Source organism: Brachypodium distachyon, chromosome 5 (assembly GCF_000005505.3).
Source record: "Brachypodium distachyon strain Bd21 chromosome 5, Brachypodium_distachyon_v3.0, whole genome shotgun sequence".
In the NCBI taxonomy this organism is placed as follows: domain Eukaryota; kingdom Viridiplantae; phylum Streptophyta; class Magnoliopsida; order Poales; family Poaceae; genus Brachypodium; species Brachypodium distachyon.
Window position 1 is genome coordinate 3,107,742 of NC_016135.3, and position 70,077 is coordinate 3,177,818.

The window sequence follows — 70,077 nt, forward strand, 5'->3', positions numbered from 1 at the left end:
TATATATTACATGCTGGAAGCAAATTGCATACTAATAGATGTAGAAAGGGCGCAGTAAAAAAATTAGATCAATGTAATGGGGTATCAATGATTACATTGCAGAAGCATCATACCAGCAAACTGATATTATAGTGGGAAAGCTTAATTGGTAAAGTAAACAGACTATGTCTGCCCCCCGAAATTCAGGCTAAGTGATAAAGGTACACTGATTAAACTTCTTGTTTGTCTTTTCGACGAACAATTGGTAGGCATCATGCCATTAGGCATCAGCTTCATAGATTAAGAAAGAACTCCTGTACCTTCATTCATTCCTCCTCCTTTTGATCATAAAGATAATAAATTAGGTACTTCATCAATAATCTTCCATTCCCTGATGTGTGATGGAGGATTTGGGATGCCAGCCGGCGGCGCAGTTATGGTTTTCAAGCAAAGTACGGGATACTTGGGCAGGGGGCTCCATTTCTTCGCCCTCTGCTGGCACCGCACACCGGCCACTCCCAGCATGGCGGCGCGCAGGCTGCACTCCGCTCATCCGCGGCGAAGACCTCCATGCGCTCCTTCTCTTCCTGGTCGACGACCGCGGTGCCGATTGGTTCGTAGCCTGGTCGCGAATCGTACGGCGAATTCTGGACGGAAACCATAAAATCTGAATGCCGATCTACATCGGTAACCATGCCCTAAAGCTCGAATAGTTGGGCAACGACCAAGAAAGAAGAAGATGAGCCGAGATGGGCACTTGGGCTAGCGGCAACTACTGAAATTGCTGGAGATATAGGAGGAGGAAGAAGAGGAAGCAGAGGAGGCTGACGATTTGTATTGAATGGTAGCGGGCAGTGGAAGTGGAAGATGAAGGGGAACGGACAGAAAGTTTGTTCTTCCATATCAGGGCCAAGCTCGAGGCAGATCAAGGCAAAGGGAAGCACGGGGCACATGGAGTCATCGATCGAATTTTTTCCTCCGGCTGCACAGGTCCCTGGAGACTGCTGATGGGCTGGGAACATGGCCTAGGTGCCTGCTGTGGCCTGTGGGTAGAACGCGACACGACCGGCGCACGGTTCGCTGGCGGCGCAACACGGGAACGTAATGTTGGATTTGCCCAAAGATCAATCACATGAAGACGCACACGCACAAACGATCACACAATTATTTGGCCAAGGGAGCGTATCGTGTCCTCTATTTTTCTCTTTATTTCTTTCTCAAATATCTCACGCTCAAATCCCACGTTACAAACTCTATGACCAGGTGTGTGTATATATACACAACCCCGCTGCCTAAAGGCTAGACCTACTCGGACTGGAATTCTAATCAACAACTCAAACTAGGAAACCAACACCGTAACACACTACGGATCCTACCTTGACTCAACTACACAAGATTAGTCCTAACAATCTCCCCCTAATCTTGAAGTTGTTGTCTTCCGCGCTCCTCCTGCTTTTGGCTCTCTCTTCAGCTTCACGACTCGTCGACTCAACTCAACGCATGATCCGGACTACCAGCCCACGCGGACACATCTCGCGTGCTACGTGCAGATTAGACACGCCATTAATCTCACGCAGGAACTCAACTAAACTGGTCATGGTCCCACTACACGCCAAGCTTGATCTTCTCGTCGAGACACGCAGATGACCACATGCCACCTTGTCTGCACGCACGTCGATCTTTGCTCCGATGACACACCATATCGGACAACCTTCGACCGTGACGCACCTCCACTGCAACAGAGCCCCACACAGACGAGCACTTGGACACAACCATGACTCACGGACGCTGACGCTCAAACACATAACTCCTCAACGAGCTTGCCAACGACAGTTTGTCCTGATGCGGAGTACTTTCCGCCAATCAGTACTATGATCTCCCGTCACTAGAAGATCGGCCCACCACAACGACAACTCGATCCAATCCGCCGCACGTTGCTCCGTCAAGGAGCCGCCGATTGCCTTCTCCGATTGGACACCACTCCCTCGCCAATCACCCACTCTAATCCACGGACGCCGCTCCGTCGCCGTTGCCTGCCCTGAGGCGCTAGCACATCGTCTCCCTGGGGCAAGCGCGTCTTCAAATCTTGACCTCGCTCTGATACCAAATGTTGGATTTTCCCAAAGATCAATCACATGAAGACGCACGCACAAACGATCACACAATTATTTGGCCAAGGGCGCATATCGTGTCCTCTATTTTTCTCTTTATTTCTTTCTCAAATATCTCACGCTCAAATCCCACGTTACAAACTCTATGACCAGGTGTGTGTATATACACAACCCCGCTGCCTAAAGGCTAGACCTACTCGGACTGGAGCTCTAATCAACAACTCAAACTAGGAAACCAACACCGTAACACACTACGGATCCTACCTTGACTCAACTACACAAGATTAGTCCTAACACGTAACGCGGGAACAGAGCGGTGAATAGAAGATGGGGAAAATGCTGACGTGGACGATGATGTGGATAGGCTGCATGTGCAGCTTGCTAAATTTATTGCATTTAGTGGGTTTCAACTTTATAGAGTTATAAGATAGCAGAGGAAGTTCTTCATGCATCGCCTGAGTTAGCCGTTGAGGTAACAGTTATCTTATGCACTTCAAAAACTGTTTCTATTAATAATCCCCCATGTCATTTCGAAGATGTTTTTATTGCTTTCTTGCTAAGTTGGTTGAACCACAGTATTCCTACTCAGCTACGGCATCACTCATAATATGTTTATTGTGCTTTTGAGTCTGAAAATGTCAAAATATAAGATCTTTCAGAGGTTGTTAAAGAAATTAGCTGTTATGGCTTGTTAGGTTGTAATGTATTTTGCTTATGAATGTGTCCTCTGTATTGGCAAAAGTGCAACAACACATATCCTCAAAATGTTTGTAGTGCCTGAATGATGCAATTTTTGTATGTTACCTTTTGTAATTCACGCATGGAACAGATGACTTGCATAGGAAACATATAATTAGTGCTTTATTTTTGATATAGATACAACAGAAAGCACAAGTACGTACTGCTTCAGAATGAAGACAGACCAGTAGAAGAAAGGAGAAGGAGACTGGAAGTGGATCGTCGCTGCTGGTGGGTTACATATAAATGAAGAGATGGGGCCAAGATATACTCTAATTAAGTAGACCAGACAGATGGTAGTAGTACGTAGTCTCTTTATTTAACAGTTTCAATCTCTCTGTCCATGTTGATCTGATTATTATGAATAAATGAAGCAAGTGCGCAGTACTACAAAATGGTCTATATGCAACGGCACATCAGTTACGGGTCCGGCGTGACCGTTACTGATGAACAGAACGGGCTCTGCCCGTCCCTGCCCAGCCATACATCAGTGGCGGTCGCGCGAGGCGACCGCTACTGATGAACAATCATAGCTCGCGAGTTACATCAGTGGCGGTCGGTTAAGAAGCGACCGCCACTGATAAACCATTCATCAGTAACGGTCGTCCTAGCGCGACCGTTACTGATGTGCCCACGATTATCAGTAACGGTCGTCCAAACCCCGACCGACACTGATAATCGTTGCGGTTTAATTACACTTGGCAGAGCCGCAGCTGGTCGCACCGCGCGTTGTAACGGACCAGCTGTGGCCCCTTCACTTCCGGCGACGGCGAGGTGCTGCCCGGCGGCGCCATGGCCGCCGGCGAGCCCCCTAGGTAGCCCCTCCTCTCTCCCCCTTCCTCCTCTCTCCCCCCCGCGCCGGCGGCGCCGCCTCCATGGCCGGCGGGCGGCCATGGCCGCCGAGCTCCATTTTTGGAGCTCCGGCAGCCGGCGAGCTCCGATTCTCGACCTCAAAGCTTCCCTCTCCCTCCCGATCTCTCTCGCCGGCCTCCAATTTCTCTCCAAAGTTTCCCAATTTCAAATATTTGAGCTCCGCGGCCGCCGGCCAAAATGCGGTCTCCTCGTCGTCGCCCGGAACTTCCCTCTCGCTTGCGAGCTCTCTCTCCCTCCCGATCTTTCTCGTCGGCCTCCAATTTCTCTCTGAATGTCTCTAATTTCAAATTTTTAGTTAGCTCCGGTTAATTAACACCTTAATCCCCTTGTCAATGATTAGGCTAACTATTTTGTTTTGTTTGTTTTTTTGTGTATTGTGTTGTAGATCGAAGGACCGTTCTTGGATGTACGCCAAGGAAAGAATCAATGCTCGATGGATAACCGAATGGACGGTCTTTTTTGGAGTCACGAAAGGTGATATGGAACGAAAAGGACTTTTGATGATGCGTTGTCCATGTCGCAAATGTGGAAACACATGCATGATGAAGCCTGAAGATGTTCAGATGCAAGTGCTGGCATTGGGTTTTGTGGAAGGTTATTCTCGCTGGACTTGTCACGGGGAGGATGCGGTTGATGTTGGTAGCGGTAGCGAAGATGATGATGTCCTGTGGTATGATCTGGCGAATGATTCCGAGGAAGAAACAAGGGTCGATGAGGAGGCTAATGTGGAACGTGAAGGAGCTCCACGTGGCAAGATTGCCGAAATGCTAGATGACCCGTACCTACGGGACCAGCTGGAGGACCCCGAAGATGAGGCAGAGTCTGCTCAGTTCAAAAAATTGTTGGAGGACGCAAACACACCCTTGTATGATGGAGCTGGCGAAGAAAACAACATGCTCGAATTGACGCTTGAACTTTTGAGGCTGAAGGCAGCATCATGCTGGTCAGACAAGGGCTTCACGAACTTGTTGAGTTACCTTGCTTCGGTTTTTCCACAGCCAAACAAGTTGCCCAAGAGCACATACGAAGCGAAGAATATTACATGCCCGCTCGGATTAGATTGCGTGAAACATCATTCATGTCCAAACGACTGCATGGTATACATTGGAGAGTACGAGAACCATGAGAGCTGCCACGTATGCGGTGCATCGAGATACAAGAAGAAAAACGCCAGAGCTAGCGAAGACGATGGGGAAGAAGTGATGAAGGGCAGGCCGACAAAGACTGTCTGGTATCTTACGGCAGGTGGCTGAGTTGAGCGTTGGATGCAGAACGTTAAGGATGCGAGGTATCTCGTCTATCACGATCCGGCGCAGGCTGCATTCGATCCTGACGGGCACTACCGTGTGGAGGAAGCTGGGGTCCTAAGACACCCTGCCGATGGGACTCAGTAGAGGAACTTCGACACGGCATTTCCAGATTTCGGGGCAGAGCCCAGAAACCTGAGGCTCGGTCTTAGCACTGACGGGATAAATCCTTTTGGAAACATGAACAAAAAGCACAGCACATGGCCTGTGATCTTGTTTGTCTACAACCTTCCTCCATAGTTAATCATGAAGAGAAAGTACATCCACATGTGCATGTTCATACATGGTCCAAAGCAGCCGGGAGCTGACCTAAATCTGCAGCTAGTGAAGGATGAGCTGAAGCAGCTTTGGAACCCTGGCAGAGTGGTTTGGGACGCAAATAGGAGGGAGTACTTCACGAGGAGAGCATCGCTTCTGACCTGCGTGCATGACTACCCCGCGAATGGAAATACTTCATGCCAGGTGACACATGGGTACAGGGCCTGTACAAAGTGCGGGGAAAACACGACATCGGAGAAGTTGCCCGCTTCATCCAAAATTGTTTACATGGGCCACCGAAAGTGGTTGGATGCTAAAGACCCTTGGAGAGATGACAAGGAAAGGTTCGATGGGAAGACGGAGCACGGGACAGCGCCGAAGGAGAAGTCTGGTATGCAAATCCTCGAAATTGTGAATGATCTTGAGGTTGTCCTTGGAAAGATTGCTGCGAAGAAATATAAGGAACCTAAAGGCGTCGTGTGGAAAAGGAGGTCCGTATTCTGGGACCTGGAGTACTTGGCACATTTAGAATGCCACCACAGCATAGATGTCATGCACGTGGAGAAAAATGTATGCGACAGCGTGCTGGGGTTGCTGATGAACATTCCAGAGAAGACGAAAGATGGACCCAATGCACGGAAGTACCTGGAACTCATGTCTATCAGGAAAGAGTTGTGGGGCAAAGATCAAGTGTCGGCAGCCGACAAGAATGGTTTCGTGACGGTGACCACACGATGTTGTCTTGCATGTTACAACCTGTACAAAGACGAGTTGCATAGGATGTGCCAGTGCCTGTAGGTCATTAAAGTTCCATCAAACTACTCATCGAGCATCAAGCATCTAGTTGACATGAAGAGTCACAAGCTATCCGGCACGAAGTCTCACGACAACCATGTCATACTCACTCAGTTACTTCAAGTCGCAATCAGAGGTATCATGGAGCCGCATGTAAGGGAGACAATCATGAAGCTTTCTGACTTCTTTGGCAGCATCTCGCAGAAGTCAATCACCATTAAACGATGCCAGATACTGAAGGATAGTATGATACAGATTCTGTGCGAGCTCGAGATGTTCTTCCCTCCATCATTCTTCGATATCATGGTCCATCTAATGATCCACATATGTGATGAGATCTTGTCCCTAGGGCCCTCGTTCCTGCATAACATGTATGGCCCTGAACGATACAACGGGGTTCTGAAGCAGTACGTTCGTAACAGATCGCGTCCAGAAGGTAGCATCGTGGAAGGCTTTAGGGCAGAAAAGTGCATCGAGTTCTGCACAGATTAGTTGGCCGATCAGAAATCAATAGGTGTTCCCGAATCACGGCACAAGGGCAAGCTCGATGGCAAAGGTGGCCTTGGACATACATACCTTAATGTCTATGGAAGAGGAAGAGAAGCTGACTTTGAAAGAGCACATTTGGTTGTGTTGCAAACTGTCGATTGCTGCCGGCCTTATTAGGAAATGCACATGGAGCAACTGCGAAATGAAAACCCTAAAAGAGGAGATGTCTGGATCCACTGGGAGCACAATAAAACATTCGCAGCGTGGCTGAAGAATTATTGGTATGGCAAGGAGACGACCAATGTATTAGAAGAGACGGTTGCATGTTTGTCCCGGGAACCTGCTTACCACGTCTTTACTTGGCAATCATATGCGATCAACGGCTATAACTTTTACACTGTGTCTCAGGACCGTAAAAGCACGTATCAAAATAGTGGTATAGTCATGACTTCTGAGACTGCGACCGACGACAACAGCAAAACCAAAGCGTTTTTCCGCGTTATTGATGAGATCTGGGAATTGGAGTACTCGATCACAAAGATCCCAATGTTCCGTGTAAGATGGACCAAAGGTGACAAAGAAGAAAGTCACAGGTTCACGACGATGGTGCTACCTCCTGAGATCCCTCGTGAACAAGTTGACGTGAGAAAAATCCCGGCAAGAGAGGAACCATGGATCTTTGCTAAACAATGCAAGCAGGTTTTCTACATAGACAACCTGGCAAATAAAGGCCGCGTCGTAGTAAGAAGAGGGAAAAGAAGCATTGTTGGAGTAGACGGAGTTACTTCATAAGAAGACTATGAAGGTTTCCATGATCCGATGACCACCGCAGATGACGAAGAAGTGGAACGCACGATATTAACGAGGAAAAGGAGAGGGAAAAGAAGAAGTGATGGGAGCGAGAGCGAGAAAATACCACAAAAACCCTACCTCAGAAGCAGTTCTGCGAGGAGTCAAGTTATGACTTACCGAAGGAAGGAGAAACACTAGTAGTCACATTGTAAAAATGTATTCGTACTGAATCTTAATGCAAACTTTGTACTAAGTGAAATTATGTGTGATACATGTTGTGTATGCATGTGATGAATTTTTTTAATTTAATTTAGCACAAATACTAGAGAAATGCATGAATTTATTCATCAATACATGAATTTCATGATGTTCAAATACTAGAGAAATGTGTGATCGATGTACTTTTGTGTATGCATGTTAGTACATGGCTTTGTCACTCCCAAAAATTCAAATTTAGCAAAAAAAAACACTTATCAAGGATGGTCACTTATCAGTAACGGTCGCATGGTTACTCGCCCGTTACTGATGTGTGCATATACTCATCAGTTACTGATGTTCTGTTGGGCATTACTCACTTGAGCACATCAGTAGCAGTCGCGTTGTAACCCGACCGTTACTAATGAGTGACGGAACATCAGTAACGGTCGACACCCTTATCCGCCCGTTACTGATGATACTTGGGTATATAAAGGAACACTTAGAAATTTTTTAGGGTTATTCCGCCCGCGCGTCCTCAGAACACCGAGCGACCAGCAGTGGGCTAACCCTAGCTTGGGGGAAGCCCTGGCCGATTTTTTCGCCGCCGCCGCTGTCGACCCTGAACCTGCCGCCCCGTGTCAAGCGCCGCCCCCCCGTCGTCCTCGCCTCGTCCTCGCCGTCGACCCCTAGCCTGCCGCCCCGCGTCGAGCGCCCGAGCCCGACGCGCCCGAGGCCGACGCCCTCCGGCCGCCTCTTCCCCGCCACCCCGCCGCCGTCGACCCTAAGCCCTAGCCCGCGTCCTCGTCCCTGAGCCAGCGCGCCGCCGCCTCCTCTGCCTCCGACGCCCGAGCCCGACTCGCCCGCCGCCGAGCCCCGACGAGCGCCCCGGCCCCGAGCCCGACGCCCTCCGGCCGCCTGCTCTTCCCCGCTGTCCTCCCAGCTCGACGAGTGCCTCTGAGCCCGCCGCCGCCTCCTCTGCCTCCGATGACCGGTTCAATTTCTTGCCGCCTCCTCTGCCAAATTAGGGTTAGGGTTAACTGAATTAGTGTTAACTGAATTAGGGTTAGGGTTAACCCTAAATTGCTGTTGTTAGGATTAGCAAATTAGTTGCTGTTAATTTAGCAAATTATTTGCTGTTAATAGCAAATTAGGGTTAGCAAATTAGTTGTTGTTTATATGTTGTCATATATTAGATGATTATTAGATGATGTTGTATATACATGCTAGCAAATTAGATGATTGTTAGGGTTAGGATTAGCAAATTAGGTGTTTTATATGATATATACATGCTGTTGGTTAGGTGTTAGGGCTTAACTGAATATTTCTTGCTTATCAAATTAGGTGTTTTATATGATATATACATGCTGTTGATATATACATGCTGTTGGTTAGCAAATTAGTTGCTGTTAATTGGTTCGGTTGCTATATAAGTTGCGATATACATGCTGGGATATACATGCTGTTTACTTATGTGAATTATGAGCCCGACCATCATGTCGGGTCATTGGAGAAGGGGTCGGCCATCGTGCCGAGGGGATACATATGCGGGTGGGATTTTTATGCAGGTTTCGAGCTCCTAGTAGAGAAAATTTGCTAATTTTTTAGCATAGGTCATGCCGAAATTTTCGGCCGATATATATTTGATGGTTTTGATGGCATAGGTACGAAATGGGCAAGAGTGGCCAGAAACCAGTTCTTGATCGGGAGGAGGTAGATCGTGTCGATGAAGAGTCTTCATCGTGGCTAACGGGTGGGTAACTGATGAGGCCGAATGGGAAAAGTTCAAGAAGGAATCGTCTGACCCTGCCTTCATTGAGAAGAGTGAACGCATGAGGGCGTTGCGCGCGAGGAATCCCTTGAACCACAGGCTAGGGAGTGCAGGGAAAGAGGCGAAGAAGAAGGTCTGGTGCAAACAAGACCGAATTCTCGAGGTGGCAGGCAGGGTGCCTCCAGTGCATGACATGCTGGAGGACCAACGTGCTAGAGAATATGCACGTCAGCACATGACACCCGAGGAGTGGGTGGGCATTGAGCCAATGCAGCCACCTGTTAAAAATTTTACGGTAAGGGTTCGCGTGCATTTAGTTGTTTTCGGCGTTAATTATGACACTCCTGATCCATATAGACTCACGTCCTGTCTTATATGATAACAGGAAAATGCCCACAAATGGGAGGAGAGCAAGAGGTCAGAAACCTCCGACAACTTCGTGCAGAGCAAGAGATGGGAGTCGGCTGTGACCGCCGGCTTGCAAAAGGCGGAGCACACGGGCCGTTACTGATGATATATACATCAGTAACGTTCGGATAGGAGCGACCGCCACTGATATATACATCAGTGGCGATCGCGGCGACCATTACTGACGATGGTACATCAGTAACTGTCGCAGCGACCGTTATTGATGATGGGTATCATCAGTAACACGAAGTTAGTAACGGCGGCCCCGACTGCTACTGATGTTGTTTTTCGACCGTTACTGATAAGCCTTTCTGTAATAGTGGCGCGACGTCTCATAGCTTGAACCTGTGTAATTATGAATACAAAACGAGTACTCCAGTAGTCTCAAGATTCATATACCTCTTTGTCTTTTTTTCTGAGCTACCTGAAGTACTCACAAGCCCACCACATTTACAAGCATGGTGGTATACTCTTACGTCAGGCAATGATTAGCCGGTCAGCTCCATATGTGCAGCAACTGCATGTAACATAAACTTTTGCATGCAACGAAAACTGCACAGGGGGCGGACGCTGGAAGCAAATTATGCCGCCGGTACGCAACGGAATTTCCTTACGTCACATGCAAAGGCCTTGATAGATGTCTCCAGTGTACCGATTAACGATCGGAGCACTTCCACGGAGACTTGTACCATCGGCGGCGGTGGCGGAGTCGGCGAGCGTGGCGTTGGCGTTGGCGACAGCGGTGGCGGTGACGCACGGCGCAATGGCGAGGCCGTAGGAGCTGCTGGAGGCGCCGGCGGTGGAGGAGGCGGTGGCGGTGGTGCAGGTTGCGGGGCCGGTTAACGTACCACCGGCGGAGGAGACATGGCCTTCCTTTTATGGCCGCCTCGCTTGATGCCAGACGTTGGCGGAGGCGGAGTCAGCGTCGGAGTTCGACGCCGTGGTGGAGACCGGCGGCGTCCACGACCACGGCGGCTAGTGCAGCGCCGCCTACTACGGACTTTATCTTTGTCAGATGAAGTCAAGAATGCCGTCCGACGGTACGGACTCTCTCCGTCGAGCTCCCTATTCTCCGCTTCAATGGAGGAGCACTGGAAGGAGTCCCCAGACCACCGCGCATGATGGATCTTTGGTATCAGGGAAGATGGCTAGATGGAAAGCCAGAATGATGGCATGGAATATATAGGCTCAAAGCTCTTTCGAGAGACATCCGCTCGCCTCCTCAAGTCAAGCTCCCTATTAATTAAGGAAAATCGAAAGCCAGAGGGCGCGCGGGAACACATCAGTTTCCCATGCAAGTCCCTGCAATGCAACTGCCCACGCACGCCGGTTTCCCATGCAAGGCCGCCGCGCACACATCCGCAAGTCAAACCGCTCCGGCGTAGAGTCCCCGAGCATTCATGCAAACCGCTTTCAAAGCCCACCACCCAACACTCATCACCGGAAACTACTCCCCTTCCCCTTACCATCACTATTTAACCCGGCGCCATGGAACTACTTCTTTCTGTTCTTCTCCTACTTCTACACATCTTCACCTCTCTCCACTTCTTCTGTGCGGTTAACTGACGGGCAATGGCGTTCCAAGGCCGCACCTTCAACCCGCCGCCCCTCACGGAGGAGCGGTTGTTCCCACCGGGTGTGCTTGTGGAGTGTACGCTTCAGGTGTGGGCAATGTCGCACAGCAAGAGCCCGATGGCGTTGGTAGGGACTTCCTCCACACCAGTTTCTTACACCGAGAGGCCGTAGGCCCTCCAATGTACCGCGTGGAGCAGCTCCGAGAGGATGGCGTCGACACGGCCATCCTAGTGCACCTCACCGACAGCCACGACGCCGAGTACCTCCTTGGCCGCACGTACTGGTGTGGATGCGAGTTTATCGCGATCACGCTGTACAACGTGTACACCAACACGATGAACACGTTCCCCCATGCGGCCAGATGCACGGCCTCCCGTACGTCGTGCCGGAGGTGGCGCCTGTGGAGGAAGCCAGCGGCCCGGAGTGATCGGCCGCGTCGTTTTATATGAATGCCGTTAATTGTAAAGTTTTATATGAATGCCGTTAATTGTTAGAATTTGCACTGCATGTTCTATGATGATGAACCGCTTTATTGAACTGCCTGTGATGTGATCGCTTCCATAATTGTGGTTGTAAATTTTATTTCTCTGCAAAACGAACAAGTGTAGCCTCGGGTAGAATTTGCTTTCTTCGATTAGGCTATGTAGACGCCGCTTCCCTTCGCAAGTATCGCCGGCGAGCCCATGGAGGCATATCTGGCGGCCCCGTTGCCAGGGCGAGCATGGAGGCGTATTTGGCGAGGGCGGCGGCGTATTTGGGAAAGGGATGAGAGAGATAGGCTTCCCTTCACAAGTCTTGTCGGCGAGCCCACGGAGGGGTATCTGGCGGCGCCGTTGCCAGGGCGAGCACGGAGGCGTATTTGGCGGTGGCAGCGGCGTATTTGGGAAAGGGATGAGAGAGATAAGTGACGGACCCACCTGTCACTTTTTTCGTCGCCCCACATGTAAGTTAAGTCGACCGACCCCACCTGTCAGGACGTGGCCTGCATGTAAGGTAACCAGACCCGTTAAGACCTGCCCGCTTGCACTGTCTCCTCGCAGCCCCACACGCCAGAAACGCAGCTCCGGGCCCACCTGTCAGGACTCCCCGCAGCCCACCCGTCAGAACCAAACGGTCAAAGGGGCTTGACCGTTAGCAGGTGCTCCGTGAGGGCATTTGCGAGGAATCGCGAAACGAACAAGTGTAGCAGCGAGCACTATTTCTGGCCTGGGGTATAACTGAGTACAGCTAAATAAAGAGGGGCACAGAAATAAAAAAACCCAAAAAAAAATCCCTAGCCCACAGCGATCGACATCCGGCAACCGGTGGGTGGCGGCTCAGCACGCGACGGTACACATGCAGGCAGACGCCGATCACCGATTCCCTGTTTCGGTTTGTGTTTCTCAAAACAAAACAAAAAGATCTTGCCTTTGAACATTGAATGATTTATGATCACCAAGTTGTTGTGTGAGGCCTAACTAGATTATATTTTGGTTGTAATTTGCTAGGTTTAATTTAGATGGAGAGATTCTATCCAAAATTAAAAATTAGATGACTAGTGAAAGCAGGGCAGAGCAGAAAAGAGCATTGAACTTAATATGAACGATATGAATTGAGGTAGCTACAATTTAGTGTAGTGGATTAGGCAATTAAATGCTTCCCAAAATGGTATTCATCGATCTAAGAATAATACGTTTTTAGTGTTCTTATAGACTAAGTTTTATTTATTTAGATACGATTTGCTTGGGACCGTTGATTACGTGTTTTTACCATCGTACAAATTTATTGTCGTCTAGCAAAAATTTTAGTTTTTTTGGACAAAGCAAAAAAAAAATAGTGTGTTATACATTAGCCCCTCCTTTATTTTGTCGTGGGTCCGCCAGGCGAAACGCCTGGAACAAATGTATTGGGCTGCTGGTGCTGCCTTGTCGTTATTGAGCCAGGCCGAGTCTAACTCTATTACCTCCGTTCCGAATTGTACGACGTTCCGGCAGAGAACTAGGGTTTTCGGTTTCGTCAAAGAACTGAGTCAACTGACCAAAGAAAGCCCTATCTACTCGTAATGCAAGAATTTTTTACAACAATACCTTATCTACTTTTGCAAATTAAGCAGCTAATTGCCGAAACTTTGCGTCTGTGGAGGAATGTCAGAACTAACAAAGATGCAGTCAGGCTGCATTTGCTTCAGTGGGCGACTAATCTTTCCTGGAGCGTCTAGTATTTGGTTTGTTTTCTTTGTCGCTTGTTGTTTTTGCTCCTGACTAGATACGGAGCTTGTTGGACATCTGCCTCTCGTCAGCAATGGAATATATAAGGTAACAATTCTTATCCAAAAAAATGAAACAGAGGATAATAGTTGTAGAGTAAGTGAAGTAGGCTTGGTTCAGAAACTGTGTAGGAGCCATATGCTTTCAGAACACGGGTACTGCAAACGGGATCTGTGGAAAACGAATTTGAATGCATGGCCGATGCATATAATAGTCCCTCAAATAAGTGACGTGGATTTGTATAGACACATATAAATTTTATTATGTGTTCCCCATTTTAAAAACATGGAAGTATTTACGAGCAGAGACACCCTGTATATATAACAATTTTTTCTCATCATTTTTATAGAGTGGACACTTAAAGAAGGGTAAAACCGAAACAAGACATGTTTTAACATTTGAATATCAGTGAAAACGACTGTTAAAAGAAGAATATTGGCTTGATAAAAAAATCATAAGTAGTTATGAAGCCAGAGTAGCAAGGCACATGTCATGAGAAAATTCATGCGGAAAAAAACAAATCACGCACACCATCTCTATTCTCATTGTTAAATTCAAAATCTAACATTTTGTAAATTGGATTAATGATATGGATATACTTGTGTCCGTCCAGAGCGTGCAACTAGAAACGGTGATAGATTCTCCAGAAATTGCTTCTTGCCATCACAATGCAAAAGGCACAGTGCCCCTAACTGCAAATTGCTATGCCTAGGTCGTGAAACGTAGACACAATGGCAATCCACCAGTCCATCACCTGTCATTTCTGCAATCGATTCAGCCAGAGAATTCTTGCGACCACTTCATATTGTCGATCGATCAACTGTATGTCACTCCCCTATAAATATCACAACCTCTTCGAAAACAAGTACTCGTTCAGGCGTTCAGCTATCTTAAAAAACTACCCTTCTAATTTGAAGATTTTTCATATAGACTCCTTTCCTCAATTGATTTTCTGTTTCTTTTCCACACAACTTTTGAAAAACCACATAGCTCGTGAAGCATGAAGGCAGTTGCAGTTCTAGTCTGCATCCTATTGGTGACTACATCCTCAGCTGCTGCTGCTTCTCCGGCCAGGAAGTTGGCCGGAGATGATGGACAGCAGACAGGCGAAACGCTGGCGATGAAGGTGGTGGTCGTTGTTGACGGGAGGCCATCTGATGGCTATGGTAACCGTGTCTGCAATAGAAGCAACTTCCCCTGCCCGCAGGGGTTGGAAATGGAAAAGCCTTGATTTTAATCGGAAATATGAAATATTTGCATCGTCGAAATATTTATATTTTTATAAATAAGAGACTGATGCATGGAGTACTCCAGAAAAGATAATCTATTTTCGTTATTATAGGCTACACTGCTGCCGGTATAATCAGTATAATCCTAAAGCAGAAGTATAATTAGCAGTTTGTATATGCCAAAAAACTATGAATAATATATATGTACGCTTTGTATGTTATTTGTGTGTCCGGTAAATTAATGTATCGAAGAAGATATATAATTAAAATTAAGCAAACTAGTTGTAAATCTTTCACTGTTTGCACGTGACCCATTCAGACAATTGCCTTTTGATGCGCACGCCTTCATTTTTCGTTTCATAAACTTGCCTACGTATCGGAAGCCTCTTTTAAAATTTAAGCATAACTTGATTCAAAGAAAAAGTAAGCATAACCTTATTCATTTGTGATAATAATAATAATAAGATGTAATTTAAGATTGCTCTATAACTGCACTACGTACGGCAGAACACGCCATCGGTGGCGGTTCAAAACCAGCATTAGTGGTGGTCAAACTCCAGTGATTACTCATCACTGTTTGGGGTATCCGTCTAATGGAATAATCAGTATAATCGCAAAGCAGAAGTATAAACGCCTTCATTTTTCGTTTCATAAACTTGCCTACGTATCGGAAGCCTCTTTTAAAATTTAAGCATGACTTGATTTAAAGAAAAATTAAGCATAACCTTGTATTCAGTTTTGATAGTAATAATAAGAGGTAATTGTATGATTGCTCCATAAATTAACTTGGCTGCTCTTCGTACAGCACCATTGGTGGCGGTTCAAAACCAGCATTAGTGACGGTCAAACGGGCATTGTAGGGTTGTTTTCAGTGGCGGTTTCTTCCAAGACGCCACTGAAGGGCATGCACAGAAGGCCATTCCGTAGTAGTGCTGGTACAAGCTGTTTTGCGTAGCTACATGAAAAATAGAATCAAACACAAATTTAGAAAAAAAATCTTGCGAAAAATAGAAATGTAATTGACACTATTATAAATTCTATTAAATGCATTAAACACAAGTAGAAATCAAATTGATCGGGCTCAACAATATAAAGATAATAACCCATAAAAAAGGAAAAACCAAGATATAAATAAACGTGATCCAATGAACACTTGCATGGACCACATATCAGTTTCATGCACGGACCACATATATCGGTTTCATGCACGGACCACATATCGCTTAACTGGTGAGGCGTGATGGACCAGAAATTCAGTAGAGCTATATGTCAAAGAACTATTGCGATTTGCGAAGAACGACCTGATCCATGATCAGTTTGGTCGCCATCCAGGAGTAATACATAGAGGATCTAGCATTCCTTAGTGCACATGCACTTCCGCTTCCAAGTAGAGCACTTGCCACCAGTGAATCCCTCCGTGACGCACACATCAGGGCAGTGTGAGTGCATTATGCATAGCCCCTCGAACTTGGTGCTCTCCGTCTCGCACTCCCTCGCCGCAGTTGGCGCCACCTCTGAAACGTACTCAACAAATCGCACAAATGTTCTTCAGCAAATATTCAGTAATGAATGTAAATCAAAAGAGCATGCATTTAACAATTAGACAAACAGTCCTGATCTGAACAATTGATATGTGTACACTTTGTTTCTGAATAACGAAACAGTGTACATAAGAGCATATGCATATCTATCCGCTACTACTATCATTGCTACTCTACTAGTGAATCTCTTCTTCCGCCCGCACGCACACACACACAGCTAGCAGCAGCAACTACAGCACGAGCACACCAAGGACCTGGACAGTGGACAACCAACGGAGCATACACACAGCAGCAACTACAGCACGAGCACACCAAGGACCTGGATACAACCAACGGAGCATACTTCTTCAACTACAGGACGTCTCACCAGCATCGTGTGATGCGTAGAAAACGCTCAGGAGAAAATACGCGTCCTAGCTGTCTTGCCACGTCGGGCTCAACAGTGGGTCTCACCTTTTAGGACGGAGAGAATTAGGACAGAAATCTTAAATGGGGTCGTAAGTGGTACAAGTTTTGCTAAATAGGGTCATTGGTGGCACAAGTTTTATTAAATGGGGTAAAAAAAGAAAAATCCAATAAATGGGGTCAGAGCTGTCAAAATAATGGAACTTAGGGGTTAAAAATGGAATTCGCTCTTAAAATGTACAATACATGGAAACTAAATTCTAAAAGTTCGAGGAACTGGACATAAATAAGTTTTTAACCTGCAGATTCTACATATGTAGTAAATTAGTAATACTCGAAATATACAAGTGAAACTAGCTATTTGTCCATGCACATGCATGCAAGATTTGATGCCTACCTCAGGAACTCTTCAATTAATCCATAGGAATTTTGCAGGCAGTTTAAACTTTTAGGCTTTTTACAGAAAACATTTAAATTTCAACCGGAGATCGAAAAAATACCACAAACTAGAGAGACCCTGATTAGCTCCGTCTCTCTTGTCGTGGTGTCATAAACAAACAAACAAACAAACAAACAAAGCATAATTTAATATGTGTACATGCTTACATGTTGCTCTGGAACACGAACTAAGTGTACTTACCGGTGGCCACAACGAGCAGGAGGAAGAGGACAACGGTAGGGAAGAACTTGCGTGATGACTCCATTTTTAATATTTCGGGAGATTTGGAATTGTAAACTTCTATATGGATGTCAAAATATGGATGACAAATTCGAATGCTTGTAACAATAAGCTTAAGATTATATACCCACAAAGGCGACGGCATGCATAATTCAGTACCACAAGCACATCACGGGTCTATATATGGAAAAACTAATTTTAGGCTTGTTATATGCACGTATGTGCATGCTCAATGGCACAAAGTATGCCAACCACAAGAAAATGCGTAATTTAGTTCTAGAAGAGTGACTCAAATCTACACATGAAACTAACTAATATTAGCAGTGGTAAACCTGGAGCTACAACGTGTCGTACTATTGCTAAGTGTTTTCTAACATAAATATGTATTTTTCTGTAGAAATTTTAGTCGGCCGGTCTAACTAAGAGGTTGCTTGTTCTATCCAATGCAGTATGTGTCTAGGATAGAAAGAATGTACTATAAAAATACCAAAGTGTTCTTTTAAGTGGCTTTGAGATCCATAAATTATTTTTTAGGGAGGGGGCATATCGAAGGAAACCTCATACATATCATGTAGATTAGTGCATCTACAAAAGTAGCATTATTTGTTAATCCATTTAAATTCAACAAATACCCATGAAAAATGATATTCCAGAGGCAAAGATAGATAACTGATTTAAGTTATGTACATCACTTGCCTATTAAGTAAATTAAAAACCATCCCTATAAGCTTATATTTATCGGCAGTCATTTTGTGACAATAGTAACTGCTAATAAAGGTGAATAATGCAATTGAGCTAATTTTCTGATGGTACAAAAGTCACAAATAAGCTATATGTATATAAGCTTGTTTTGGCCTAAAGGGATTCTATATGAAATAACATACAAAAATTTTAAAAAAAATGCATGGGGCTACCAATGAGTACAATAATAAAGTTCCATACTTTCAAAAAAAAAAAGTTCCATCGTCACCCCAAGTTGCACAGTACTATAACCAAATTTGCATCCCAATACATAGGCAATTATAGCAAATAGGAACTCTTTTGTTTCCATATGTTTAGCGGAAGCAAAAATGAATATGGAACCCAAAAAATAAATATGGAAGAAGACATTGTCGGAAACAAATACATAGAGGATACGGTATGGACACGGATACGCAAGTGAAGTTTGTCGGAAACAAAAAAGTCAAAGGGGTGTCGGGGGAGTGGGTGGACACACCATGGAAGAACACAAGCATTTTTCGCTCTGGTGAATAGGCGTGCACTTGTCAGCCGTTAGTGCAGCGGCACTGTGGATGATGAGGGTAGTGAAATTATGGGGGCATGAAGGATGTGGGGGTATTGTAAGGGGTCACAAAGAGGATTCAGCGGAGGTATACATATATGGCAAGTTCTACTGTAATAGGGAAGGGCAATATAGACATTTCACATCCGTAATTGCCTCGGTGGCGAACGCGTGATGATGGAAGCGTGCGGTTCAGTGCCGCTGTCTGGCATCGTGGCGACGTACGTGATGGCAAACCCGGCAAGGTCAATGCTTTGATCTCTGTCCTAAAGATGTGTCGGCGAAATATGGCGGTGGCTGATTTTGGAGCGCCCGCATGTCGTGCGTGTGTCGAGGATTTGCTGGACCGGTCGTGTCCTGGTGCGGCCTCTGAATTTAGGTGTTGTGAATTGGTGTCCAATCAGGACACGCCGATCATTTTTTTATTTCGTAAAGGGGATGAAGGTCGATTGTGCTTTCATCATCTTTATCGGAAAAAAAAATCTATACCGATCAGCGTCTGCACTCTCCCACTACACAATTTGTCACAAAGAGAGCGTCCTCGGCTCACTCGCGTCGCTGGAGAAAATGCTGGGAGGAAGCGATGTTGCGGCTTTTGTGTGATCTGAAGTACTCTTCACCGGATCCTCGCGAAGAATAGAAGGACAACTGCCGCAAAACCAACACTTGCCCGGCCACCGGGCCGGCCGTCATGGTTTGCTCATTGCGCCAACACTTGTTCACTTGGTTTTCTCCAATATAGATTTAATTGATTTTATATAAGGAGTTGGGAGAAAAATGTGTATAGTCCGATGTTCGTCCAAAGAGTAATTAAACCTGACTTCGGTTTAGGCAATGGGCACGAGCCACATAAGAATTTACACTGCTCCGGCCTGATTAATGTTCCATGCATTATATTACTACAACAGCAAATCAAATCAAATATATCGATCATCATCAGCAATAAAAAGATATACAAAACCACAGCAAAATTGATCCAGTGAACACTTGCGGATCATACATGTTTCTGTTTATTTGAATAAAGAAAAGTTTTCCTTCATTTTAACTGAAGAATAAAGTGATGAAACTTCATACGTCTGACAGAGATAAATAATCCAGAGACCAAGCAAAAATAACAACTCTAGCTAAGGGTATAGCTAGTCGGCACGCATCATCCACACATGATATCATAATATAAAATCTAGCATGGCTTGGTGCACATGCACTTCCTGACGAAGCTGGAGCACCTGCCACCCGTGAATCCCTCCGTGAGGCACACATTGGCGCAGTTCGTTTGCACCATGCATAGCCCTTTGAACCGGACGCTGGCCGCCTCGCACTCCCGCTTCGCCTCCGTTGGCGCCACCTCTGAACACAAAACCAGCAATTGCCAACATACATTGTATTTTTATTATGGGAAAACATACATTGTATTGTTCTTGAATGAATGAACAATCAACTATATATACATCAACAAGACCCTAAGGATCGATCTATACTGACCTGTGGCGACAACGAGCAGTAAGAGAACGAAGACGGCCGGGAAGAACTTCCGTGATGGGTCCATTATTACTATTTGTGTGTGCTTAATTAGTTGTTAACTGTACGAGCACACTTTTCTGAATGACAAACTAGGACTCCTTTGGGACGTGCTTAACATTATGTATATATATACGTGTCGCGGCACCGGCATGCATGGTGGTTGTGTAATTCAGCACCACAAGAACATCTCAAGACTAAAAATGGATGGAACAAGCTACTGATTAATAGGACAACGCTAGCTACCGCCATGCGAAGAATTACATAATTCATCAGTGCATGCACCACATGAGCCAGCGTACGTCGCGGCGCTATATATGTAACTACCTAATATTAGCGGCGCATCAGGAGGAGATGCAATGTGTCGTGCTATTACTAATTTGTTCTGTAGAATCACAATTAATCATAAAAATACTTTTACTCGGCAATACTGTTGGGATCCGAGCTGGGCTGACGGGCTTCTTGAGTTTGTTATTGTGTTTCTTTCCTTGTCATTTCAAGGTGAAATTTACTACCGTTGATTTCTCTAGAGTAGTGTACTGAAACAATGCTCGTAATTCAACAATCCCTTTTTTAATCTTGTGGAGCTATCGATTAGTATTAGAAATCAAGTTCAATCCTGTAATAAGATATGATAGCCCTCGCAAAAATAAAATCCTCTAAATCAGAAAATGTGTTTCAAAACAAGCTTTTGACTAGATATATTTGTTTTGTAATTAACTAGGGCTTTCCCTGTGTGCATCAATCGATGCAGGCAGGGGGCTATCTTCCTTTTCAAAATAAAACTAGGGCTTGCCCGACTTAATTGGGAATATTACTGGTATTAGAACAGATTAAAAATCACATTGAATATACAAATATTGTCTATTTCCATTGCATGGAATGCGGGTCATAGTGCGGTACAATACATATATATACATGCAATAGAGCAGCAACATCATAGTCCAAGATACCACACACTGTTCAAGTCTTACAAGTTACAATACCAGTTACATCACACACATTTGACAATATGTATTTATAGATCATGCATGAAATTGCCAACTTAACAGCAGTTCATTCATGGAGATCTATCCATTATTCGGTTGTTGCCCATGCATATGGCCCTTGCTCATTAATTTTTTATCGTTATGGATATGGCTTGTTGATGCGGTTGTTGTTGATCCTACGGAACGTTTCCGGGGATATATCATGGTTGGACGTGATAGTGGTGTGCACGGTTCCAGTTTCAACATTTGCGATTTCAGCATTGCTGCCTAAACCTCCCACGTTGGTGGCGCCAGATACCACCTGTCCAGTACTAAAGGATAGTTTGCGTTCTTCCTTCAGCCCTTTGCGAGAGAGTGCCTCTTCATTCTTGTACGCACCACCCTCCACCACGGTGTAGGAAAACATTATTACAAAGACAATTAGCATGAGAATGGTCTGTCTCTTCGCCATTGTTTCTGCTGAAAAAAAATGAGACAGTACGTTTTGGAAGAATTATATGATATGCACAGACCTATAGCTAAAAATCAACACATACTATATATATAAGCTGCAAGAACATCGAGAGCAGAAATCAAAGTAGTCATGGTAGAAGATCATGAGAACTGATAGAACTCCAAGAGATGAGTGTATACGTGTGTGCACAAATGTAAATGATTATTTTGGTATAATAAAGAAAGGTGAGTATAAGAGTATAGTTGTTTCTAAATCAGCCATAATTTGGAGATAGTTTTATGTGCTTTCTAAAATTATATCTTGAATTATTTTCTTGTTCTGGCCTGACGGTGAAATTCTAGACCACATATTAAAGGGAAGTGATGGTCCTATAGATCTATGGAAATAAATTTTGAGAATGTTGGTTCACAGTAATTTTTCACAAGTTGGATTCTGTTGTCTATTTTATATGCTCCCAACAAAATAGAACAACAATTTCCATAGAGTGACAACTATTTCACCTATGATGCTAACCTATGGTATTCATTAGATCACCATGAATGTTGTGAGACAAAAATAATTAAGTATACATAAACAAATTTCAAATAGATTCCTCTCCACCACTAATTCCCAAATTGGTGCATGGTGCCTTTTATGCAAGAATATCCTAAACAGAACTCTTAGTATCCATGAGCGTACACATATATAAATGCTTTGTTTCCAATCAAGGAACGATATCCTCTACTTTGTTAGTAAATAGTTTTGCAGTGTCATGACAATATATTACTTTCCAAGTCAAAGTAAATATGTAAAACCTACTAAACCTTGAAATATAAGTAACTTTGCTACACTGCTAATAATTAAACAACACAAGCTTATATATCAATCAAACATGGGAAGACTATTGACAACCTTACATATGCCAAGCACCTCCTTGTTGATGTTGTAATGTGTGGATCTGTTAACAGATGTATATATAGGAGAAAGACTCAAGGGTATAACTTGACAATAAAGATAATCATCTGTTTTATAGGATAGTGGATGTCAGGCACGCGCACTTTGGCCAAATCATTTCCGACACTTTCCGACGTGCGAAGCTGAAGTGGAACACATAATTTGCCGCCAATATAACAAATAAACCATGGAGTGGCGCACTTACCGAATAACACCACATCGAATTGTTGGAATTATCGGAAGAAATATTTATTTTCCATGTATTTTATGAGTTTGCACTTTCTTGTAGATCCTTCTATTTAAAATTTTATCTTTTGTTACCCCAAACTATATATGTATGGTTAATATTAATTAACTCTTTCTTCCAAGGATCGAGGACCAATATGATTACCATGGTTTTATTAATTTGCTGTTACTCAAAATAATTGTTATTTAAATGTCCTCTTTTCACTCTCCTCGGAAATCAGTTGTTTATATACATATCCACTGAAAATGATATAAATATCATGATATTCTAACATTATTTACAATTATATATTCTTATCCTCAGCCTAACCGTTTTCCTTTTGACTTTAGTTAATTAGCATAACACCATGATTTTTTAGCTACTCCCATCCGTTCCAAAATACTTTTCGTTTAGAATTTTGTGTTGGTCAAACTTTTTTTGTGTTTCACTATCAAAATGGTTCCAATGACGGTGGTCATAGACCCCCACTGGAAAGCACCAGTGGCGGGTACTGCGCCCACCACTACTGTACTCCACGCACTTTTCGAATGGTGCCGGAGGGATTTACAGTGGCGGTCTAGAGGTCTTCGGTGACGGATAGTTTACCCGCCATTGGTGATCTCGGTGTAGCAGTGGAGGGTATTTTACCCGCCACCGGTGCTAAAACCTCCAGTGGCGCAGAGTTGGTGGCGGGCGTGATCACCGCCACCAACCATATTTTTTGACCGCCACTGGAGGAGTTTTCTGGAGTAGTGACATCAAAATGATGATACTAAATCTATACGGATCAATGTACATGGATAATGCATAATTACTTTTGTTTAAAGCAACATATTCAAAAAAACAATGGTAAAATAATACACCGCATTGGAAACCATGTCAATGTCCTAAATGGTAGCTTGTATTTTGAAACAGAAAGTGTATCATGGATGATGAGCGTAGAGCACAAACTATATATGTATATGAAGTATCATTTGCCTAATTGGTTTGGACGAAGGTACATCACTAGCTCTGCTAAGGTAGCCATTAATTAGTTGCCATGATGCCATCTATAAAGGTCGTCATAGCTGATGAGACAAAATGATGTCTCCAATAACGCTATCCTCAGCCTAAAAACATCTCTTGAGTATATCAATTGGCGTTTTGGTTCCTCTAGCTAGATAGACCTTATCATTTACTGTTAGTTGGAACTTAGTACTCATCCTATATATGTGACAAAATATTACTGATCTTTTATTGCAAGACAAATGTTGGTGTGCATGTGATTTTCACAAACCTAGAGAGCTAACTAGATAGCCACCGCTTGCTGCAACGAAAAGTAATTATTTCTTATGTGAAATATTCCTCCTGGAGGATGATCAACCGCTGTCTCTAATCCACTCAAAATGATCACACCATGATATACTAGCATATGGTTACGGCCGGCAAGAATCATGGTGCCAAATCACGCCAACATCCTCAGCATGATCATTTGCTCCACAAATCCTTTTCTTGTAGTTATCCTCTCGACTTTGAATTAGAAAGAACAAAAGAAGTTTGGCAAACTAAGAATTACTTAATAGCATTTGTTTAATTTATTTATTGGTGTCTTGAACAAAAGTAGACTTACTCTCCACGTCATTTAGAGTCAATGACAAATAACGCATACAATAGGTTGTGTAGTCTTTAGACTTACTATAAATAATTTGTTAGCATTAACCGTGAACCTTAGTTGATTATTGTCTTAAGAGTCCGACTCTTCACGAAGAATCAGCTCTTTTCGCACTCCTATTTCTCTTCCTTCTACATCAGCAAAAAAAATTTAAATCGTTTAAGACTCCCCTTTGAGGATGCCCTGATATCAATGACACAATTTCCAAACAGGCGCATGCATGCACACGTATATGTCGCGGGCTGTGAATTCCTGCTCTTTTCGTTCAAAAGAAGTTCATTCTTCGTTCTGAAGCGTAACTTTGAGCTAATATTCAATTTACCAGGGTTTCATTATATCTTCTTTTATTAATAATATTATATTTAGATTGTTTCATGCTTAATCTATTATACGTCTACTAAATAAATTTACTATAAATTATATATTAAATGTCAAATAATTATATCATTATGCACACGGGCAAGTAAATAAGTTTATGGCACTATTACGAATTGCCTCATAGCACACAGTTGATGGATCAAAATCCTCTTTCACAAAAACAAACTGGCAGTTGTCACCACCTTCTCATCGCTAATGTGGGTACCACATTGTCAGCACCTCTGAGTTTTCTCATCCTGAGTATTTCCTCCGTCCAACAAAAGATGTCTCAACTTTGATAAACTTAAAACATCTTTTGTTGGACGGAGAGAGTAGCAACATTCAGAAACGTGTGCAATGTGAGCACCACATCACACACGGCTGATCTTGAGGCTTCAGCCTACGAGTATCAATGGTTTCAGAGGCCAAGGAGTGCTCCTTCATTATTTAGGAGCTTTGTAAAATTGTTCGTCTTACATTTGTATTTTAGCCTGTACGGGGGCATATATACCAGCGAATGAAAAGACCCCTCTAATGAGCACACGTCTGAGTGAAGGAAATAAACATAAAGAGCCTACATGACATGAACAGTTGTATCCCTTTTGAATTAACCAAAGTTTTCAGAAAATATGACAAGACATCGGATCAAATCAAACGAAATTGGCAAACAGGCCGACGCGATTCAAATATGATTTGGCAAAACATTGGGCCTACCTGCTAGGCCCGGCCCAGCCCAAGGTCTACTAAAAATATTAATGCTACCCTGTGGAGTCTGGGTGGCCATGGAGAAGTCCGCAAGGCTAGAACAGGACCCACGCCGCCGTGTCCTCCCGGAGGAGATCCTCGCCGGCGGCGGACCGCCCACCACCCCAATAACCCTCCTCTTCTTCCCCGTCACCTCCACCATCCTCTCCAGCTTCGAGTACGGGCGGAACCGAATACCAACCCACCCTCGCCTTTGATTGACCATTGGAAATCTACCGGCGAGTGGCGCCTCGTACTCTACCGGAACCAGAAAGGTCTGATGCTCACATTGGTCTTGAATTTCTGATACCAGGCCTTTCTTGGGATGAATTACTTCGAAGGTGGGGACTATTGATTGCTAGATTGTTAAATCTGACATCTAAATATGTACCCGGTTACACTCATTCACATTCTACTTACAGTTGCAGGTCCAGCTTTCAGGCTCCACTGCAGCTACAACTATGAACTCGATGAGATGTTCCCTGAATTGACTCGCTGCTGTGCAGTTCCTCCCTACGAGATTTCGTTGTTGAGTTCAATTTTTCAATCTTCTTTTTTTAGATGAAAGGCAGTTGCCCAGTTCCATTTGAACGAAACAGAATTCAGTTAGGCTCCATTACAGGCCATAATCAGGCATCAACCGCTATAAGAAGCGCAAACGAACGAAAACGGTCTAAAAGCAACTGAACGAGGTATCAAAACTGGGGATATAGCACACCTGGTATGTCACAAAGATTTCCCATCTTTTTGACAGTTTCTTTACATACACAGATTGTCATATACAGACTCTTCTTTTTCCACAGTATTCTGCACCGATAAGGCGATAACTATTGTTTGGTCGTTCTGATCTAGCCATCAGTCTCCACTGAATCAAGTACCCAATCTTGTGCGATGCAAAGTGGCACTCGAAGGGCCTCTAACTCCCATATGGTTTTTGCTCGTTCATGCTCGTCATTTTTGTTTTTTGGAAGAGTGAATGAACACACAGAAAGCTAGCTCTTTGTAATTTGCAGTAAAAATAAAGGAGATGGAGTAAGAAATTAGATTGATTGCAAAAAAATCTCTGCCATGCGCACTGGTGCTAGCACACCAGCATACGGCATTCATGGATTACACACGGCACCAACATGCCGACAACCATTGCAGCAGAGCTGCTGGATTTGGTACAGTTTCAAAGAACTAGGCTAGATACTTCCTCTCAACTTGGGATATCGCAGTGTGGTCACTTGGGGGATTCTCTTACTCTGTGTCTGGCTCCCATGAACTAACCATAGAATTGGAAATTAAAATAGAAATAGGGTTGTTTGTCTGCCAAAAGAATTAGAACCATCAATTCCATCTCCAATTCCAAGGATGGGAAAATAACTAGATCAATTGTTTACTCCCACCAAATAATCAGATGCTTTCAGTGGAAGCCCCAAGCTTGTGAGAGGCCCACTGTACACTAGGGCATGTCAAAATGCACAAAGTTGCTCCTTTTAGGACTGGATTATCTCGGAAAAAATACTCCCTCCGATCCATAATAAGTATTGCTGATTTAGTACAAAGTTCCAAATGCCAAACTTCAATAAGCTGGCACAAACACATCCAGTTGATCACGCCAGGCATTTCCGAGCCCTAATAAGCCAGGATCACAGCGAGACTCAGGCTGGCACAAACACATCCTGCTTCCCTCCTTCACATCTGTTCCATCAACCACCCCCTTTTACATCTATATGTCCTTTGCCATCGGCGATGTGGTCTCCTCTGTGGTGGGAATCAGAGGCGTGTGCCTCTTAGATCACCGTCCTCATCTAAGTATGAATCTAATCTACATTGTCGGTGTGGTCTCCTATTTCTGTAATATGATGATGAGGTATTCTCGTGGATCCGCTCCACCTGCGCCCCGCCGACCGCCGGCGAATTTTTTTCAACCTGGTGGCAGGTGTTTGTCTATGCAGTCCTCCCCTTCCCCTGCCTGGAAGGGCACTACGTCACTGGTCAGGCTTACGGCGTGGTTGATCTGGAAGCATCTCCTGCCGTCTTCGACAATGCAACCCCCAACCTCGCCTCTCTTCTTGACCTCATCAAGATGGACACTAAGAGTTGGGCGAGAGCGGGAGCTGTGGGCCTTGGAGCATTGCTGCCGGCAGACCCTAGTTAGGCGCGTCATGTTGTAATTCGGGTGTGGCCCTCTCTGGCCTTGTACTACATGACTTTCTTTCTGCAAATGCATTGAGACGCAAAGCTTTTGCGTTTTATTCTGTGGTTGCCACATATTTATTCTTGCTTGGTTCAAGCATTTGAGCATCCCATGTTCCCTGCAATTAATTGATCTCATCTTTTCTTAGTATTCAGCTGTTGTTCTGGTGAGATGAATTCACTTTTTCTGGGTGATAAGAAACCACTTTAACAAGACAGAATTTAATGAGGCTAACCAAATGAAGAACTTACAAACTGATTTCTTCCATATCTGCCAGCAACATGTTGCACTGGTAGAACCAGCACACTGGAGTTTATAATCTGATCGTACATGATACTCTCCATTTCCAAATAGACTTCTACGATTTCGATGAATCACTGTGTTGGTACTCAACTGGTCCCAAAGCTGCAGGTCTTCACTAGTGGCCTGAAAAATCCTCTCCTGAAGAGTGCGCTTGTGCTTCATCGTTGTCGATACACAGGCTGCTCAACCGAGCCCTTGTTCAACCATCCTCCCTGCTAGAACAGAAACTTCCCTCCACTTCCTAACTGCAATGAAACCAGAGAATTGAAGAAAAGCATGAATCTCCTATTTGGCATGGACCTACCGGAACAGCAATCCAGGTATTCTAAATTATTTCTTATTTCCTTGCATCTTCTAGATGGATTGTACAAGATTGATTTACACAAGAGAGAGAGAAAATGTGTTTATGATGTCCTTCTTCTTTTTGTTGGATTGCCAATGGCTTCCCTCACAATGAGCTGATGTATTGTGTTCTTGTTACTTGTGTTGATCCCGGAGCAGAGCTGACTAAACGTTTTGCTACATCTTATTACACTGAGTTTCTTCAGGGAAAGAGGTAAGGCTATCTGTGTAAGTGACTCGAGGTTTGGACATTTCTCTATGTACAGAGACTCAAGGGATGTAAGATGAATCATGCTGTATGGCAGTGATGTCAATTCTGGGCAGTCAGTGAAGTGAAGTTCCTTCACTGAAGTGAGTTGTTGCAGCCATTCCTCCTGATCCTTGTTAAAAGCTTCCAGGTAGTTGGATGAGATGTCCAGCATATGAACTGTGGCCAGGCTGCTGGTTTTAAGAGACCCGAAGAGAAGTCCCAAGCGGTCAAGGGAGAGCTGAACACTGGAGGACGTGTTGACATCAGCTGTATTTTCAGATTCACAACTGTTTATCTTGTCGGATACTGAAATTTTTATCTGGTTGAATGCCGGTAACGGTAAAGGCCCCATCAACTGGTTACATTTCTTAATGCAGATGTTACGCAGACGAGGAAATACCTGTTGGCTGTGCCCAATACTTGACCATCCTTTCCACTGATTCATTCCTTCAAACAGAAGTTCTTCTAGTGATGGAAATACCACTTCAGCATCACCATAGAACCCAGCATCAATCATTTCCAGTGTTGTCAAATGGCTTATCTTTAATATCCTCAGGAAGGGTAGGCTCCCAAAAGGTGGAAGGGTCTTCCACTGATTGCAAAAGAGCAATTCAATGGAGTGAATGTTGGACAAGTATTCACAGGATAGCCAAGAAGGAGACTTGATTCCCATGTAACCACGGACACAAAGACCTCTCAAGTTGGGATTTGGTCGTAATCCTTCAAACACGCCTTCGTGGTCAGTGTTGGTGCTGCTCTGTTTCACATGATTCCACCAGAGTGTTAGCTTGTTCAGGTTCTCCTTCTTAATTAATCTTGCCTCAGATGATTCTTCCCTGGAACTTACATTCTGAAGATTTTTAATGGTCAGCATCCCTTTAAGTTCATTCAACTCTTTTAGTTGGCATATGCCATGCTTCATATCACTCTTCACTTTGTACTCCTCTAATTCCTCGAGGGATGTTAGCCTGCCAATCAATTCTATACCTGAAATTATTTCCTTTGGAGCCTTTAAGTATCTTAACTGGGTCAACATACTTAAGCCCTCTTGAAGTTTCTTTTTCATTATCCTGCCTTGATGAATTTGCAGATCCAGTCCATGTAAATGATGGAGATTGAATAATGACTTGGGGACATTGATAAAGCTTCTGCTTTCATGGATATTTAGATACCTAAGGTGTTCCAAATGATCCATATTGTCTGGGAGAATGCCATCAGGATTGCGTAGCACTAAAACCCGTAAGCCTCTTAGCTCTTGGAGTGTATGTTCAAGAACATGGTTGAAGTTCGACGTAGCAATCCCTTCATAGGAAGCACCTTCTTCTGCCTTGCATATTATTAAGCTTCTCAGATTTTTCTTCAGTTCTTTAAATTCTACCAAGCCCATGTACACCTTAGATATGTTGCTTGCACTGACATATAGGTGGCGTACATTTCTTGGAATACATACATGGAAGTCATCTTCTATTCGGAAATGTTCTCCATTAGAGACTGACTCTGCAAAATCATGTAGCAAGTCGTGAACTACATAGCAGTCATCTTGGTTGGCTACCTTCTCGATGAATGAAAGCTGCAAGAGATCATTGATATAACGGTATGCAATTTCATCTGGTGTTTGCGTGTTAAGGAAACCATGAGCTCTCCACATCTGTATGAGCACATCTCCTCGAAGGTGGTATTTCTTAGGAAACAATGCAAAGTAAACAAAGCATTGCTTCAAATAGTCAGGAAGATGCTCATAACTCAGTCGCAGTGCTGATATAATATCATCTTCCTTTTGCTCTATCTGCCACAATTTGCTTCCACAGACAGCCCTCCAATGATTTTCTTCTAGCTTCAGTTTCAATGCACCCCCAACTGTCTTTGCTGCTAAAGGTGATCCTGCCAACTTCTTCACTACTTGTCGACCAATATTTTCCAGTTGTGGAAAATCAGATGGATTTGCATCACCAAAGGCATATTGTGAAAAATATCCCCAGTAGTCTTCATGTTCTAAGCCATGTAAGTGCATCATCTCTGTAGCTCCATTGATATTTGCAACATTTTGACTTCGAGTGGTAACTATCACTTTGCTACCCTTACCGGCAAACTGCAGGGGCTTGCATAGGTTCTCCCATTGGCTGCTCAATTCATTCCATACATCATCAAGGACTATCAATGTCATATTCCCATTCAGCTTATCCGCAAGTATCCTCTGAGCTTGATCTAAACTACTGCTGTTCAAATCAACAGATATGATGAGATTCGCCATCTCTTTTGTTAGACGTTCAACATTGAATTTATCTGAGACATGGAGCCATACTGTGAAATCGAAATGACCTGTGGCTGTAGTATGGTAGTGGTTGTACACTTTCTGTACTAACGCAGTCTTACCAACACCAGCAATACCAACAACTGATATAACATCATATGGCTGACTGGATTGTTCATTTATCCGAACAAGTAATTTTTTCAGATGTTTTTCTTCATTAATTCGACCAAAAAACTTTCTTGAGCCTGGCATAGAGGTTGTTGTGCGCCACTGAACTGCCTGTTCTGATCTTCTGTCCTCTAGCTTCACCAACTCCAGGAATGTTTGCATCTCAGTGTGAATCTCGACAAATTTATCCACTACCGAAATTAACTCATCAATATCTTCATCAGAGAAAAGGAAGCGTTTCACAATATGAACCGACTGTTTTACCGTTGAGCCGCTGCTTGTGATTGTAGACGCCGTGGTGATTGTGGTTGTGGATGAAGAGGAAGAACCATCTATATATGAAGCAACCGAGTTAACCTTGCCCTTCTCTTCAGCTTGTGCTTGCAGAACTCGATAGTCAAACGAATCGAGAACATCTTCAGCCTGACAAGCAGCATCTTTGATTCTCTGTAACCAACTTCCCATGGTTGTGTTCTTAGCATGCGCCCTCTCAGCTATATGCACCACTGTTTGGATCGATGATAGATTCTTCTCTAGGATTCTTAGTTTCTCCTTTGTGTCTTTCCGTTGGTATTCATACCGATCTTCTGCATAGGAGCACGCCTTCTCGACCAGCTTGGTGATTAAGGCTGAGGCCACCCATCCTCCTATTGCTGAAGCAGCCATTACAGCTCAGATGCAGAAATTGCAGTATGGACACCTTAAAAGTGAAGGAACAAATATTGTCAAATGCTGGTTTCAAGTTGCCACATAAAGGGAGATGAATCGGCTGATTGGGAGAAAGTTGAAATATGGATGCAGTCAAGAAGGTATCTTGATTATAAAACTAACGATGTCATCTGAAACTTCCCCGAGCTGCATCATCTTGCTTTGTTTTCGCCATATTCTAGCAAAGGTAAGCAAACGTCGCTTTTTAACTTCGTTTTTGTCATTTTAATTTTTGTGTACAGTATTAGTCTTGGTACGCACTCTCAATATTGGTGTTGAGGACATTAATTTATCATCGTAATCAAATTTGACACAAATTCAGATTGGAACACTTGGCGATATGAGCTGCATAATCTAGGTAGAACAGTTTGTTTTGTCAGTCTTGACAATTTGATGATAGAAAGCCCTAATGCAAAGAAAAATGTGTTAACTATGTACCTTTTTTAGTAGTATTTCTCAGTCAATCAACATCCCTAGACCCCTGGGTGGCTGGGTAGCTATAATACGTGATATTATTCATTCAGTAATGTTGCTTAATATCATTTTGTTTGTCGGAGAACACTAAGACTGAACATGGAAACATTGGCCCTTAGTTTCGTAAAGAATCATGATTATTTGGTGTGCGATGATACGAAAGAAAGGCTATTTTCATTTCAGACCCTTAAATCATATAACAGTTTGTACCCTATGTTTTAGAAATGCATCTCTGTTCAGCCCTAGTTAGTTAGATATCTCTTTGGACCTCTGTGATATTATCATGATTTTGCAGTTCTGTGAATGGAACAATTACGAAGGGATCATTGTTCTTGTTTTCATGTGACTCAGCTATGCGTTAATTTATGCGGCGTCTGTCGTGTGCTTGTGTATCAAATGATTAAATCTTGGAGGGCTGTAACATCAATAACACTTATTTTTGTACTGGTTCCAAGAACTAGCTCATCAGCAGCTATACTTTATGATGATGTGGCTCCATTTTGGCTCGAGTGTAGGTGCAAATACTACACTTTATCTTAATCTCTCCGTTTAGAAATTTCACGGAACTTAGCGAAAGGCTAGAAAATAATAATGAGCACAACTAAACGCCTTACGCTAGATTCGTTTACTAGACTATTACTAGCAGAAGTAGAAGCCAAATGGTGTCTTGTTTCTTCTTGTTTAGTGTTGTTATAGTTGACGTTTGGTATCAAGCGTATGTCCATTGGAATTGCCACGGCAACGTCAGCCGAGCATTTTGGAAGGCTCCAATGGTCCATATTTTCTTGTTATCTGGGCGTTATCTTGTGGTTACCACTTGCCAAAACAAATTTTTATGACCCTTTTTATGCTTCGAAAAAAGGGGTTGAAAACATATTTAAGGTTACGTAAGTCTTTCTCTTTTGATTGTATCGTCTGATACGGCATTGAGACCAGTAAAAACTTCTATTTTAAAAAAAAAATATAAGTTGTTCTCCAAAGATACTTCACCGGCCGTCGAATTATGGGCATTGTGAAAGGCACTATTATGTAAGTATATGAATTTATGGACTGTTGGCCATTGATTGATGCATGCGCGCCATCGGCGTATGCATCAACGGTGTAGCACCATGGTCTAGAGGAATATGCTACGGTCCAGTTGATGTTGAGGTCAGCAAGTTCGTTGTTCTGTAACGGGTGTGCTAGAACCGTTGGGCCTAGAAGTATCCACCGAACATCGTCATACATAAGGGCGTGTACAATGGTTGATAAGACTGCTTTATCTTAGCTGTGACACGTCAATTAGAAAAGACAACAAAGCATGTTGTACATCGCGTTATCTCTTATTGTTATATCTTAAAATTAATTTTTAGATGAATAAAATTAACCGACGGTTATTGCTACTTCGGTAGCATACAGAGTTGCTTTGTTGTGTCAGCAACTCTACGGTGCTGAACTAACAGTAACCGTCGGTTTTCGGTTTTTGTTTGAAGAAAAGCACCGAAGAGATACCGTATATGCTACCGAGCTACTCCGTACCAAATTTATTCGGATAAACCGTGTCCCGAGCCAACTGAATTAGCAATCCGAACTGCAAAAAAAGGAACGGTTAAAAACGTTGGCTCCATCTTCTCCGTCGAGACCGCCTCCGCTCTTTCTTCTTTCCCGCCTCCGGCAGTCGCGACCGCGTCCTTCCCCACCTCCGGTGGTCGCCCCCCTGAACCGCCGGGCCCTCCTCTGTCTGCAGCAGCCGCCGCCGGCCCCGCCTGTGCCCTCAGCGCCGGCGCCCTCTGCCGCCGGCTCCGCCCCTGCCCGCAGCCGGCCACCGCCCACGCGCCCGCAAGTCCCGACCCAGGCCGGGCCGCGCCCGCAGCTGCCCTCTGCCCTGACCACCGTGCCCTCCTCCGGCCGCGCCGCCCTCTGCCACTGCGCGCGACGCCGCCGTCTCCCCTCGATTTGGTTAGTTCGTTCTCCACGGGGCAGCACAGAGACGGAGGGAGGACGATGATGAACAGTAGCTTTTGGGCTGGGCTAGGTGGACCAGATGGGCCGGGGGAAGAGATTCGGTCGGTTTTGGTATTCGGATCTATTCCGCGGGTGTCAAGTTGAAACCGAAAATAACGAGATAGGTAGATCGAATACGCATTTTTCGGTTCAAATTTTTCACTAACCGATAGAGATGCTCTGACTCCTCCATCACCACTATCCCTAAAGTTTCAAGCCCGGGAGCTATTGGAGATTACAGACCTATCTCGCTTCTGAATACATTCATCACCAAAGCTCCTGGCCGATCAGATTCAGACCATACAGACTTTAGCAACCGTAAAGTGAGCCTTCATTATGATATAAATTATTCATGTTGAATCTAATCTTATTCATTGGCTACCTCAGCCAAGCACTATATAGAAGGGTAATTGTACATGTTTGTGGTGAAAATGGGCATGGCCAAATAAGGTGCCATCTTTTGTGACTTCTGCTATTTGCATCCCTCAGTGACTATTCTATATATTTCAGTAAGAAAGAACATCAAAACTCATTTACAAATGTACAATAAAAATGAAGAAATTAAATATGAAAAAAAATGGTGCAATTAAACTTGACTCATCTCTTCTTCAGCAAAATCATCGCCAGAAATGCAACAATTCTGAAGAACAGGCCATACATAAACAGAACCAAAATACAGAGCATATAGTTGTTAATATTGAAACCACTCTTGAACAGCAAGCCGCAGCGAGTTATTAGCCAAACTCCAGGATACCTGCAAGAAAAGAGAGTAGCAAATTAGCATGAATGAAACTTTACAAATGTGAAATAAAACATTCTGTAGCGTGGTAATCTTCCATCTGGGTGCAGTATTTAATAACAGAGTTCATGAGCAAGAAAAAACCTTTTTGCGTTCACAATTATGAAGCCCTCTAGTGCCCACTTTGGATAGCTCAAAATCTTCAGAAATGTAGGGGTAGTACTTTGAGTGGATAACAAGGTCAGAACAACAGGTATCAGCGCAGAACACTGTGAAAAAAACTTCAGGATTAGCATCTACATATATCTAACCAATGATCAAAGGAAGATGCACAAGATGATTACTCAGCATGAATGCATGATACATACCAGCTGTGCGGAGCCAGGATTGAAACAGATGGCAAATGTGTATCCTATCCCAGTTACACAGTATACAAGTGCAAGGAGTATGACGTAGTTATCACCAATTAACGATCTCGGGTTATTGAAGTAGTAAAACATGGAGAGGTAAATGATTGGCTTTAGAACCGTGCTGAAATGATCAATTGTGTCCCTGGCAAGAAAGTATGCCAGTGAGCTCATCCCAGATTCTCTTTCCCGCCAGTACTGTAATCGTTCAAGTGAAAATGACCTCAATGCTGCAATCTTGCACAGAAGAGCTGGGACATGAAGAGATAGTAACTTAAGTCACTGAACTTCCCATCAAGTATGGTGCAACATGGTGGTGTCTGAATAACTGAACTTACAAACTGCGATGATAGTGTAAATATAGCCAGCCATCCCGAATGTCGGGTCACTAAGTTTGGCAATTGTCCCCAAGCAGATCCCAGCTAGGCCTAGTATCAGGAAATCAACCGCAAGCAGTCTAGCTTCACGCAACCGCTGTTTCGTGACTCTGCAATGGCATATGTAAAGTGTAAGTTGATCATATAGCCATTTAAAATTGTGGTGCAGAGGCCAGAGGGAATGGATATTCCATTTTCTAAAAAAGGATGGCCATTTAAATTTTACAAACAGGCATGTAAATATATATATATATATATTGGGCGCACCTTCCAAGGTAAAACTTGTATTGTCTCAGGATCCCAGGTGTTCGTCTGCTGGACAGATCATTAGGTTTTGACAAACGGTGCTCAAGACGGTTGCGTTCTTCTGTAAAAGCATTCCTGATACTGGGGAGGCAATGAGGGGTTGATCCAGACATTGAAGGATTGGAACTGAGTTGCGGGTTTCGTTCACCCATTTCCTTAAGATCATGTTGCATGTCACTTGGCACTTCGTAGCCATTGTACTGCATCCAGTGCACTGGTAAATGCTTAGCAATAATGCCTGATTCTGGCTTCACAATGCCCTCAAGGATGTCAATGTAGTGGTCTGGTGGGTTTACACGGTCAGGGACATGGATTCCAAGAGCTGAAAAGTACTCCTCAATGGTCTTCACAGGACCATTGTAAACAATAAGGCCTCCTTTTGCCAGAAGTATCAAATCATCAAACATGTTGTACAATGTATAGCTGAAGAACATACAAATGAACAGATAAGAAATCTTTCAGAAAGATACGAGTTATGTCTAGGAAAAAGTTTGATTGAGAACAACCTCGGTTGGTGTACGACAGCGCAAATATTCACGCCTTCAAGTGCCTCGTGACGAAGAGCTTTGAGGAGCAGTTGTGACGAGGAACTGTCTAGGCCCGAGGTTGGTTCATCTAGGATCAGAAGAGATGGCTCCATCACCATCTCAATCCCCACATTGACACGCTTCCTCTGCCCGCCAGAGATCCCACGCTTCTCCACCGTCCCAACCACTGAATTTCTGATCCCCTGAAGGTCCAGGGATTCTATAACCCTCTCAACAATGAGAACCTTGTCACGGTGCGACATTCTCGCGGGAAGCCTGAAGGATTACAATATAATTGTTCAGAAATTGATGAGGCAATTACCAAAAGTGTATCTGATATGAAACCATTACCTGCAATTTGCACTGAACCAAAGGTTCTCCTCCACAGTTAAGTTCCCATGGACAACGTCATCTTGAGGCACGAAGCCAATGATCTTCTTGTAAGATCGTATATTTCCATGGTTCCCGTTAACAAGGACTGAACCGGTCATCTGATAACCAGTTACCTTCCCGGCGACAGCATTAAGAAATGTGGTCTTGCCAGCTCCTGAGGGGCCCATAACAGCGGTGACACGGCCTGGCTGGAGTTCGCCTGTAACAGACCTCAGCAGCTTCTTCTTTCCAAGTGACAAGGTCAGGTCCTTAAACTCAACCTTGAGCAAAGGTCTAGTTATCTCCTTCTGTTGCTCCTTTACCTTGGCAATCACTCCAGAGAAGGTCATGTTCTTGTTCTCTTGCTGCTCGATCTTCTCCTTCTCTATCTCACCATAAGCATACTTGAATATCTGAGTGTGGGTTGATCTGTGCTTGCCTTTTGGTGCAGGTTTATCCTTGTTAGCAACAACTTCTCCATCATCGCTTATGTCCATAACAACCGAAGGAATGACTTCAGATATCTCGCTTGTGCTCTGAACTGCAAACACGGCGGAGTCTGACATTTCCTGTGACTTGACCGAACCCATCAGTGGCGCTTCCTGCACCCTATGGCTAGAGTTCTCCGGATCTGGCTGCTGACGAAAGGATCTCCTGCGTGACAATGTGCGAGACACATGATCCTGCACACTGTTTACATGCCTCCTCGCGAGTTGTTTGGCCGCCTTCCATCCCTCATGTGCTTTGAGCTGCTGCCGAGCCAGCTGAATCGCATTCTCCCTTGATCTCGCCTTCCTCCGTTGACGGATAGTGAGGAACTGATCTGAGCAATTGTATATGATAAAGAGCAAAACGCCTAATGCACCCTGCATCAAGTAGAAAGCCTTAATATGGTACTCCTTCATGAAAAAAGGGTACTTGGTGCACCGCGATCAGCTAAGCACATTGAATTACAATCATGACATGGAAATCTTTTATATCTAAGTAGAAGCAACCCACTACTTGATTTCTCTAAACATGCAAGCATGCCACATCATCACATAATTAATTTGTTCACACCTATTTAGTGGAAAGCTCATACTTTTGCACTAAGTGAAGAATGTACAATTTTATTACATGTTTTCAATTTTGAATACTCTTTATGTTAACTAAAAATTTCCGCAACAACGTGCGGGACATCATCTAGTTGTTACTATGGATGGACCATGAATCTATAATGCTAGAAATAAGAGGTAAGGTAGAAAGCTATTGAAATGCTCAAATAGTATTAGGGACTTACCACTAAACAAGCGCCAAAAATGATCATGTTTTGATTCGCTGCGTTTTCCTTACATGAGCCTTTTATGATGCATTCTGAATTTTCAATGCAAAGTCAGCTTATCCAAGAATAATTACACTCTGACATCATTAAAGACGAAACCACGTTATAAAAGTTCATGCTGATGGGGCTTACTCTCTTCTGTAGTAGAACCCAATCTGCAAAAATGCCTGCAGAAGAAGCAAACATGAAGGACAAATAACAGATGAAACAACTTAAAACAGATTCATACAGTATATTATTTTGAGATGAGATGGTATAGTATTAGATCATTACCCACGACTACAAGAGACTTTAGATGTTGTGGTTGGGCAGTGGTAACCAGCTGGACAAAAGATTTCTTCAGTGCTCCCAAAATCAGCCCACCTGTCAGCACCGCCACAGCCTCCAGTCAAGGTCGAGTTTGGGCGTATCTGGTACTTGTATCTGATACAAAGTTAGCAACTCAGCTACATGGCTTCTGCATTTCTTTATCATGAAACCGAACGCAAATATGAATATACAAAGAGGACATCTTACGGATCACAAAGACCAGTGGTTGAGTTCGCTATGGCACGTGGACAGTACGAGCCTAATGGACAGGCTATATAGCAAGAGACACAAAACTCAAGTCATTTCACAAGCCTATGTCTGATCTTGCTGCAAATGCTAATTGATAAAAGCACATTTCTGTAGATATTGTTGAAAGAACTCACGCAGCATGCAAGTAAGACCGCGGGGGCAGAAGAAGCCCTCGCAACACTCCTGACAGTTGGTTGTTCTCGGTGGAATATCGCCGTTGTCATTGTTATTGGTAGCAGGGTTTGGACCAACAGAACAACCCCATCCTGGCTCACACCCCGGCACCCAAGAGGACCGGTTGCAGTTTATGTTTGTATTCAGGAAGAGGTTTTTCTCACCTTTCCTATTGTACATGCTTTCGAAATAGAATTTCACTTCTCCCGGTGTGCATAAACGCTGCGCCAGATCACCTGGAAGCATCTTTCTCACATCAGACACCTTATTTATAATGTGAAACTAGTCGATACAGTGTGAAATATGAAGGATATGAATCGATACCTAACTAAAAGAACATGACATAATAATGATAACAAGCTTTTTCATATTTAAGGGATTTTCAGTTGGGATATTATTTTATTACTACTGCAAAAAGAAACTGAAAACGTAAAACAGAATAAGAAGGGAAGATTTATCAGACATGGTCAAAAATCAAAGTGGCTAACTCGTTGCGATCACACAAATGATCACAACATTATTTAGAGTTGACCATGTCAAACTCAGTGGTGTTGGAGTCACATTCAGGTATGATTTAACAAATAATTATAATCTCGGAAATTCCACTTGTCATGAATGGGTGACACCAAGTCTCTATCAGAAGCCCTGTCAACCTCTGAAAAAAGCAGGAGACCGATGATTTTAACACCATATGTTGATAATATTATCAGGCAAGCTGGGTACATTGGACTGGAGCACTTGGGTGCATTCCAGTCAAATGATCAAACTCGTTTGTTATATAAATAAAGAGCTTTTGTTGACTCAAGGTTCAGATGAATCTCGGTTAGCCGTCAGGAGCAACTAATTAAATCAAACAGACTCAACTGTAGCAAAAGAGGATCTTCAACGCAGAATATTAAAAAATCAAGAAAGGGGAGTAAATCGCCTGAAGGGAACAAGAACTACTCATCATCAATCAACCCAACCCAAATCACGCAAGCAAAGAGGAAGAAATTAAACAAGCACATGAACTGCAGGAAACGGGACGCGTCTTGGTACCTCTGGTCTCGGCGAGGCACCGCTGCACGAAGCTGAGGTCGGAGGTGTAATTGAAGGCCCCGTTCCAGTCCTCCGCCCTGAGCAAATCAATCATAATCAGGATCGCATCATCACCGAGCAAATTGATCCGGCTTACGGCACCGGCGGCCGGGCCGGCACGGCGATAGGCCGCGGGATGGAGGCGGAGGGAGACGACGGGGGTACTGGTACTCACGGGTCGGCGACGCAGAAGCTGAAGTTTTCGGAGATGGTCTCGGCGACGTCCTTGGTGAGCCCGGTGAGCTGCGTCTCCACGTCCAGCAGCTCCGGTGGCACGGGCGGGACCGGGGGCCTCTGCTGCTGCTGCTGCTGCCCGGCAACATCTCCGGCGAATAGCGCGAGCGCGAGCAGCAGGACGAGGATGGCCCGCCGCGGGGGCTTGGCATCGCGCATTCCGAGGCGGCAGCAGAGCCGCAGTGGGGACAATTCGAGTCTAGTGGAAAGGGAGGGGGAGACTCAGCAGAGAGGAGACGGCAAAAGAAATGTAGAAATGCTGCGGTTTTATGCGTCTACGGTTTGAAAAATCAGAGGCAGGATAACCAATAAACAGCCGATTCGGTGGCTGGGTTGGTGGCAAAGACAAAGCCGTGTTTGGATTCAGATCGGTGGACTGGACGGCTTCTTGTGCTTGTGCTGTCAAAAAAAATATGAGTGAATTTTTTTAAAAAGTTTAATAAGAACTGATCTCTTTGTACTTTTTGTGCTTGTGCCTACTTAAATTAATAGAATCTCTTTATTTTTTTTAACATTAAACCGTAAGAGGTGGGTAATTACATTTCAAAATGCGATGGTGGACAACCAGCATACTTGGTTCTCCGGATCTCTCCGTTCCGTTGGGCGAGATGAAGCTGAGGTCTGGTGTTTGCGAACTGTTGATCCACAAAATAGATTTTTTTAAGGTATCTTAGCCCTTCACTTGTCATCACTTAACATACTCCTCTATTATTTTAAAAAAAGCTAGAAAAAACAAGAAAATAGTAAATGTCTGACTATATTCTCTGGTGTGTATTTTTTTTAAAGCTCTAAAATTTCAGCTTGAATTTGTTTCAGGAAATCTATAAATAGTAAATGTCCTAATTATGTGATCCGGAAGAAGTTTCATCATATTTGGATAATTTTTTAAAATGTCTAAGTTTTTGAAACTGCTAAGTCTGTGCCTTTGATTTATCGTGGCCATCGTATTTGGAATAGGCGAAGAAGATGAAGGCAAAATTACATGATAATAAATGTTTTTTTTCTAGACTTCCAGTGTAAGAAAACTCTAGGTTAAGAGTCTGCTGCATCGATGCTGCAGATTTATGTTGGTTCCTATCGTTTGGTTTTAGCTGGAAGAAACTAGCTAGTCAAAAGCTTGTGCTTTGCAGGCTAGTCAACTGCTTGTTTGTGACTGTGCAACGGCAGCCAAAGCAGGAGTTGATGGAGTGCGATGCCAGCCCACGAGGTTACAAACTTGCAACTGGTTATCAAAGTAGGATTATTTGGTAGTCGCTTACAGTAATGCAAACACCATTAATAATTGGAACTAAGATTTAAATACCTTGATAACCCCATTGCAACCTCATGTCAATAATGAGTTGGCTCGTTATACTCGATTTAACTAAATTCCCCTGAGCACTCATAGGCTCCTATCTAGTGCATGCGGCGTATCTTAATCGTATTCTATATGCTGGATACATATTTAGATACAATTTCATCAATGGTCTATATCTTATAGTTGTATCTAATGTGTCTTCTGAGGGAAGAGTAATGATTTTGTTTTGGTTCAACACCAAGAACAGTATCTGGATTAGGATATTGTATCTCTCTTTTTCTTCATCTAATATGATGCCACACTCCGATTTTGGCTTACTTGCCCCATTTAGATACGGTAGAAGGTGGAAGATTGGGATTGCCCTCGTGAGTCGTGTCAATGTTACTGTTTTTACTTGTACTAATCAGAAGTTCGGAACGAACAGATTGATCGATAGACTTGGTTTGACACTGCCTTGACAAAAGTTCGTGTCTACATTATAACAAAATAAATAATGGATTACTTATCAATGATGCACCCTGATGAAAGAAGCGTTCAAACCTTGATTTGATGGGCAACCATGAATAAATGATGAAAGCATCAAAATTAAACTGAGCAAATCTTGTACTCCTAATTAATTCCCAATTCGTATGTACTCACCCTTTCAATAGTTAGCCGATAAACATGATCAGACCAAATGGCAGACGATGAGATGCGCATATTTGACACCCTCGATACAATTTCACCTCCTCTGTCAAGGAGAAGAAAATACAAATCAAATACTCCATCCGTACATAATTAATCGACGTGGATTTGTATATATTTTTATACAATTCACGTCAGTTCATTCGGGACTGAGTTAGTATATACACTAGCTCTAGGTTATATGCAGACAAATCAACACGCTTACGATGATCAATCGAGTTTCGTTTTGCCGGCTGTAATATATAAAAATGGATTCAACACGGGATCGCGTCATTTGGAGCCCATCCATCGCATCCATCGTTGTCTCATATTAGTACTTGGTTGATCGATAATTAGCCGAGCATATGCAGACATATCTGGTTTGATTTCATGCTTCCCCGACAAGGCAAATATTTAAAACGGTCCTTGTCAACGGTCTCCTTCAGATCTCGACCTTAATTTCATAGCAACTATATAACCCTACATGTGGCGCGACTTCTGTCAACACACAATATATATTCTGTGTTTGACTTGTTGAAAACCATTCAAACTTCTTTTCTCAGCTCAAAAACCATTCAAACTTTCGGATGCATGTCAGTAACTTTTCCGGGTTATGTGTTTAATTAACCGGACAACTGAATTCGATGATCTTAATTTATCTAAAACACACAAGCATGCAGCTGGCTAACTTAACAAAGTTATGTACTCCATTTCGTAAACTGTTGTTAGTAGCTGCGGCACTACATCTGGATCTAAGCTATCACGCTCAGAAAGCAACACACACACACACACACACACACACATATATATATATATATTATATATATTATTTATTTATTTATGGCTATATCCTATATGCATGTGGGGTTGGACACAGTTTTGATCGAATCACGTTGGGAAAGCTGATCCCCAGGTAATACTAAGCGACAGCACGATTACTGGACGCAATCTTTGAAGGTTGAACAAGGACCAGCAGAGATGGAAAAGGATAGCGTATACTCCATTGTTTACGCGCAAGGGTGGATGAGATAGCAGTTCAGGTCATAACAGGATGTGTTTGCTTGGGCCTAATCAGGCCGACTAGATACAATTTTGGATTGTTTGGTTGACCGCGTCTAGTGCCTTTAACTGGGTTGAAATGATTAATGACAAAACAGTTAAGTGACTAATGATTTTACTAAATGCCTACAAGAGTACAATCCCATAAAACTTAGGTTTCACCGGCGGATAACCCCTGAAATTTATGTGAACATAAAGGTTTGACGGCATCAAGATTAAGGATATTTTCCTAGCACTTTTGGTGAATAAAAAATTCACATTGATTATAAGAAGAAAAGTCGGAATGTTAAGAAGGGTTGAGAAAGTGAATCTGGTGCTGTCAAAAAGGAGAGAAAGTGAACCTGGTATGGTGAATTTGCTTAAGGTCAACGTGGGTTTAGTCACATTTCTGAAATTCCGAGAGAATTCCTTCGAAAACCTTCGGTGCTTCATGGTAGAAAGGTCGAGGTGCACATTTCAGTCGGCACCACGAGGCGCTTCACGTTGAGAGCAGAGTCAGGAAACTCAGCTTACTCATTGCTTCCCTAGTTGTTTCAAAGAACCGGGTTTGAAGCCAACACTGCTTCAACATTTGTCACACCCTAAGGGCCCGTTTGGTCACATCGTCCTGAGAGGATTGGAGGGGATCGAAGGGGATTCAAACTAAAATCCAAACATTCCCGGTTGATCCGCACCGGTAATGATGGAACCGAACGAGACCTAAACGGAGTGTATTCCCAGTGTCATTTTGGCAGTACCGACTACCGAGTTGCCTATCTGAAGTTAAGGCCATCTGCCTCTGAAATCTAACCAAGTTCAATGTAAAATCCGCTGGTTTTCCATTCTGTCAAATTTCAGTGAAAATAACTCACTGAAACCAGTAGGATCGAGCTTGTTTCAAAGAAGATAACAGAAACACATCAACAAATCGAAAACAAAATCTCTAGCTAAATAGACAACATCAACAAGAATATATGACTCAAGACACACATTATCTAAGTGAGAGAGATGATACAGATTTTATATTTCTGTATTGTACGGAGTATGTCGCAAGGCATATAGAAATAACAAATAATCATATTATCTGCAAGAATCATATAACAACCAGGAAGTTCAGGTATCGGAAAGTAGAGCCAAACCGATCTCCAAAATAAGATAAGACCACGCCTTTCTGTTAAGCAACAGTGAAAAATAGAGCATTTGGTAACCAATCAAATTTCAGGAGTGCGTAGACAATACAGTATTGATTATCAGAGCGAAGTCCATACAATGTCATTCTTCAACTATAGAAGGGAAACATTTGCATGTGCCCAAAGTCATAACAATTTCAAACTTGACCTAGAAGTTCATTGCCTTGTTCAGCATTTCCAAAAGACAAGCATTTACCAACAAACTGGAAGCAAGTAATTAGTGCTCATGTCACAAGCACATACCCAAAAGGATTTCAAACGATAGTTCAGTTGTTTCTCATAATATTTTTCACAAATAGGCGTCTTTGTGTATTAGAAGAATATCTGCAAGTAGTGTAAGTACAAGCCTAACAAAGAGCAAGAAAGTGATTAGTTACACAGGAGTCCTACTGACAGAACAAATCACATAGCAAGCAGGATTTGGGTAGAATAGAAGAACAAAGCCCCAAGGAAAGGCAATTTAGCTGAGCAATTTCTCACACCTATCATAGACTCTTCAACAGTAGCATCTTTCAGCGATAAAATCGTGCGGCTGTGCATTTTAGGACCTATCATTATGTGACTCCATTCCTTTTAGGCCCATAGTTACAATGATAAACATGAATGAAGCACTAAGAATCCAACTGATCTTACAATAACAGTATATACCTAATAACAAATCTAACACTATTTTAATGTCGTTGTGATTCTGTGTTTGTACAAACTTTGAAGTTTCAATCCCTTACGGGGGACATGACACCTTAAACAGGGGAAACAGTAACCAGTGCTATTGCCAGGAGTTAAGGAAATGATAAGGCTTAGGCTTAACCACAAGAGAGATCCCATTTGGAAACTGAAACTTTTGTGAAATTGGTAACCCAACTGAAATCATTTGAGACTTACAGTCCATAAGGGCTCCCTATTTCAATGTTCCGTGCTCCTACAGCTATTTAAGAAGCAAGTATCAGGAGGTAAGTGACAGAGATAGGACTGGCAAACTACACTGCTTACAAAAAAAGGAGAGGTGTCTTCCATGCAAATGTCAGTGTCAATAGGAGGAGCAGGTATGGTGCCATCTGTACTGATTGTACAGCTTAAGATGTAGCCATCCTCTGGCAACTGATGAAACACATTTGCCGCAATCAAACACCTCAAAATATGGTACTACCTCCGTTCCATAATTCTTGTCGAAATCTTACATGTATCTAGACACCTTTTAGGAATAGATAAATCCATTTTTTGGCAAATTTGAGACAAGAATTATGGAACGGAGGGAGTATTAATTATGAGACACCAATAGGATAAAACAGAGGATGGAAAAGGACGTGGGCATAAAGCTACCCAATGTCTCTTACCGGGTTGAACTAAAAACAAAATGAAGATACTAGGAAAATGCAATAAGGCATACATCAGAGGTGAGGCACCTGCTGCTTAATAGTGGCAGGCAGTTAAGAATCAACAATGTACTTTCAATAATCTTGATTGGCAAGACCTGTGATAGACCTCAATGGAGTAAATAACACGATGAAACGGCCAAGCAGCATGGCTTCTTTAGAGGGAGGAAGTCCAGAGATTGAGTGAAATAACTTGGATGGGAGAAATGTTAATAATTCCCATCGCATGATAAACATAGCATGTGTCTGCTCATTATATAGATGGACTTCCCTAACAAAGAACTAATCTCAATAATATCCCCAAAAAAACTAATAAATTTTGATTCTTATCTCTAAAAGATGCACCAACCAATATCATAGTTTTCATGTCGTCGTCTAAACGTCGCCTAAACGACGCCAAGGCGTCCAGTCGCACTGGACACGACGACTGGGAGCAACGCCCAGAAATTTTAAGTTAGGCGGGCGCCCAAGAAAAAATTGCGATGCCCCACCCGCCTGTGCATCGATTGGGGTGCTAGCGGCGCTCGCCCAGGCTGAATTGGCAGGAGTTTTGTGGGGAATCGGAGGGAGAGGGAGGGAATCGACGAATGCAGAAGAGAATCGAGCGGGATAGAGGGGGAATCGATCACCTCAGAAGAGAATCAGGCGGGAGATAGGGGAATCGACCACTGCAGAAGAGAATTGGACTGGAAATTGAAGAAATTAACCACGACAGAAGAGAAACAGGCAGGAGGCAGAGGGAAGCTGAGGTGCTCCGCCGCCGCTGCCACCAAGCTTTCTCCGCTCCGCCTCCTTCCTCTGCTTCTTTCTCTTCCGCCTCCCTCCCCTTCTCCCTCTTGTGAATCGTGCCGCCCTCGCCCCTCTGCTCCTCCCTCTCGCACGCCTCCTCTGCTCCTCCCTCCGGTGTCGCCCCTTTGTTCTGCCCGACACCTCAAACCCTTTTGCTCTGCTTGCTGTGCTACGCTTTTGCTTGCTCTGTTTGCTGCTGTGTCTTGTGTCCTTTGCTGGCTCCATTTTCTGCTCTGTTCTTATCTCCCCTATTCTTATTTCCCCTTTGGTTCTGTTGTTAATTAATCAATAGTTGATCACCTGATTGGCATGTGGTTTTGTTGCTAATCAAGCAATTGAATGGCCTTGGCTGTTTGAAACTAGATTTTGGGAATTGATACTTGGTTAATTTGCTATATGTAGTTGTTATTTATATTGCTAAATCTGCTAATTTGCTCTCATATGAGGTATAATTTCATATCTCCTATCATATTATGTATTATTTATTATTATTACGCCCAACGCCCAGTTGTCGCCATAGCGGGCAACATGTCGACATGTCGACTCAACTCCTCGAGCTCGACTCGACTTGCCGACATGAAAACCATGACCAATATAATTAATTACTCCCTCTGATCGGTATTACTTGTCTCAAATTTGTCCAGATACGGATGTATCTATGTGTAAAAAGCGTCTACATACATGAAATATTTCGACAAGTAATTCCAGTCGTTGGGAGTACTAGATATACAGGTGATGCCTGCCGCATCCTCTTCCTTGCACCACTTCCTTAGGCTGGGGCCACTCACAAGCCACGACAGCTACATTAGCAGCCAAAGGAAGCTCCACATCAATGCAAGAACATGACGAATTGGAGTACAGAAACAAAAAACCGCGACAAGTATTTCGGAGCATGACTCACGGGTCAGAGCACGACTGAAGACAGCACCACCATCTCTGCTAACAGCCGTCCTTGATGTACTGTAGCCACTGTTGGTTGCACGGCCGCCTTGCTGTCTTAGTGGCATGGGAATGGGGCCCAGCCTAAAAAGGTAACACAAGGAAGGGGTGCAGTAGACACACCTTGCTAGGACCTCCGTCGTATCTACTAAGTGATATATTTGATTGTTGCATCTAAGATAAAAAGAACAGATTACTTTCTATTGCTTAGGATCGAGAAATGGTCCTACATATGAGGCACTGGAATCTCATCTGTATAATGGGGCAGGCACACTATGTTGTATGTTAATTAAGAAACAAAATCATTAATCTAATCTACTCCCTCCGTTCCATAATTCAATTTGTACTAAAACAACAACAAGAATTATGGTATGGAGGGAGTATTAAGATTAGACCCCCTAAAGAACCCATGTTGCACAATCATCTGCCCCAAGGTATTTACCCTGTTACAATCTTCCTGGTATGATCTAAGGATCATTGGTCATGACGCCTCTGTTCTAGTCTAAAATGACATTTATTTCTAACCACTCCAATATGCTCCAAACAGTCAGCTTTACATATGTTTTTCCTGGTATAAATGCTAATAATATGTGTGGTAGTTTCACCTCTGTTCATATCAATATATTATGATGATATTTGCAACTCCATGACATTTGCTACCATAAAATAGGTGTGTTGTATGTATTTGCTTCTGTTATGAATCACTATGACTTTCAGGTAAATTCGTAAATCCTAAGGTAATAACAGTACCTATTGACATCCACATGCCTTAATACATCATACTGCTCTTGGTCACTGTAGCATAGCAATACTTCATATCAACTTAGAAAAGATCCTGGCAGGAAAGTACATTTAACTAAAACCAAGAGTAATAGCAGTACAACCATACCTGAATTTGTACAGCCATAATAGTGAGTGAAAAGTACACGTTCTCGTCCAAGCAACCAGGTCATAAAATTGACTGGGTCTTCAGAGGCACAATGATCACAGGCCTATATTACTGGTAATCAGAAATGTGTTAAAAAAGAAATAAATATGACCATGATGTGAAGTTCTCGCCATTTCAAAGCTTAACACAGAAAAGCAAATATTAAACATGGAGGCAGCAACCAAATGGCACATGGAATTCAAGTGGATATATTCCAAAGTACCTAAACTAAAGCAAGTAATGTGCCAGTTTATCAGCCGTAGAACCAAATCCAGGTATTGCACAGGAAGAATGAAAACAAACAAGAAAAGGAAAATAGAACTCTGACATAAGAAGGCCAAGAACATCTTAATCAGCGCTGAACCATTCACAAGAACACAGACACTGTTCCCAACATCAATACCACTCACTCAATCAGCACTGACAGAAATCTGCCTTTTTTTTCTCTTCCGCCACTAATACTGCTACCCTCCCAAGTTCCCAACACCCCCTCCATTGCTCACTTGAATCGCCAATCTAATGGACCTAATCCATGGCCTGGCATTGCAATAAACATATTATTCCGGAGGGGGGAGGAGAATAAGACTAAAGAGCCCAATAAGCTCCAACACACTAACCCTAACAAACCTCTAACCCAAGCATCTTCCCTTCCCTTGCTAATTAATTGTTTTCCTCGGCGACAGTGACAGAGGCCGAGGCGTCGGCGGGGGCGACAGGCGGCTCGTCGGCGGTGGGAGGCTGCATGAGGAGCGCGGTGTAGTACGGTACTTGCACGAACGGGGCGCCCTGGACGGCGGCTGCGGAGCCGATGGGGACAGCGGCGGGGGGCGCCTCCTCCGGGGAGACGCCGGTGCCGGTGGCGGCGATGATGGAGGGCTCGGCCTGGCGGAGGAGCCACTCGATGGTCTCCCCGTCGGTGCGGTGGCCGAGCTCGCGCGTGAGCTGGAAGACGCGGGCGGCGACCATGGCCGGGATGCGCACGCGGCGGCCGCGGCCGGCGACCTTGGCGTGGCGGTCCGAGGAGCGGCGCGCCCGGGGACGGCCGGTGGAGGCCGCGGGGGTGGCGGTGGCGATGGAGAGGTCGGCGGCGGGGTCGTTGGTAGGAGGAGGAGGAGGGGGAGCGGCAGTAGGGTTTAGGGTTTGGGTGGGGACGAGGTTGTAGAGGACGAGTTCGGAGGGCGAAGAAGACATCATCGGTTTGGGGAATTTGGTGGGGGTAGAGGGGGGAGGGCTCTGGAAGGTGGGGTCGGCGCCGGGGGTGGTGGGGCTGGAGGGCTGCTTTATAGGCGGAGGCCCAGACTCTGCCTCTGTGGCTGGAGGTGGGATTGATGGACCTGGATTCACTGAGGTTACTTCACCTGTGTTTGGGTGCCGACGTGTGCCGACCCACGCGTCGGCCACCCAAAGATAGGTGAAGTTACGTCACTGAATATTTCTACGGGATTGATTAGTTTGGATTTGATCTTAATTACGATTTGATATTTTGATTTGTTTCTATTTTTTTTCTTTCTCTTGTGCCATTTTTACATCTTGGTACCGAAAACTGTTAAAATTGGCATGTACTAAAAATATCCTAGAAACAACAAATTTTGTTCATAATGATTAATCCTCATGTTTTTAAAATTAAAATTAGAGGCAGCAAATACAATTAAAAGGGCCCTTATGGCATCTCTACGATGCTACTCCCTCCGTTTTCAATTTAACCCTGTTAATTTCTGAAATCAACCCGCCGTACACATTTTTAATTGAACGTGGGCTGCGGATTTATTCTGGAAAACAAAAGGTGTTTTCTCTAAACGTTCCGATAGAACAGGGATTGCAGGTCGATTTCAGAAAATAATAAGAATTTTTTGCAAAAGTGACGGCGCCAATCAAATAGGTACAAAGGGAGTGTATGATAAGTTGCCTGTAAAATTGTGTATTGGATTATCTGATCAAAAGTATCCTAACCGACTTGTATTTTTTATATTGATATAGGCTTCGTATTGATGCGTAGATGCCTACTACTCCTTTCGATCCTAAATTTTTTGTCATGGACAATAACTTATGATTAGAGGGAGTAATTTAGAAGCACATATATCGTACTTCTTCCGTCCAACAAAGGATGTCTCAAGTTTGTCAAAATTTGGTACATTCAAATTTAATCAAAGTTGACACATCCTTTGTTGGACGGAGGGGTACCAATTATTACATGACATCTTGAAAATAAAGCAGTGATGGCAGCGTTCTCCAAGTTAGATGTCGGTTCTTGGATTGTGCATGATGCGCAAAATCAAGCTGCAGGTCAGGTCAGGAAATTGGTTGAGAGGGAAACTGTAGTACGTGGTGGCCAGACCCCAGACTTGGAAAAACGAAGGCTCAATCTTCTCCGATATTACTCCGAACCCTACCAAACATCCAAAATCTCATGATGTTCGATCCCGGCATCCATTTTCGCAAGATCTAACGTCGGAGTAATAAAGTTGCTAATGGCTTAGCTCGTTGTTCTATTAGTGTGTTGAATGGTGGTGTTTTGCATGATTCTTTGCCATCCTACGTGATGCGCCAAGTTATGCTCGATTGTAACCCAAACATTATTGTTAAGTAACATGTAACCACTTTTTTTTTAAAAGAATACTTGTAATATACAGCGTTTAAACAAAAAAGTTTATGTATTTTTTAAGTTGTTTTGGTTGCACTCCCAGTCCTAATTCGTGTCCATTTGGAAATGTAGTACTTAGATGACAGAAAATATGTTTTTGGTTTGCATGTGCCAGTCATCTTCATTCCTTCGGGTTTTCAAAAGTGCCAACATGTGCATGATATTACAAAAACGAGATATCACCTAGGTTGGTTATTTTTGGCAGCACATGAGGACGTTGCCAGGAAACCCCTCCTTCTCATCGTCTGCATCCTGCACTTCCCACATTCTCGATGGCCACATCACCATCGACAATGTGACTGGCCACGAACTCTGTGGAAGAAGTTCTGCAAACTACAAAAAGGGGAAATAAGAGGTGGAGTACCAAACTTTTGAGGAGATGGTCAAATTTCAGGAATGAGGTACCAACGAACTATTGAAGAATACAGTTTTATAAAACACGTATATAGGTAGAACTTTGAAAATGAAAGAGACAAACTTCCAACAAACTAGCATAAACTTTCCAAAATTTACAAACCAACTATTAGGAAGGAACTTTCTGGAAGAAAAAAGTTACTGCAAGACTTCAAAAAAAATTGAGGCGAGCTGTCAGGAAATTTGAGCGCAACTTCACACAGATATGATACCAAGTTTTCATTAGGGCATTCTGAATTTCTTAATAACGCCATTCTTTTAATTGCTATATCCAAATTTCTTTTCAATACCAAACTTCCAGTCCAACAACAAAAGAGAGCTTTTAACTACAATTCGATGAATGCAATAATAGGTTTTCATAGAACAAATCAACAAAATTATGGAATCAAAGGTAAGAAAGGCAAAAGGTAAAATTAATATATATTTTTTCCGGATCTTGCCTCTTGCCTTGCCTTCTCATCTCATTGCTATGGTTCTTTGCCTTGCCTAGCTACTTGATAACCCAAACAAGAGAATTATTCTTTGTAATGTGTATCGTTTTTCTACGGATACCCCTTTCTCACATGTCATGTCCGCTGAATATAAGACCTCTGGCTTTAGTTGACTGCGTTTACGAATACCTCCCGCCCTAGACCACTGTCGAGTCTCTGCCTTGATCAGGTCGAGGAGGGAAGGAGGGGAGGATCGTACAGCTCCCAGCCACCAAGCTACAAAAGGGACGCCAACGGTCGAGGGGGGGGGGGTGCAGGTGGATCGTATCCAAGAGAGGGCCTCATGCCAAATAGAGCGGAAGAATGGGTAGTCGACCAAGAGGTGGTTCATGGTCTCTAAGGACTGGTCGGACAACAAAAATCTAGGGGCATGCGGCAGCCTGTGGCGTGCCCTCCGTTCAGCCGTCGAGCAACGGTCTTGGCAAGCAAGCCACAAAAAGAACTTGACATGGGGAGGGGTCCAAACCTTCCAGTTCAGCTTCCAAGTGTCCGAGGTAATCCCTCCCAGGAAGAGGGCCTCATAGCACGACTTGGAAGAATATTGTCCGTCGGTTGTCCGTCTCCAACGAAGGACATCAGCCGCGTCCGTGAGCAGAACATCCCGGACCAAGTTCCGAATCTGGATGTATTGCCAAAGAGCCACCGGCCCCAAAGCCCCTCGGATGTCACGGATCCAACGTTGATCAGCAAGGGCTTCATTGACATTGCGGGACTTGCAGGTACGCTTCGAGATGAGCTGGTAAAGGGCAGGGGCTAGTTTCGAAATGGCCCGGCCGTCCATCCACCGGTCTTCCCAGAAAAGCGTGGAGGAACCATTGCCGACCACCATCCCGGTCGAGGCAACGAAGATGCTCGCTCGGCGTGGGAAAACTGCAGATCGAGCCACGCCAAGGGGTGCGAAATCCAACGGGTGCGAAGGCTGACAACTGATTTTGCAAGATAAGGGATGCCCAACCCACCGTAGCGAAAAGGCCGGCATCACTTGGACCAGTTGACGTGGCAGTGACCGCCCATAACGTCAGCATCAACATTAGCTGGTGAACCTTTTGGTAGAGGCCCAACAGCATCGGTTGGTGAAGGGGAATGGCAGACAGGCCCGCCCTGACCAACGTCAGGCATCTCGCTTTAGTCATCATCCCCGCTTTCCAAGTAGGGAGACGATCGGCGATCTTGTCAAACGGGGGGGGGGGGGGGGGGGGGGGGGAGGCCTCCGGGGAGGGTTTCTGGATCGCCAAGGGGATCCTGAGGTATTTAACCGGAAAGGGGGCGAGGGGGCAACCCATCGTGTTTGCCCCCTCCAAAGCCTCCTCATCAGAGCAACCGAAAGGGGATAAAGAGCATTTGGCAAAATTAATCTGCAGCCCCGAAGCTTGCCCGAAAAGGGCGAGAATGTGGCGGACCGCGAGCAACTCAGAATGGTCAGGGTGGCAGAAAATTATCACATCATCAGCATAGAATGACACCCCTGTCGACAGGTGGCGGGATGCCAACGACCTAAGGATACCAACTCAGCGGCCTTGGAGAAGAGCCGATCGAGCGTGTCAATCACCAACACGAACAACATGGGCGACAATGGATCTCCTTGGCATAACCCCTTCCGATGCCAGATCGGCGGTCCCGGCTCCCCGTTCAGCACGATACGGGTGGTGGCCGTGGACAGAAGGATGGTGATCCACTCACGGAATCTAGGCCCAAACCCTGAAAGCTGAAACACCGCAAACAAGAGGGCCCAAGAAACCGAGTCAAAAGCGTGAGCAATGTCCAACTTCAACATGGCATGCGGCTCACGAAGCTGGTGGAGACAGCGGGCCGTCTGCTGGACCAACATGAAGTTGTCATGGATGCATCTCTTCTTAATGAAGGCGCATTGGTTCTCCCCAACCAAAGAATCCAACCTTGGGGACAACCGAGAGGTAAGGACCTTAGCCACCAGCTTGGCAAAGAAATGAATCAAGCTGATTGGCCGATATTTCTTCAAGGTTGCGGCGTCAGCTTTCTTAGGGATCAGAACCAACAACGCTTGGTTCAGACCCTGAAAGCCACGACCACACATCGAATGGAGCTTGCGGAAAGCAGCCAATACGTCAGTCTTAACGGTATCCCAACATGCCTGAAAAAACTCGGCTGTAAAGCCGTCAGGGCCTGGCGCCTTGGGGGGGGGGGGGATTTGTTTCACCACCTGCCAGATCTCTTTCTCTGAGAAACGGGCAATCGAGGTCCGTCAAGTCAGAATGCTTCGCCCCAACGAACTCCAAGTCAAGCGAGAAGTGACGACCCTCGGAGCTCCCCGGCAAGGCGATGAAATGGCCGAAGGCCGCCTCAACCATCTCACCATGGTCTAAAAATTGTATCGCCAATGATAAAATCAACCAGTTGTATCTATTTCCAATCTACGACTGACTATATTCAATTTTTCCGTATGGTTTTGCTTTAAATCCACATCATTTTCACCGATAGATATATGCTAAAAACCTCTTAAAAGATTAACACGGTGAATGTTCTGGAAACCTCAATAATCCCTTTGCCTCCAGAGAGTCCAGACCCCATCTCCTAGCTTCGTATAAAAGACGCACAACCTCATCCCTAAACCCCCTCACCGTTCTGCGTTCAAGTCCTCCTACTCCTTCTCCCCCACCCTCCACCTTATCCTCAGCCCAGCACCCGCCTGCTCGGCTACCTCTAATGGCGTCTGCCAACGCCATCTCCACCGCCTCCCTCCTCCGCTCCTTCTCCTCCCAGGTCAGCCGTCGCCTCTCTCGCATATGCGGTATCTTTGCAGAGTTCTGGCATTTCCTATTTCCTCAATTATGGTCTCATTGGCCAATTCAGGCCTGAATGGTGTTTTTCGCACAATTGATGCCATCCTTGTTAATTGAATTTGTGGTTTTACTGAGGAAATTTCGGCATTCGTCGTTCCTAAATGGTTGTAAAATTGGTTGCATGCGTGACTTGTGTTAATTCTCGGCTGTAAGCAGGGCAGGGTGAGGAGGTCCAGGAACGGCCGTGCGCAGCGGCTAGTGGTGCGCGCGGACGCCAAGGACATCGCCTTCGACCAGAAATCCCGGGCGGCGCTCCAGGCCGGCGTCGAGAAGCTCGCCAACGCCGTCGGCGTCACCCTCGGCCCGCGAGGTGATGCTCAGCTACATATCATCGCTGGCTGCTACTCATAGATTGCACTGAGATAATCTATTGCTTCTAGGATGAGGGGTGCAGGGTTCAGGCACACATTTTTGCATTCATGGCCCAATGTTTATGCATTCATGACAGAATGATGTATCAGAGTTCCTTCCTTCCTTCCACACGGTTACCAAAGGCTTCATATGTTTCAGTATCTTCGGTGAATAGCTAATTGTCCATTGCATTGGTAATTTCTGTGGACTGCGGTCTATCATGTAAAAAACGATGTTAAGATGGTCTAGTATTGAGCTAAAAGAGAGCCACAAAATGTACACGGTAAAGTTTGGAGTTCCTTATGGTTCGCTTGGTGTTGTTGCACAATGCTAGGTGTACAGCAAGAGTCTGAAACATATAATTGAACATACCTTATCTCTATATGCCACAAGAGAGTGCCGCAACACCGTGCTCCTCTACCGTTCTATTCAGATCTCAAGAAAAAAAATACGCTTAAGAAATCCACTCAATAATCGTATAATCTAGAACCACTACAGACTCTGAAGGAATACCAAGATCGAATATCACCTTTCCTTTCTAGATTTCTTTCACATACTGTACAAAAATGCTGTATATTAAATATGAATGGCATAGCCCCTGCGCAAGTTATAAATACTAAAGACAAAATGACACCTCTCTTTCACGAACAATACACTAGTAGTTCTTTTTCTAAATAGATGTTCAAACCTAAAATCGTTGACTGGTATGAATCCCAGGAAGACTTACAGTTTAGATTGGAGATATTACAGTTTTTTCTTACTGAATAAAAAAAAAGTAGTAACCTGTTACTTTTTTTGTGCCGACTGCCATTTGATTTTATATCAAACTTGAGGCTGCGTGCATCGATGAGGCATTACAGTCTTCTATTAACTAAAATAAATAAGGGAATTTCTGATAACTAAAAACTAATTGAGTGTTTTCTAACTTTAGGAGTGCTTAAATTTCCAGACATATGATATTTCTATTATAAGGTAAGACGAGGTGGATGGAGGTCTATAATTGCTTAGAGTTTGACTAATCTATAGCAAATAAAATAGTCGAGTTACTTCTAGTCACTAGACAGTCCCAATAAATAAAAATAAACTTCGGTGATGTAGTTGAAATGTTGAATTACACATTTTTGCCAAGAGATCTAATCTTTTGGATGTTTTACAGGGAGGAATGTTGTGCTGGATGAGTATGGCAGTCCCAAAGTGGTGAATGACGGTGTTACTATCGCTCGTGCTATTGAGTTAGCTAATCCAATGGAAAATGCTGGTGCAGCATTGATTCGTGAGGTAACTTACTTTTTATTAACAATGTGTTATATCTGTATGCTATTCCAGAAATTGGAATTCGTAAGGCATGTATGCCACTTATTCATGCTCTGTTCATGCTTGAAGGTTGCTAGCAAGACCAATGATTCTGCTGGTGATGGGACTACAACTGCTTGTGTCCTTGCTAGAGAAATCATCAAGCTGGGCATTTTGAGTGTAACTTCTGGTGCGAACCCTGTATCACTTAAGAAAGGAATAGACAAAACTGTGCAGGGTCTAATTGCAGAGCTTGAAAACAAAGCTAGGCCAGTCAAGGGCAGTGGTGATATCAAAGGTTATTGTTTTTCCTGTCATGTTCTAACATGCATTTCGTATTTATCTCGCCCGGTGTTGGGATACCAAGGTCATTAGGAGTGCTAAAAAAATATTGGGGTTAAAAGAAAATGAGAATTGAGAAGATAAGATCTCTTAAAAAAAAGAATTGAGAAGATAATGAGTGCCGACTTTGGAGTTAGTTCTGCAGTACAGCTATTGCCTCTATCTGAGGATTTAGAACATAATAGATGCCTAATATTTGGAGTTTATTCTTTATTACAGCCGTTGCCTCTATCTCTGCCGGCAATGATGAACTTATTGGATCCATGATTGCTGATGCTATTGACAAAGTGGGTCCAGATGGTGTCCTTTCAATTGAGTCGTCTTCATCTTTTGAGACTACTGTTGATGTTGAAGAAGGAATGGAGGTTTGCTAGAAATTCAGCCTATACTCTTGTCACCTTGATATTGATTGGAAGCTTTTTTTTAACTATAATATGCCTATGCCAATACATAAATGTCGTCACGACGTCTCTTCCTCAAGCGTTCTTAAATTACGATGCAGATTGACCGTGGCTACATTTCCCCTCAATTTGTGACAAACCTTGAGAAATCAGTGGTGGAGTTCGAGAATGCTAGAGTTCTTATAACTGATCAAAAGATCACAAGCATAAAGGAAATTATTCCACTTCTGGAGCAAACTACACAATTGAGATGTCCTCTGTTTATTATAGCTGAGGACATTACTGGTGAAGCTTTGGCAACTCTTGTTGTTAATAAGCTCCGAGGAATTATCAACGTTGCGGCAATCAAAGCCCCAAGTTTTGGTGAGCGGCGGAAGGCTGTCCTTCAGGATATTGCCATCGTGACAGGTTCGTCCCGCAACCAACATTGGCAATCATTTGACTTTGGTTTTGTTACAGGTTGCAGTTCTGTGCTGTGTAAGCATGCACTAAGAATGACTCGAGTTTTATTAGTTACTTGATCTTTGCGTGATATTTTAGCATTGAATATAGCCTTTTCTCTATCACTGGAGCAGTGCCAGTACAAACGGAATAATTGAAGTGTATCATTTTTATTTTTCCATTTAACTTGTCCTAGTGCATGGCCATTTTTCTATTTCCCCCTTTTTGCGTTCCATTGACCAAAATATGCTGGAAGGAAACACAATGATGGACTTTTTACATTTCAAATGCCATCACCATTGTATTACCTTTTCACTTGTATGGATGAGATTGAGATTGAGGAACTCATATCATTCCACATGCATCATGGACCGTACTCCTCTCTGACCATCTGATCGAAGCATTTTGAGGTTGCTTTGTGGTGTTCTGTATTTGTCATTTATGTGAACCCAGAACTAGATTCAGGATCTCAGTATCAATTATCATACTTACGTGTTCAGTCTTGTTAGTCCCATTGGTGTATCTACTATCATGTGTATTTGGTGATTAAGTATCTGGATTACTAGCTGTTTGTTTAGCAGTCCCGTAGGTTAGCTGAACCACTAAATTATCAGTGGTTCTGGAACGACCTGCCTGCAAGCAACGTCTTCCATTAGTTGGTACATATAAATAAGACCTGACGGTATGCAGAAGCATTGCCCTGGTGGATGGTCCAGGCATTGAAAATTCCACTGGCTATATTATGTTTCTTCTTGATCATTAACCATTGACTGTTTATAGAATACCCATTTTATTATCTCGTTATTGTTTTCCAATTTCTCAAAATTGCAACTGATCCTACAACTACTTGCAGGTGCTGAATTCCTAGCGAAAGATCTTGGTCTGTTGGTTGAGAATGCAACAGTAGATCAACTTGGTACAGCAAGGAAAATTACAATTCATCAGACTACAACAACCCTCATAGCAGATGCAGCTAGTAAAGATGAGATCCAGGCGAGGGTTGCACAGCTAAAGAAGGAGCTTTCTGAAACTGATTCTATCTATGATTCTGAGAAATTGGCAGAGAGAATCGCAAAGCTTTCTGGTGGTGTGGCCGTGATCAAGGTTGGAGCTGCAACCGAGACAGAGCTCGAGGACCGCCAGCTACGAATTGAGGATGCAAAGAATGCCACTTTTGCCGCGATTGAGGAGGGCATTGTTCCTGGCGGTGGTGCAGCGTACGTGCACCTGTCTACTTTTGTCCCGGCGATCAAAGAAACAATCGAAGACCATGATGAGCGCCTTGGTGCTGACATCATTCAGAAGGTAACTTCCTTAGCCACATGGATCATCATTCGTAGCTATCAGATGGTATGGACTAATTTTACCAGAAAACTAATTTAGTAATTGTAACTGCAACACATGTTTATCTGCACTGGTAGAGATTTGACTCAATAAATTCACAGCGCTTAGTGCTTGACACTTGCCAGGACTATCCTATGGTTCAGTAGAATTTTTTGTTTGAAAAGAAGGGAAACCCTCTTACCTCTGTATCGATTGGTGCACACAGCCGCTCCCGCTTGTTCAGCAGGATAACAACACGGTACTGTTACTTACAATATCTTGTTGATTCTGCAGGCACTGATAGCACCTGCGTCGCTAATCGCGAACAATGCCGGAGTTGAAGGTGAAGTGGTGGTGGAGAAGATCAAGGATAGCGAGTGGGAAATGGGTTACAATGCGATGACCGACACGTACGAGAACCTGATCGAGGCCGGTGTCATCGACCCAGCCAAGGTGACAAGATGCGCTCTGCAGAACGCCGCCTCGGTGGCCGGGATGGTCCTCACCACGCAAGCGATCGTTGTCGAGAAGCCGAAGCCCAAGGCAAAGGTGGCCGAGCCAGCGGAGGGACAACTCGCCGTCTAAGCGGTAACACTCCTCAGGTCTCTGTTTAGATGTGGTTTTGTTCAGATCACGTGGTAGGATTTTTGGTTGGGATCAAGTGAAAGGTCCAGAGTAGGGCTACCATTTTTGTGAAATCGACGGCAACCTTGCCTGATCTGATCTGAACCCGGAAAGTAATTTGTACCATCAGTTTTGAAATAAATCTGTGGTGATACTCTAGCGTCCCTGCATCATAGTGCTCTCTAAGAGCATGTCTAGCAGATACCGATCTCCCGCAACCTGAACTTGTGTGATTCAGTAAACCGAAGAACGGAAATTCAGTTCCGCCCAGCTCTCCGCAGACCAGATACCGAATACGAAAACCGAACTTATGAATTTAAATAAGCCTCATATATATAGGTGAGTTATTGTGGAATGGACGTTCGCGCAACACAGAGAACTACAACACAAAAATAAAGCAACCCACAATATAGCGTGAATTCATATGAAACCGATCAACCGAGTTTTCCACCTAGTATAGAACTACTCGCAAGGCACACTGGAACAATCATGATCACTTACATCTTACATGAGCAAATGATACGATAACACGATCTAGTCTCACAAATAAATCGCCATTATTTTTATTTTTGCAGGTAAATAAATCGTCATTTATAACAGGAATATGTAAATTGTCACTGCAAACCCTAACACGATCTGGTCTCTCACGATCAAATCAGAAACTATAACACGATAAAGATAAACAAATATGTAAATCGTCGTGGCGTACCTGCCAGGATAGGTGCTGTGTTGGGAAGTGCGCTGTGTAAGGCATGGGTTGCAGCAAAAATCAGGCCGTACGTTCGGTTTTCGGTTTGGTTTGGGAGGTTAGGATTATACGGCTTTTCGGTTTATTTGGTTTGCATACTTCGGTTAGTTGGTTTCATATAAAATACGGTTCGGTTTCGGTGATAACCATTTAGTTTTGGTTTTGTTTCACTTTTAATCATTTAGTTTTGGTTTTGTTTCGGTTATAATCAAGTTAATCAAAGTTGACGCAGAGTTTTTCAGAAACAAATAAATTTTTGATGCAGTTAGTATGCTTGTAGGGAAGGATACACCAGTAACAAAATGCTAGCAACCAATCTCTTGAGTACGTACGTGCTACTGCTCAATCGAAGCAATCAAGGTGTGGCTCCCGTGCGTGGCTGTGCACGCGATCTCGCAAAATGAAAAGAAAATACTCCGTCCGTCTCGTATTAAGTAATTTTCTATTACATGTATCTAGACTGTTTTTAAGCATAGATACATCCATATTTAGACAAATTTGAGTCAGTTAATATGGGGCGGAGGGAGCACATGATTGGATCCACTGGAATCTCGATGTATTCAATTTTTTTTATGACAACTATATGGCTTTACTCATTCATAAAAAAGAATACAATGGATCGAAACAATCGAAGCAAACATAAGCAACCAAGATTCTCGGTGAAACAAAGGCTCTTTGAAATCAACATCTCTAGATTCACTTTTCGCTTTTTGACTTTTCTCCACGCATCCGGTAACGAAATTGCAAAACACCATACTTGCACAAGTTGGACTAACCTCATAGGTTTTGAAAAGCCGCATGAGCCTCCCACTCCAAACAATTGAAACTTAATATCGTTGAACACTATGACCGGGGACACATCCCTTGCAAGACAAGCTGTGAAATTGCTGCTTCGTCGACGAATCGACAAAGATAAAAACCAAAAACCGTCAAAAGACAAACTATGATAAATATCGATTCCATAGAGTATAGCTGTGACGCCTGCACAAAGGTGAGGACGGAGCCACGACAATAATCTTCTAGACGATACCATCTTCACCGTCAAGAACACGCAAACCTAACAAAAGAACAGAAGATTAGATGTCAGACATTCATCTGTGTTCTCCCGTCTCTCAACGTCAAATCGGCTGTTAGAGATTAGGGGAACCACCGGAGCTACAAAATTTTCTTCTAGCGGCTACGGTTCCTGGCGGCTGCTCTCGTCGAACGAGAAAATCAACTCCTCCGATGTATTCCATCTTTTTTCTTGTGTGGAACCGATGTATTCCATCTATGCAGCCCAACCTCGCAGCCCAGCCTCGCAGCCCAAGCAATGCAGCCCAACCTCCCGGCCCAATTGGTGCAGCCCACAGTCAAAAATGTATTTTCCTTAGCAAAATCACAGACATTGCTCAGACCAACTGGCTTGTGGGTGCAGCAGAGAGGTGGAGGTCGGGAGTCCGGTAGCACGCATATTTTTCATTCGCTGTTGTGGGTTTCAGTTAATTCGATTAACCAAAAACAGTTCGGTTTCTAACCGAATAAACCGAAAGTCAGACGGTTCCGACTTCCTAAAACCGAAAACCAGGAACCGAAATCTCGGTTTCGGTTTCTGCTATTTTTTTCGGTTTTCAGTTTTGCACACCCTGAGTTGGCCAATTGGAGGAGACCATCAAGCATCTCTGGTACTTCTTTTGCAGTTTGTGCTACAAAAGTCTCTTAACCATGTAAGAACTCGGGCGCCAAGAACTTGTGGACTGGTTGAGGTCGTCTGCCCTCTCCACCTGCAAGGGCATTGCTACCTTGATCATCCTAAGAGCAACTCTATCAGATCTCGTATATGCTACCGAACTAGTAAATAACCGTCAGTTTTCGGTTTTGGTGCGAAAAAACGACCAAAACAGAATCCTTATGTGGTACCCAATCGACAAAAAAAGATCGGATCAACCGAATACTTTCTCCCAAATCCCTACATCTCCAGCGTCCCAAGCGAACCAAACAGGTAACCCGAATTGCCAAAAAAATGGTTGGAAAACGATTGGCTCTTCTCCGGCCACTCCCGCGACCTTCTTCCCCGTCCTCGGCCCGCTCCGGTGCTTCCTCTACGTCCGCGACCGCCGTCCCCACGCCCTGCTCCGTCTGCCGCCCCCGTGCCCAACCCCAGCTGCCGCCTTCGAGTGAACCGCGACGAACCGAGCTTGTGAAAGCTCTGCCTCGTCTTCCTCTTCGTCTGGATGCAAGAAATTTGGAAGGGAACCACTACCGCAAGCGCTTCTTCATCTTCTTCCACTCCATTGATGTTGGCGTCGAGTAGGGTTTTGGGTTTCGGTCGAAATTCACCCGTTTCGTTCAGGCCCGAAATATTGGTAATAACCCGGCCAAAATTTTTGGCCCAATTTGAAATTTTAGAGTTTACATAAGTCAAAAACACCCATATTGCATCAATAGCGCTGCTAGGTCAGCTTTCCTTGCTCTAAATCAGTGTAAGTCTAAGGTTCGACTCCTGTTTTAGTACCTAATTTTTTCAATATATCCTTGCTCTAAATCTTTTCGATTTAATTCAAAAATTTGAAAGTGCAGATGTCAATACTCTAACTCATTATCCTTGCTCTAAATCTTTTCGATTTAATTCAAAAATTTGAAAGTGCAGATGTCAATACTCGAACTCATTACCTCCAATAACAGCTCACGCTAGCTAACCACTGAGCTGACAAACAACAACTGTTTGTTCTCTAGTTAATAGCTTATTTAATTATGTTTCTTAAATTTAAATTTCAAATTTTGATTTGCACTTTTCGTCCAAAATTTTCCGAAAAATCCAAAATTCGGACATTTCAGTTAGGGGCGAATTTTTTTTCAAACCGAAATCCAAATCCCTGGCGTCGAGCACGAGTGCACGATGACCCCGTGGCCGGCCAGAGGAGGAAGAAGAAAGGAGGTGGGCTGGGCTGGACTTTATGGGCCAGAGTTGGGCCAGCTTTAAATATTCGTTTTTACGGATTAGGTATTCGGGATCTGGTAGTACTACAAGAGGAGCTCTGGAACCCTAGCCGCCGAAGAAACATGAGCCGCAGAAGCATTGATTCTGTGTCGGTTCCCCTCATCTCCGATCGCCGATTAGGCATCGGGCGACAAGGGGAACCATAGATCAACATCTGGCAATATTTTGCTTACCTTGTTCGTAAGGTTGTGTTTCCTCGCAACGACATCCTGGCGATGGAGGTGGCGGCGTATGGAATGTTGGTCTCCCGACTCCATCCTCGTCATGGTGTAGTCAACGAGATCTACTCCATGGATCTAGTGTATCTTACGGTTTGTATTTTTTGTTATTTTGGTCTTCTTCCTCGTCAATTTAGCGACGAATCTGCGTTTCGACAAACTGATTTGCAAGGGGTGTGTCCCCGACCAAAGTGCGGTCAACGATCATAGGTTCTCATCGGTTGCGGTGAGCGACTCATGCGGCTATTCAAAACCTACAAAGTTAGTCCTGCTTGTATAGGTCTGGTCTTCTGCAGTTTTATCACAAGAGACGTGAAGAGATTTCAAGATAGGAATGACGAATCTAGAGGTTTTTACTTCAAAGAAGCTTGATGTAACTTATATATAGTTTCATTAGGGTTCTTTGTTGTCGGTTCTTATTTCAGCTTTCTCGATACTTTGTACTCTATTTTTTGAATCAATAAATCCAGATGTTTCTCTCTTAAAAAAAGGTATTCGGGATCTATTCCGTTCGGGTCAACTTGGAACCGAAAACTAGCTACGAGATCGGTAGAGTGAATACGCGTTTTTTCGGAACCATTTTTCCAGTAACGGCTAGAGTTGCTCTAACCAAGCTTGTCAAAGCTCCGCCTCGTCTTCCTCTTCGTCTGGATGCAAGAAATTCAGAAGGGAACCACTACAGCGAGCGCTTCTTTGTCTCTTCCACTTCGTTGATGTCGGCGTCGAGCACGAGTGCACGACGACCCCGTGGCCGGCCAGAGGAGGAAGAAGAAAGGAGGTGGGCTGGGCATTCATGGGCCAGAGATGGGCCAGCCTTAAATATTAGTTTTAACGGGTCAGGTATTCGGGGTCTATTCCGTCTGGGTCAATTTGGAACCGAAAAATACGAGATCGGCAGACTGAATACGCGTTTTTTCTGATCCATTTTTCCAGTAACCGCTAGAGTTGCTCTAACAACTTGGTGGATCCGTAGACACCGCAATGTGGGGCCGGACAAAATTTTTACCCAATTTCTTTATGCGGTTACTTTTCATTTCTTTGTGACTAAGGAATTCTAAATTATTATTATTTTTGACAGCAAGGAACCTCTTTATTTCGATTATAAGGAAAGAAATGAAAGGCAATCAATTTGTGACATTAAATGCCTACCTGATTTATGAGAGGATAATTAGTCCCGCACGGGCTATATATACACGTACGTCAATCGAGCAAAGATGAACAAAAGCTGGCAGCCAGCTAGTGTAGGAAGCTTCGCTATCTCAATCGATCGAAAATGGCACGCACGGGCCGGCTAGCAGCACTAGTCGTCAGCTGCATCTTCCTCCTGTACTACGTTGCCGCCCCGTCCATGGCGTCCGGCGCCGGCTTCCTCCAGTGCCTCAAGACAAGCATCCCCAGCAATCTCGTGCTCACGCGAGGCTCTCCCTCGTTCGAGCCGGTCCTGGTCTCCTCCATCCGGAACGCCGAGCAGCTGGGTCCGGCGAAGGCGAATCCCCCGCTGTCCATCGTGACCCCGACCAACTACTCCCACGTCCAGTCCGCCGTGCGCTGCTCCGCCCGGCACGGCGTGCGGCTCCGCGTGCGCAGCGGCGGCCACGACTACGAGGGCCTCTCCTACCGCTCCACCTTCACCCACGACCACGAGCCCTTCGCCGTGGTCGATCTCTTCAACCTCCGGCATATCATGGTCGACTCGGTCACGCCGACGCCCATGGCCTATGTCCAGTCCGGCGCGACCCTCGGAGAGCTCTACTACGCCATCGGCAAGCAGGACCCGAAGCTGGCGTTCCCGGCCGGCTTGTGCCCGACCATCGGCGTGGGCGGGCACTTGAGCGGCGGCGGGATCGGTCTCATGATGCGCAAGTACGGGATCTCTGCCGACAACGTCATCCACGCCACCATTGTTGATGCAGCCGGGAACTTGCTTGAGGGCAGGGAGGCCATGGGAGAGGACCTGTTCTGGGCCATCCGTGGCGGCGGCGGCGGGAGCTTCGGGATCGTGTTATTATGGCAGGTCCAGCTGTCCCCGGTCCCACCCAAGGTCGTCTTCTTCCAGGTGGCCAAGACTATGGCGCAGGGCGCCGCGAGACTCGTGAGCAAGTGGCAGACGGTGGCCCCGGCGCTCCCCGACGACCTCAGCTTGCGGGTGCTCGTCGTGAACCGGACGGTCAGATTCCAGGGCCTCTACATCGGAGACGGCGGCTGCCACGAAGCGCTCAAGATAATGACCCAGAGGTTCCCGGAGCTGGGAGCCACGGCCAACGACTGCCGGGAGATGAGCTGGCTGGAGTCCACGGCGTACGTATACTTCGGCCAGTTCGGCAATGCCAGCACGCCCGTCGAGGCGCTGCTGAACCGGACGTTTCCCGTGGGCTCGTTTCTGAAGCACAAGTCGGACTATGTGAAGACGCCCATCCCGGAGGCGTCGTGGGAGAAGATCCTGTCCTGGCCCTTTGGGGGAGCCACGGACGGGCAGCTCATGCTAGAGCCGCATGGCGGGAGTATGGGTGCCGCCTTTAAGGATTTCGAGACGCCCGGGCCCGGGCCCTACCCGCACCGACGCGGCGTGCTCTACAACATCCACTACATCGAGGTGTATTCAGAGAACCTGAGCACCAACCCGCCGAGCTGGATCACGGGGCTCTATGATTTCATGGAGCCGCTGGTGAGCAGCAACCCGAGGAGCGCGTACGTCAACTACCGGGATCTCGACATCGGCGTCAACAAGGACGGCGTGGCGAGCTACGAGAGCGCCAAGGTGTGGGGGGAGAGGTACTTCGGGGCGGCCAACTTCGAGAGGCTCGCGAGAATCAAGGCCAAGGTCGATCCGAAGAACCACTTCCGCCATGAGCAGAGCGTGCCGCTGATCTTCTAAATTAGCTAGACTCTGTTTTCTTTTTCTCTTTTACCCATCTCTCTGTCATCCTGTAGTATAAATAAATGAAAGATGTTTGTGAAAATCTAAGAAAATCTAGAAATCTACCGTTTGATATTCCGATGTTTTTCGAACACAATAAATTAACGGGGCGCCCCAGCGGGGATGAGCCGTGGCAGTGCCACCTTTCAAATTGCCCATCAGAACTGGCAAGGTCCACCTTGAGCCGCCGGATTTCGTCGGGCTTGGATCAGCCAGATCGCCTCAAGGGAAGGGGGGAGAGCGGCGGCGCGTGAATCGCCGTGAGGGGAGGGAGGCGTGTGCGTCCCCGCATGATTCAGGGAGGCGAGAATGGCGGTGCCGAGGGGCTGCGGGTGCGGCGACGCGGGGAGGGAAATTAAGGGGGAGGCAGCGGCGCACAAGGAGCAGTGAGAAAGGGAGGCGGCGTGCAAGAGGCGGAGAGAGAAAAAAGGAATGAGGAGGAGGAGGGGCATGTGGTTCATCCGCCCGGGGCGGTTAACCTCTAAAGAGGTTTCTCACGCCGTTGGTGTTACAAATATTGGTGCTTGCAGTCTTTGTTAGATCAATGGGGCTCTCTGCCCCTGTTTCATTCAAAAGAACGAAACGACATGGTGTCCATCTGTCTCAGCAGGGGGTTCCAACATAAGTTTTCCGGCCTATGGCCATAATTAATGCTACAGTATACAGCATAGCACAGAAAAGTTCCAAACACCTTTAAAAGGCAGATATTATAGAACATAGATCCACTGGGGAGAAACTAGTAGGGTTGACAATAAACTGAAGTAGACTTGGAGCTTAAAGGCATCATCATCTTGAATGTTCATCACCAAAATCCCTTGGCTGGCGTAAGCATCGAGGCGTCCATGGTAAGCATCGATATCGCCCTGCGTTTCTTCAGCCCGGGAGAAGCCTTGGGATCTTGGCCTATTTGCCCTCTAGCTGTAGAAGAATACGTTCCAGCGCATCCTGGTTTGCGATTGAGCATAGCACTTTCCATGATCGAAGGTGTTGCGGGACCATGCACCATACCACCTGCATAGAAGACCAGGATGTTGAACCAAAAAATAGATTATTACGACATTTCCAAAAGAGACAAAAGTATCGGTAGTCATGTTAATCACTTCATTAGTTTTGTTTCCCATCCAAAAGGAAGATGGATGTTCCAGGCTAGAGCCTAAATTTTTATTAAGTAAGGAACTCATGGGGCCCCAGATAAGTTTTGTATTCACAGCATAATAGACATGTGAGGTCACCCACTTGTTGGCGTTTAACCAGGTTGTCTCTAGCGAGAATTTTGTTATGGCTAAGTAACCAAAATTAGGTTTTGATCCTGGGGGTATATGGAGTTTCCAAACTGTGACTGAATGAACACTGGTGTAATTCCTCTAAAATTAACTACAACATATAATGAGTTGGTGGTATAAACTCCTTTACTGTCCAGCTTCCACGCCATTTGGTCTGGCTCATCAGAGAGGACAGTAGAAGAGATCAAGGCCACCAGTTCATGCCATAGTTGCATGACATGAGGGGTGAAACATCTCCTAAAGGTGAGTTTGATGTTCACTCCATCCCAAATCTCAGCCACAGACTTGTGGTGTTCATTGCAAATGAAATAAATATCCCAGTATTGTATAGCAAGGCTAGAGCCCCCTATCCATTGATCCTCCCAGAACTTAATAGTATTCCCATTCCCAACTTTCCACAAATAACCCCTTTTTGCAGCTTGTGCAGCTCAGAGCACTCCTTTCCAGAAAGGGGATGCAAAGGTATCAGAACAGGCAAAGATGTTTGGGGAGGTAGCATCATATTTTATATCAACGATTCTTTTCCAAAGTTTGTGGGTATCTAGATGGTATCTCTTGATCCAATTGGCCAGTAGATACACATTAAGATCCATCAAGCTGGGAATGCCTAAACCCCCAAAAGCTTGCTTCGTTGAGACTAATTCCAAGTTGGCAAGATGGTATTTGACATGCCCCTCATAGTTATCCCAAAGGTAGTGATCCATCTGAGAGTTGATTTCTTTAATGGCCTACTTAGGTAACTTGATAATGGACAATAGGTAAATAGGTATACTAGTAAGGAAGGATCTAATCAAAGTTAATCTTCCTCCATAAGAGAGGAGTCTTCCTCTCCCGCCAGCCACTCTCTTAATCACTCTGTCTACCACTGGCTAGAGATCTTCCTTTTTCAGTTTACAGAAGTGGAGTGGTACACCAAGGCATTTCATGGGCCATTTTTCCAGTTTGCATCCTAAGGTTTGGGCAAAAGGATTAATTGCCTCATCATCTAGGTGGATAGAATAGAGATCACTTTTATGGAAGTTTATCCTCATTCCAGACATTTGCTCAAAAAGGGATAAGAACCATTTCAGATTTTTTTGCTTTATGGAGATCATTATCAACAAACAGGAGGGTGTCATCTGCATATTGCAAACAAACTACCCCTGCTTGCTGTGTAGAGGGCATCAGGCCAAATATAAGGTTCATTGCAATAGCCTTAGAGAGGATTTTTTGTAAAGAGATCAGCTACAAATATTGAAAAGAATTAGGGACAGAGGATCCCCATGCCTGAGCCGTCAGCTAGTTTCGAAAAAATTACGGTCAGTGTCATTAAGTCAGACACCAATAGATCCTCTGAGGAGGATGCAATCCATCCAGCCTAGCCATTTGGGGTGGAAACCCCTCTAATGGAGAATATTTCTAAGAAATCCAATATCAACTCTATCATAAGCCTTTTCGTAGTCTAACTTACGAACCAGGCTAGGGGTTTTATTAGCATGCACATCATGGATGATTTCATGGGCGGTTACAACACTTTCAAGTATATATCTGCCTTTTAGGAAATAGTTTGGTTGGAACTAATGATTCTGTTAGCACAAGGGCTAATTCTATTGGTGCAAGCCTTAGAGAAGATTTTACAACTTTGGTCTGTATTTCTTGATGCTAGTTGCATCAGCTTTCTTAGGGATAACGGTGATCATGGAGTAATTCAGTCTGTACAGATCCAGTTTGCCATCCCAAAAGCAGTTAAAAAGTGCCAGAAGATCTGTCTTGATAGTTTCCCAAAATTTCTGATAGAACAGAAAGGGAAAGCCATCAGGGCCAGGTGCTCTTTCAGCATAAGAGATGAAGACAGCATAATGGATTTCATCCATATAGAATTTCTGGGTAAGGAGGGAATTTTCCTCTATAGAGATTTTTTCCTCCTCATCCCAGAAATCTTGGCTAAGAGAAATGTCAGTGGTTTTCTTAGAGTTAAATAGAGATATGTAAAGCTACCGCAATCTCCAGCATCCCCTTGTTATCATGAACAGGACCATGATCACCCTCTAAAGAGAGGATCCTTTTTTTTTCTTTTCCTCTGGTTTGCCAAAGCATGTTAATATCTAGTGTTTTTATCCCCTTCAAGGATATCTCTCTCCCTAGATCTTTGTCTTACCTTAATTTCTTCCTTATACCAGATGAGATTAAGCTCATTTCTCAACTCTCTCGGTCTGTGGTGTTCTTCAGGGATGAGAGACTGTGTTCCAGCCATAATGTCCAGACAAGTGTATTCGGCCGTGAGAGCCTGGTTGAGT

The 70,077-nt window shown here is 44.3% G+C and overlaps 7 protein-coding genes and 2 long non-coding RNA genes across 11 annotated transcripts; 4 read left to right on the forward strand and 5 right to left on the reverse strand.

Moving 5' to 3' along the window:
• Window positions 1-15,774: 15,774 nt before the first annotated feature.
• On the reverse strand, window positions 15,775-17,475 carry LOC100840491 (defensin Tk-AMP-D5). Its single transcript, XM_003581005.3, has 2 exons — window positions 17,353-17,475; window positions 15,775-16,280 (listed from the first exon to the last, which is right to left on the reverse strand). Exons 1-2 carry the CDS (start codon window positions 17,414-17,416, stop codon window positions 16,117-16,119), a joined length of 228 nt encoding a protein of 75 aa, XP_003581053.1. The 5' UTR covers window positions 17,417-17,475; the 3' UTR covers window positions 15,775-16,116.
• A 2,112-nt stretch (window positions 17,476-19,587) lies between these two features.
• LOC100842308 (defensin Ec-AMP-D1) lies at window positions 19,588-20,284 on the reverse strand. Its single transcript, XM_003581008.3, has 2 exons — window positions 20,156-20,284; window positions 19,588-20,020 (listed from the first exon to the last, which is right to left on the reverse strand). The coding sequence occupies exons 1-2, from the start codon at window positions 20,217-20,219 to the stop codon at window positions 19,854-19,856; spliced, it is 231 nt and encodes a 76-aa protein (XP_003581056.1). The 5' UTR covers window positions 20,220-20,284; the 3' UTR covers window positions 19,588-19,853.
• Window positions 20,285-25,585: 5,301 nt separating this feature from the next.
• On the forward strand, window positions 25,586-28,715 carry LOC104585276. 3 transcript variants are annotated; one of them, XR_002961358.1, is made up of 3 exons: window positions 25,586-25,886; window positions 25,968-28,350; window positions 28,579-28,715. It is a non-coding gene; the product is annotated as an uncharacterized LOC104585276 (long non-coding RNA). The 3 variants fall into 3 exon arrangements; XR_002961357.1 differs by having other exon boundaries at window positions 28,532-28,656; XR_732884.3 differs by lacking the exon at window positions 28,579-28,715 and having other exon boundaries at window positions 25,968-26,266; window positions 26,349-27,807.
• LOC104585504 (putative disease resistance protein RGA1) lies at window positions 28,350-30,822 on the reverse strand. Its single transcript, XM_024456342.1, has 2 exons — window positions 30,719-30,822; window positions 28,350-30,624 (listed from the first exon to the last, which is right to left on the reverse strand). Exons 1-2 carry the CDS (start codon window positions 30,737-30,739, stop codon window positions 28,435-28,437), a joined length of 2,211 nt encoding a protein of 736 aa, XP_024312110.1. The 5' UTR covers window positions 30,740-30,822; the 3' UTR covers window positions 28,350-28,434.
• A 703-nt stretch (window positions 30,823-31,525) lies between these two features.
• Window positions 31,526-32,708, forward strand: LOC112269502. The gene is made up of 2 exons (XR_002961359.1): window positions 31,526-31,936; window positions 32,519-32,708. It is a non-coding gene; the product is annotated as an uncharacterized LOC112269502 (long non-coding RNA).
• A 1,835-nt stretch (window positions 32,709-34,543) lies between these two features.
• Window positions 34,544-40,554, reverse strand: LOC100822816 (ABC transporter G family member 25). Its single transcript, XM_003580968.4, has 14 exons — window positions 40,240-40,554; window positions 40,026-40,102; window positions 38,948-39,223; window positions 38,772-38,835; window positions 38,529-38,678; window positions 38,388-38,422; window positions 38,214-38,287; window positions 36,914-37,800; window positions 36,542-36,838; window positions 35,997-36,458; window positions 35,691-35,839; window positions 35,314-35,603; window positions 35,090-35,214; window positions 34,544-34,960 (listed from the first exon to the last, which is right to left on the reverse strand). Exons 1-14 carry the CDS (start codon window positions 40,455-40,457, stop codon window positions 34,804-34,806), a joined length of 3,261 nt encoding a protein of 1,086 aa, XP_003581016.1. The 5' UTR covers window positions 40,458-40,554; the 3' UTR covers window positions 34,544-34,803.
• An 8,260-nt stretch (window positions 40,555-48,814) lies between these two features.
• On the reverse strand, window positions 48,815-49,759 carry LOC100844745 (transcription factor PCF1). The gene has a single exon (XM_003581014.4). It carries the CDS (start codon window positions 49,707-49,709, stop codon window positions 49,176-49,178), a length of 534 nt encoding a protein of 177 aa, XP_003581062.1. The 5' UTR covers window positions 49,710-49,759; the 3' UTR covers window positions 48,815-49,175.
• A 4,878-nt stretch (window positions 49,760-54,637) lies between these two features.
• LOC100846575 (ruBisCO large subunit-binding protein subunit alpha, chloroplastic) lies at window positions 54,638-59,814 on the forward strand. The gene is made up of 8 exons (XM_003581018.4): window positions 54,638-54,800; window positions 55,037-55,190; window positions 56,388-56,509; window positions 56,615-56,822; window positions 57,086-57,231; window positions 57,369-57,675; window positions 58,562-59,013; window positions 59,326-59,814. The coding sequence occupies exons 1-8, from the start codon at window positions 54,744-54,746 to the stop codon at window positions 59,614-59,616; spliced, it is 1,737 nt and encodes a 578-aa protein (XP_003581066.1). The 5' UTR covers window positions 54,638-54,743; the 3' UTR covers window positions 59,617-59,814.
• A 5,060-nt stretch (window positions 59,815-64,874) lies between these two features.
• On the forward strand, window positions 64,875-66,476 carry LOC100823430 (berberine bridge enzyme-like 18). Its single transcript, XM_003580970.4, has one exon. The coding sequence runs from the start codon at window positions 64,875-64,877 to the stop codon at window positions 66,474-66,476; it is 1,602 nt and encodes a 533-aa protein (XP_003581018.1).
• The last annotated feature ends 3,601 nt before the right edge of the window (window positions 66,477-70,077 follow it).

Excerpts from the sequence above, each read along its gene's own strand:
- LOC104585504 (XM_024456342.1), bottom strand. The coding sequence starts at position 30,739 with ATGGGAGAACCTATGCAAGCC. Across the intron at positions 30,625-30,718 it reads TGGGAGAACCTATGCAAGCC|CATGGCTTAGAACATGAAGA; the intron begins CCTGCAGTTTGC and ends ATGATGCACTTA.
- LOC100846575 (XM_003581018.4), top strand. The coding sequence starts at position 54,744 with ATGGCGTCTGCCAACGCCATCTCCACCGCCTCCCTCCTCCGCTCCTTC. Across the intron at positions 56,510-56,614 it reads GTGCAGCATTGATTCGTGAG|GTTGCTAGCAAGACCAATGA; the intron begins GTAACTTACTTT and ends TCATGCTTGAAG. Across the intron at positions 57,232-57,368 it reads ATGTTGAAGAAGGAATGGAG|ATTGACCGTGGCTACATTTC; the intron begins GTTTGCTAGAAA and ends ATTACGATGCAG.
- LOC100823430 (XM_003580970.4), top strand. The coding sequence starts at position 64,875 with ATGGCACGCACGGGCCGGCTAGCAGCACTAGTCGTCAGCTGCATCTTC.
- LOC100842308 (XM_003581008.3), bottom strand. The coding sequence starts at position 20,219 with ATGGACCCATCACGGAAGTTCTTCCCGGCCGTCTTCGTTCTCTTACTG. Across the intron at positions 20,021-20,155 it reads ACTGCTCGTTGTCGCCACAG|AGGTGGCGCCAACGGAGGCG; the intron begins GTCAGTATAGAT and ends TTTTGTGTTCAG.
- LOC100840491 (XM_003581005.3), bottom strand. The coding sequence starts at position 17,416 with ATGGAGTCATCACGCAAGTTCTTCCCTACCGTTGTCCTCTTCCTCCTG. Across the intron at positions 16,281-17,352 it reads CCTGCTCGTTGTGGCCACCG|AGGTGGCGCCAACTGCGGCG; the intron begins GTAAGTACACTT and ends AGTACGTTTCAG.
- LOC100844745 (XM_003581014.4), bottom strand. The coding sequence starts at position 49,709 with ATGATGTCTTCTTCGCCCTCCGAACTCGTCCTCTACAACCTCGTCCCC.
- LOC100822816 (XM_003580968.4), bottom strand. The coding sequence starts at position 40,457 with ATGCGCGATGCCAAGCCCCCGCGGCGGGCCATCCTCGTCCTGCTGCTC. Across the intron at positions 38,423-38,528 it reads AAAGTCTCTTGTAGTCGTGG|GCATTTTTGCAGATTGGGTT; the intron begins GTAATGATCTAA and ends CTTCTTCTGCAG. Across the intron at positions 38,288-38,387 it reads GGGTTCTACTACAGAAGAGA|AATGCATCATAAAAGGCTCA; the intron begins GTAAGCCCCATC and ends TTGAAAATTCAG.